Source organism: Trachemys scripta, chromosome 3 (assembly GCF_013100865.1).
Source record: "Trachemys scripta elegans isolate TJP31775 chromosome 3, CAS_Tse_1.0, whole genome shotgun sequence".
Taxonomy (NCBI): Eukaryota; Metazoa; Chordata; order Testudines; family Emydidae; genus Trachemys; species Trachemys scripta.
Window position 1 is genome coordinate 174,501,025 of NC_048300.1, and position 71,650 is coordinate 174,572,674.

The window sequence follows — 71,650 nt, forward strand, 5'->3', positions numbered from 1 at the left end:
AGCACCTAACATATTTTGGTCTCAATCACAGTTAGGGTCTTAAATGCTATTGTAATGCTAGCGCTAAGGGCTATCAACACACAAAAGTTGTACCGATTTAATTACGCTGGATAGTTAAAGCAGTACACCACACTTTGCTATGTCTACACTTAGAAGGCTACAGCAGCACAGCTGAAGCTGCGCCGCTTTAGTGTTTCAGTGTAGACACTAAAGTGATGGGAGGGGTATTCCTGTCATAGGTAACCCACCTCCGTGAGAGGCAGTAGCTTGGTCGATGGAAGAATTCTTCCCTTGACCTAGCACTGTCTACACTGAGGATTAGGTCAGTTTAATTACATTTCAGGAGGGTTGATTTTTCTACATCCTGAGAGACATAGTTCTCCCAATATAAATCCATTGTACGCCCATATCTTGAATACTGTGTGTCGCCCCATCTCAAAAAAGCTATATTGGAATTGGAAAAGGTTCAGAAAAGGGCAACAAAAATTATTAGGGGTATGGAATGGGTGCCATATGAGGGGAGATTAATAAGACTGGGACTTTTCAGCTTGGAAAAGAGATGGCTAAGGAGATATGATTGAGGTCTATAAAATCATGATTGGTGTGGAGAAAGTAAATAAGGATGTGTTATTTGCTCCTCATACCACAAGAACTAAGGGTCACCAAATGAAATTAATAGGCAGCAGATTTAAAACAAACAAAAGGAAGTATTTCTTCACACAATGCACAGTCAACTTGTGGAACTCCTTGTCAGAGGATGTTGTGAAGGCCAAGACTATAACAGAGTTCAAAAAAGAACTAGATAAGTTCATGGAGGATAGGTCCATCAATGGCTATTAGCTAGGATGGGTAGGGATGGTGTCCCTAGCCTCTGTTTGCCAGAAGGTGGGACTGGGCGACAAGGGATGGACTTTGCCACCTCACAGTTTAGCCCTTTTCCCAGATCATTTATGAATATGTTGAACAGCACTGGTCCCAGTACAGATCATTGGGGGAATGCCGCTATTTACCTCTCTCCATTGTGAAAACTGATAATTTATTCTTATCCTTTGTTTCTTATCTTTTAACCAGTTACTGGTCCATGGGAGGACTTTCCCTCTTATTCATGAGTGCTTACTTTGCTTAAAGCCCTTGGTGGAAGGACTTTGTCAAAGGCTTTCTGAAAGTCCAAGTACACCATATCCATTGGATCACCCTTGTCCATGTTTGTTAAGCCCCTCAAAGACTTCTAACAGACTGGTGGGGCATGATTTCCCTTTTCAAAAGCCACAGTGACTCTTCCCCAGCATATTGTGTTCATCTATGTGTCTGATAATTCTGTTCTTTACTATAGTTTCAACCAATTTGCCTGATATTGAAGTTAGGTTTACTGGCCTGTAATTGTCACTATCACCTCTGGAGCATTTTTTAAAAATTGACATTACATTAGCTATCCACAAGTCATTTGGTATGTAGAGACTGATTTAAGCAACAGGTTACATATCACAGTTAGTAGTGCTGCGATTTCAAATTTGAGTTCCTTCAGAACTTGGGTGAATACCATCTGGTCCCGGTGACTTTTATTACTGTTTAATTTATCAATTTGTTCCAGAACTTCCTCTATTGACACCTCAGCCTGGGACAGTTCCTCAGATATGATAGTGTAGTGCTCTTTCTGAATATTTGAAGAATAAATTCTACACACAAGTGCTGATGTGAAAAAACAAGTAAGAGAAAGGCAAAATAACAGTTAAGAAAGGCAATCTTCATGAGTGGACCAAAGGGAATGAAAAAAAAATCATGACAGCAATGCAGGAAACCCAGAACAGAAATAAATGTAGAAAAAAAGTTATAAAATTACAAAGTCAGAACATCGGAAGTATTAAAATAAAAAAAACACAAAGATGCAAGTGCTTAGCTACTAGCATGTTATTAATATCTGTGGTTATTTGCTATTTGAACAATAAGTAGCACAATGTTAGCACATCATTTACCTTAGTTCAGGACAGTAAGTCATAAAAATACCATTTAGGTGTGAAACTATATTAAGAGTGGAGAGAGACCAAGGAATGGAGTAGTATGCGGGCAATCAGAACAGCAGATAAGGAATTTGTGATTTGTCATGAGGTTATATGTAGACATGTTGCAGCTACAGAAGCTGACAAGGAATTCTTTTAAACACCAAAAACATATGAGAATTATAAAAGATTCTGGGATTTTGTATGTGTAAAATATTTCCCTGAATCAAGTCTCCTTTCGTGTGGTTTTCCCTTCTGCTACTTTTCCAGGGACTCAGCTCTTTCATCAGGTCCCCAGTTCTGCCTGTCTGTCCCTCTCCATCCCCTCCTTGCACCTGTTTATCCTCCCTGCCAGGGCCAGCTCCAGGCACCAGCCTGGCAAGCAGGTGCTTGGGGCGGCTGCTCCAGAGAGGGGCGGCACGTCCAGGTATTCGGCGGCAATTCGGCGGGCAAAGGACCTCCTGCCGAATTGCCGCCACAGATCGCAATCGCGGCTTTTTTTTTTTTTTTTTTGGCTGCTTGGGGCGGCCAAAACTCTGGAGCCGGCCCTGCTCCCTGCACAAGTTCTGCCCATCCTTCCCCTCCCATTCTGATAGCAAAGAAAGGTACAGTTAGGGCAGTGCCTTCAGAAGATGTTATTGAGCATGCTCAGACTGCTGGAGCATACTCAGTTGCAGGAAGCTGTGTCTGACACTACGCCTGAAACTCTTCACTCCCTTGCAAACTGCCCAGAGTAGCTAGTCCAGAACAAGCCATCGTTCTCACCAGCAGGGGCTCAGAGCATCAGAGCCTATTCTGTCATGGAATGAAAACTTCCATCCAGCACAAGGTAAGAGAAACAAAGCAACTGAACTATAGTGTCTGTCTGTGAGCTGGGGAAATGATTTATGCCCTGGGTCTTTTATATCATTTTTAAGTGATTTAGTGTGTTGTGTAACCGAGTCTCTCTAGTGCGTCGTCTCAGAATCTTAAATGTGAGGCAAATTACAACAGTTATATTTTATTAGTAATTACCACAATGTTCTAGGCTCTGTACAGAACATATAAGTAAATGTTGGCTGTGCCTCAAGGAGTTTATACTCTAATGGCTGATCGTGCAATTCTTGTGCTCCCCAAATTCCCAAGGAGCTCTGTGTGTTTGTGTGTGCACAAATAATTAATGATTAAGCCCTAAATGATCAAACTAGTTATGTCCCTCCTAGGACAACCTGTGAAGATGGGCAAAGAAACCTAAATCAGGAAATGTTATTTGAAGGTTCTTTTAAGGTATTTTTATGAAGAAGAAAAAAAATCAGCAATCTCTGTGTGACAGAGAGGGAAATTCTCTTCCCATCCACCCCAGCTGTTCCTTTACTCTGAACTGTTTAATAATGTACTTTCTCCTTCTCCTCTCTATTTTTTCTGCAGTTTGCCTTATTAGTTGCTAAATATATTGTATTTACTGACGTGTTCTTTACGCTGTGGATTTGAGACCATTTAGGGTGGTTTCCCCCATCTCCCTTCTCTGTACATAAGTAATGTAATTGTGGAAATTGATCACCATGGCAGTAGCATTTTCTGACTGCCTGAAAGCACACAAAGCTCATTTTACAGTCTACTTTTCCTTTTCTACACAACCACCATGGTATTAAAGTTTTTTAAGAGACTATGTTTAACAAACAGAAACACATATTACATTTGGATTTTTGCAACCTACAAAAGACTCACTCTTCCTTCCCTGCCCCAGAGATGCTGACTGCAGTGGGAGCAGGATCAGAGTCTTAAATCTGATAAAAAGCAACAGAGGGTCCTGTGGCACCTTTGAGACTAACAGAAGTACTGGGAGCATAAGCTTTCGTGGGTAAGAACCTCACTTCTTCTTGCATCTGAAGAAGTGAGGTTCTTACCCACGAAAGCTTATGCTCCCAGTACTTCTGTTAGTCTCAAAGGTGCCACAGGACCCTCTGTTGCTTTTTACAGATTCAGACTAACACGGCTACCCCTCTGATACTTAAATCTGATAGAGGAGGGTGCACTATCATGGAGATTTATTTTAACGAAAACCTCCTCTCCAGAAACCAGATGAAACAACTCTGGGAGAGGAGGAACTTCTGCTGCCTTTTCATAACATTCAGGGAAGATCACATTCAATTTAGGTTTCAAACTGAGGGAGCTACAACGTTCTTTAAGTATCAAAGGGGTAGCCTTACTCACTCTTGCTTGCATATTTATACCTACCCCTGGAAATTTCCACTACATGCATCTGAAGAAGTGGGTATTCACCCACGAAAGCTCATGATCCTATACGTCTGTTAGTCTATAAGGTGCCAAGGACTCTTTAATGTTTTTTGACTTATTTATAAAGTTAGTTTGGATAACCTATCTATATAGTGCTTCATTCTACCTGGATTCAGTTCACAGGGGAAATACATTTAAAACAGTGACCTTTGCTTGTCTTGTTATTTGTGGCAATAGTGATCAGGAGTGAAGAGAAAGATAAAAAGCATGTCGGAGTTCTGGTTAATTTCTGCACCGGGGGATAAAGTAAATCTGCAAGCCCTGGAGAGGATGAACACAGTGACATCCAAAGCCAACCTGTCCAGCAACAATAAATTCCTCATCCCAGACCTCAAGGTAAAAGCAGAAAGAGAGGACAGGGTTTGGGTGGCATAACCAACACAGAAAAAAATGTTTCTTTTTCTTTATGGGGGTACCTATGTTGGGAAATGGAAGAGAATTAGGCAGGGAGTCCAATGAAAATGGATTTCAGACAGAGACAATCAGGAGAGAAAAAAGAATGGGTCTTCTGAGGTTGCCTGCACACATTTTACTTTACTGAGAGGATGTCTGCAAGGAGTGATGCATGCCAGGGGTGGCTAGCCAGTTAAAACTCTACACACGCTGGTTGATCTCTGTTGCACTCTGCTCACCATTTACCCGTGCTCTTCAAGGTAGTATACCATTACACACAATAGGCTCACTAACGCAATGGGAGTAGTTAGATATATGGATACCCAGGAGTGTGCTAATGAGAAACTTGACAAAGAAGAAAATAGACAGTCTGTATGATAAATGTTGCTCTGAGGAAACTAAGAGTTGTACAGCAAGGTGTGCACATTCAGATATGATAATGGGCTGAATCTCTCATAGAGAGATAGAGAGATAGATACACTTCAAATTTCACCCCATTATTAATCCTTATTTTTAAAGCTCTGAGTCTTATTTTGATCTCAATTACAGCAGTTCCATCAAAGTCAATGGAGTTACACTAGATTTAGGAACAGCTTTTTTGAGGGAGCAATCCAAGTTGACCATGTGCAACATTTTGAAGGAGAATCTCAGAACATCTGGGGATCCGGCCCTAAATCCAGAGGAACCACTAACCATCTACAAATTGAGTCAGAGTCTGACCTTCTGGCTGTTAAAACACCAGAATGAAAAATAGTTTATGCAACGCATGACTTTCAGACTGGGGCCAGCTTTCCAAATACATAGTTACCTACTATGAGCCACATCTTCAGATGGCGTAATTTAGCATAGCTCCCTTGGCTTCAAAGGAGATTAGTTGGTATAAGTTAATAGATCTCCTTTGAAGCCAGGGGAGCTATGCTGATTTACATCAACTGAAGATGTAGCCCTATTACTTTTATTACCATATTTTTGCTAATTACACTGTGTAGAATTTGCTTCCACTCAACCCTTCTTCTCTCTTGGTATGACCCTGCAGTAAAGTCCATTATGATGAATTGGCAACATTACAATAATAGATTCAGCAACAGGGTGTGATGTCATAAACATAAGATTATGACTGTCGTGCAGAATCATACAAAAAGGAGAAGCTGGACTTGGAGAAAGATACGATCTTCGGTAATAGCAAAGAAAACAGACAAACATTGCTCAAAAGCATTTCTTTAATATAAATAGTGTTCCTCCTCCCACACCAAGTTTGTTCCTGTGTGTATGTGTTAGTCTCTTAAATGCTTATGAAAATACAGTATTTTATTAGTGAAATATCCAGTCTATTCTATGTGATGATTCAGGAATCAAAAATAGGAAGGAGGACATCAGTGCATGATCATGAGACTAATGTGTGCATTTTTTCCATTTATCTAAATGGGCTTTTTAGTTCCAAAATCTAAAAAGAGCCCCTGCTGCCATTTTCCATTAAGCGAACAAAGTTCTACCAAGTTTTTTAATTGCTAAAGAGAAGTCAGTGCTGATAAAGCTTTGAAAGCATATGCCTTGCACAGGCTTGTGTACATTTAACTTATTTATGGTCTTTTGCACAGGTGGGGACATTGGATGCTCTTGTTGGTCTCTCAGATGAGTTGGGAAAACTTGATAGCTTTGCTGAAAGGTAAAATAGATGTTATTTACTGCATACAAATGAGAAACAGACATTGTTTTCACAGGACACAGTGTCCTTGTGTTCATCTACCCCTGACTTGTCTAAACCTGGATCTAGAACTCAACTAAAGTTGATAGGTTTGGCTTAACCCTTGGCTAGCCTATAGCGGGTCACCACAAATAAGGGGCCAGATTCTACATTCCTTAACCAACCGGCCCCCTGAAGTCAGTGGCAGTTTTGTCCAAGTAAGAGCCGCAGGATTGGGGTCCTTGTGCAGAGTTTGTTTGAAAGGTAATCTTGATTAAGGCGATAGTACTAGGAAGGAAGCTCCAATGAGAAATGTAGAAGATTTTTAAAAGCAGGAACTCCAATGAATACAGCAGGATTTTCAGAGCGAAAAGCCCCCACTGTCCCATAGAGGATTTCTCAAAAGACTCCATTCCCTCCCCAATAAGAGGCAGGATTTTTCAGGGGAAGGTTTGTCTAAACAAGAAGTTTGAGTTCTCCAGGAGCCCAGTTCACATTCCTCAACTCCTGCCCTGCCAGCACTGGGCCAGATTGTTGAGCCCTTATTCCCGCTGAGGATCAACAGGTACCCAAGCAAAGAGCCACACTGATCTCACTGGGCTCACCTGAGTGAATGAGTGACAGCTCTACAGTCTGACCTTTGGGCCAAATCACACCTGCGCACAGAGGGCTGCATGCACCGTGAAGGGAACAAAGAGGTTGCCTGGTTACAAGGCATTCTGTAGCACAGGGCAAGACTTCACATGCTGAGCCAACACAACCTGCTTTTGGGTGCTCTTTGCTCCTTTTTTTGGCAGCACACATTGCTCATCGTCATGGTTCTGGCGGTGGCAGCAGAATGTGCACATGTTCACTTAAGGGCTAGTCATGCTAATCCTCATCAGGCTGTTTTCCTAGCCCAGGCACATATTTGCCACCAGAAGGGATTTTGTCCAGCACCTGAAGCTGTATGCAGGGCTAGCTGTGAAGGGGTATGAGGGCTTCCAACAACTACATCAGATGGCTAAATCAGGATTAAACCCGTTAGAGCAAACTGATTCCTGGTGTAATTCTCGACTTCAGTGGAGTTACAACAGGGCTGAATGTGGATCATTGCTTTTAATCATTATATGGTGCACATGCAATTGCATTTCTTATGGCTGCTTCTCCAGCCTCTTAGCAAAACAGAGCTATTGAATGCTTAGTTCAATGATCAGTCCTCACCTCCCCATTCCTGTGATGGCAGAGGGAGTCAGATTTTCTTCCCAGAATCTTCGAAAACCTAGTCAAAGCAGTCAGTGTCCACAGTGGTGTGAGGTGAAGAGTGGACAAGAAATGGGGAAGATGGTTTTCACTTTGTAGTCACCAGCTGTAACAATAGGGTACCACTTACCCAAGTGAGCCAGTGGCCAAGCTACTGCACGGTTTTAGTCTGAATGTTTGTCAAAAGCACTTAGGTCCTGATTTTCAGAGGTGCTGAGTATGCATAGCTCCCATCAACTACAGTGAGTGCTCAGTCCCTGTTAAAAGTCAGGCCCCTAGAATTTGGACTATGCACTGAATTATTTCAGTGTGTGTAGAAATACAAGGTGTCTTCATCCCTCCCCCAGACCTTCCCTTTGTTTGTCATCTCCTTGTGTTTTCCTTGTCTTAACTTAGTATCAGATTCTGATCCCTTATCAAGTAGCACCTGACTCCACAAATGGCCCCATTGACTTCAGCAGTCCCATGTGTGAAGTAACATGATATCCATCATCAGTAAAGGGATCAGGATTAGGCCCTTATATTATAAGGCTTTTGGGCAGGGCCTCAGCATATTTGTTTTGTAAAGCTCTGCTTATCAGTGGTGCTAAGTAATACTGAGGAATTAAACTGGTTTAAATATAAGACAGATATGTACAATATCAAAGCAAAGGATGAGCAGAGAAAGATATCAGTCGATACAATTGTGTTAAGGCCTTAGCACAGTGAAATACAAAAAAAAGCATATGTTTTATACACTATATAAATAGTCTGGTAGGTTTTTGAGAATAGATTGTATAATCCAAGGGTTAATGTACCAAGCACACATGCCTCAGTAGAAGTAAACAATGTACAGTTGGTTATTAGTGACAGCTATGCAAATGAACTAGACATTTACATTCCTGCTCATTGAAAGGAGCTCCCTGCTGAACTGTTGTTAGATAAACAAATGCAAGAAATGCTGGTTAAAGCTAGGCAGCACAAACCCGTCAGCACTACTTCTCACTAGGACAGCAGAGAAGGGGCAAGAGTTTTCAGGGTCTCTTGTTTCCACATACTTTTATTATTTATTTACACAGCAATACCGAGTGTTTTTCCAGGTCACTGTAAGGCAGCGTTAGGCTCTGATGCTTTCTGATTGCTCACTCCTCATACGTGCCATTACTCAGGGATTCACCAGCATTTTTGTTCCATGGACCACTCTGTAAAGGCCTGATACTACAAGCTGCTGAACACATTCACATCCACTGGTTTCAAAGGCTGTTGAGGGTGTTCAACACCTTTGCAGAATTGGTTCCTGAGAGAGATCCTGACATTGACCTGTCCTGTCCCCATCACCTATCTCCCCCGCACCTCTCTGCACTGTTCAGTTCTCAAAATATTTCATCCACATGTCAGTTGAAAAGGAGCTGCAGATCACATACCATTATCACTGGTCTAACCTTTCCATTAGTATTGTCTGGGCCTATCTATTAACTGCTGTTTAATGCATTGTTGCCTACACATCCAGTGCTGGGTAGTTTTCTTTAGGTGATGACATTGCAAACTGCTTTCATGTGTAATATATTTGATTCTTCTAGACCAGGGGTTCTCAAACTTCATTGCACCGCGACCCCCTTCTCACAACAAAAATTACTACATGACCCCAGGAGGATGAACTGAAGCCTGAGCCCTGCCAACCTCGGGGGGGGGGGGGGACCAAGCCAAAGCCCAAGGCCTTCAGTCCCATGCAGGGGGCCTGTAACTTGACCCCACCACCCAGAGCTGAAGCCCTCAGGCTTCAGCTTTGGCCCCAGGTGGCGGGGCTCGAGCCCTGGGCCCCAGCAAGTCTAACGCCAGCCCCAGTGACCCCATTAAAAAGGGGTCCCAACCCACAGTTTGAGAACCGCTGTTCTAGACCATTATAATAGACTACAAGATGGTTATTTTGAGAGAACACAGTTCATAGGTTCTGATTCTTATTCTCAAATAAGAGGCTTAACTGAAGCATATTTTGCTTCAGTTTTCTCCTTGGCAGGAGAGTATGACACCAATGCTTCTTCGTACAGCCCAGCGAAGGAGTGGTGAGGAGCCAAGTGCTGCCGTCTTGTTTGGAGCCAGAGGGAAAAAGCCTAGACTGGAGGAAATAGCTGTGTTGCTAGTGAGCCAGAGAAGACAGTAGGGGATTCAAGGAACTGGACCACAGGGACAAGGCCTCAGCACAGATGGCTCTTTGTAGCCAGTAAATCTCCAGATCCCTGCATATCTTGTGGAACCTGCCAGTTTAGGAGTTTAGACTTGCTGCTTTTTCTGCAGGGAGGCAAGTGAAGGGGTGGGGGGGAATCCCCAACAGAAGTAGAATTTGGAGGAAACTCTTTCAGGGGAACCTGCACTTCCCCAGCTACCTCCCATGGATATTTCTGCAGGAGAGGGGCAGTTAGGCCCATCCCTCTGTGGAACAATACATAGGGGGTGCACCTTTGCCGTACAGTCGGATTTTGGTTTTGTCCTTAGGAAGCTTTTTAAATTATCATGAACTACAGAAATTGATTTAGCATCCTATGAAACGGATTTCTTTTTGTTCTAGTTGCACATCTGCATTTCATTTTTTTATTTCAACCACTTGAGTATTCCGGAATACTCAATATTTAGAAGACAATCCCTTGATCATCCTTGGATTTTTATGCACACATACATTTTTCTAGGATTAAGTCTTTATGCGTAGGTGTTATGAAGAGTAGTAGATGCACATGAGGCCAAATCCTAATCCCAAAGAAATTAATTGCAAAATTCCCATAGGTTTGAATGGGGCCGGGTTATTGCTAGACTAGAGAGTATTTACAAAGTACATGTATTTAGAAATAAGCAGTGTAGTTATGCAGTATGCTATAAGTCTTTTGTTCATCATCATTTGAATTTGCTTCAGAAATATGTTGAACGAGAACCTCCTTGTTAATCAGATAATTGTTGTAACTGTTTTATCTTCAATTAGATTCTGTCACTAACAAAAGCTTCTCTTGTTACACCTAAGCGTAATAAAGAAAATAGCACAGTACATAGGAGAAGTTATGGAGGACTCAAAAGATAAAGTCCAGGAGAATCTTCTGGCCAATGGAGGTAGGTGCTGTGAATATGAATGTTTTTATTCATTGATGCTTTCTATAACGATGTTAGAATTTGAACAAATAGGATTAAGACATCTATCTTTGGGGGTTGGGGGAGGAAGATGCAGGAAATTTTGTAATGCTGTTTTCTAAAACAGATCTTAAGCCTAGTCCTACTTCCACTGACGTTAATACAAGCTTTTTCCAGTTTATTTCAGTTTCACTTCCCCTTTCCATTGTACAATGTCCATTTTTCATTTAAGAAAAAACTTTTATCAACCTGGGGAGGGGAATAGAAAAGAAGGTAGGCGTCATTGTCCGTCATTGCATGAACAACTCACGACCCTCCATGGGCTGCGTGGTTTTGAAAATGTATGGACCACTGAAGCTTAATCTGCTCTGATTGACTATCTGACTGGAATGCTAGTTTGTGACCTCAGTTAGCAAAGGCATGTATGCCTCTCATTCTTTACCTTTACCTACCTGACATCGTAAGTGGACATGTCAGTCTGTCTCAGAACCAGACCATTAAGAGTCACTTCATCTAATGGAGACTAAGTGCCAGTTCTGGGCAGCAGGACAGCAGACATTGTATTTGTATAATACAGTAGTCACAATACTTAAGTGGTAAGCATAACTTTAAGCAGTTTTCTGTACCTATAACTTAGAATAATGGTGTTCCTGCTTGATACATAGGGCAAAAATCCTGCTTTATTCTGTACAGGAAGAGAGAGCAGATGAGGGGCTTTTTCCAGGGCATGATCTCGCTACAGTGCTGAAAGTGTTTTGAGATGGGCTGACTATGTTCTCTTGAGGACACAGTGTGTGGCCAGGGCACTAATCTGCTAATTACAGGGCAGGACCAACTCCAGTGCAGCAGTCAGTGGCTGTGTAGTAGCTGGATACACACACATGCTGGTCCTGTTTGGAGTGTGTTCCCTTCAATCTTCCCTGTGCAATTCTGCCTTTGCCAGCAGAATTTGAACTCTATAGAGTGCTCTTCATTCTCAAAGCACTTTACAAATATTACAATGACCACCTCATTGTACCTCTGTGGTAAATATCATTCACATTTTACAGAAAGAGAAATTAAGGTTACAGGCCATCCCCAAGGCTCCAGGGAGAGTCTATGCCAAAACTGGAATTAACATTTAAGAGCTTCTAGCTCCCAGTCTTGTGCTCATACCATTAGCCTATGAGTGTCTCAGCTGTTTAGAAATGTCTGTTCTCCTCGTGTTTTCTTAGGGTTCGGAATGCTACTACAGACCTGTAGCGAGAAATCCTTAGATACCAGAGGAATACATTGGCAGTCATACTCTGTGTGTTCCAATTTTAAACAAGTAGTTTAGCTTTTGACTGTTTGCACTATTTTCTTTCCAAACCCTGTAGGAATAGTGTAGGAGTTTCTCTTTTAAAAAAGCTCCTCTTGCATATAATAAGATCTGCATCTGATGAGTCGAACTCTGAAAGTTTAATAATCCCACTTATTATGTTTCAGGACTGAAGAATAAAATGAAGTGTCTAAAGAGTATGTTGAGTATTGATTGTTGCTGTGTTTTTACAAGCATGCACTTGAGTGTGTTAATGCTAATGATGGGTCTCTCAGTCTGGTTGTAGGGATACAGTGATCAGGTTACGAGGGATTTCTCAAGTAACAACCTCGTAGCTCGGTCACGATATCCCTATGACTTAGATAACAACAGGTTTAACCCATTTTCTTCTTTTATTTCCTCATTTTTCCCTTTTCCTCTCCTCTTCTAACAGCTCTGCATGCACAACAGACAGATGTGAGAATGAGTTGGCTGTGCAATATTTGTTACAAACATTTATGTTCTGATGATCAAGATAACGCATTTCTTTCTTAAACTCAGGCTAGGAGTACTTCAGCCTTTCAAAGACTATTGCATCTTGCAAAATGGAGTCATATTTTTGTACACTAAAGAGTTCATCCTTATACATTAGGATGTCATGTATAGCCACCAGCTAACTAATCCTTCTGACACCGTCTGAGATAAATATTATCCCCACTTCACAGTGGGAGAAAGGGACACCCCAAAATTAAGGACTTGCCCAAGGCCACAGAGCAAGTCAGCATCAATACTATAACACTTGAGCTCCTGCGTCCTACTCCCATTTTCAGCCCACTCAATCATACTGGGTCAAATTCTCCCTTCAGTTACACCCATGCAATCCCATTGATTTCAGCTGGATTGTGCGTGTGATTGATGAAAATATGGCCCAGACTTTGTGAATTCATAGAGTTTAAGGCCAGAAGGGGTCACCAGATCATCTAGTCTGATTTCCTGTAAACCACAGGCGAGAAAATACCATCCAGCCACCCCCAAATCAACCAACAGCCAGAATTAAACCAAAGTATTTCAGCCCTCAGGAGACTAAACTATCAAAATGGCATGTGTGCCTACATGACAGTGGCTTGTCTACATTCATGCAGGGAGTGCTGGGAACAGCACAACACATCACCTTTTTAGTTTAGCCAACAGAGTTGACTGAGGCAGGAGCCAGTTAGTGTTGGGCAGGTGGGGTACACCTTTTATAAAAAGCAAAACAAATATGCTACCAGGAACACTAGCCCATCACAACAGCAGGAAATGCCTTCTTGCAGCATAATTATACAAACTTCAAAAACCAGAGAGTGAAAATAAAGCTTTTCCAAAGGCGATAGGCCAAAATCTGCTGTCATTTATAGAAGCGTTGATTCGAAGTGACTCGAAATTCAGTGGCGTTACACCAGCTTTACAAATTATGTTCTATAGTAGAAGGAGCTCAAAACTCATAGGAACAGCAAGATGGGATAAAACAGGGGTGGAAATACATGTACATTTTGAAGAATTAAACAGTGTGGAATAAAATTATTACAGCTGAGTGACTAATTCACAGCCAATAATTTCCTTGAAGGATTTAGCCGATAGCCTGTCTTTTGGCAGCTGGACTTTAAACACTTCAGGGTAGGAAATGTCTCTTTTCTTTGTTTATACAACACCCAGCACAATGGAGCCTCTAATCCTAGGTCAGACCTCAGGTGCTATCATAATATAAATATTTACTACTACTAGCAGTGATTTTTCTCAAGGGTATTCAGTATTTGAATTAATACAATTTTTTGAGGATCTTTCTCTCACCTTTGGATTGATTCTTTACAGTTTTCTGCAAATATTTGGTATTCAATATTGAAAGTTTGTGAAGGTATTGGTATTCTGTTTACTTCCTAGGTGGATAAATGTAATTCGTGATCAGGAGGAGGGGCTTGCTGAAGCTCTGGGGCTTTGAATCTCAGGGATGAATAGCAGTTTAATCAGTTTTAGAAGGGGTAATGTGTGACCCATAAGAGGAAGCAAAGGCTTGTCTGGAGTGCCAGTCCTAGTACAGTTAGGACACTAAGGGACAGAGCATTGATTGCCTGGGACACACAAAATCTGTGTGTGCATCCCAGCTGAAAGGTGTGGTAGATTGTGTAGCTCATTTAGTTGCCCCAGTGCTAGGGCTCTGGTGAGGGGTTTAGGGAATAGCGTCTCTCTGCTGTGTCAAGCAGTGTCCCATCTCAAATTATCCTAGTTCCAAATACTATTGCACAACAACTTAAAGGTCACTTTGGAAGTACTAGTTTGAGGCTAGGTCTACACTACCCGCCTGAATCGGCGGGTAGAAATCGACCTCTCGGGGATCGATTGATCGCGTCCTGTTGGGACGCGACAATCGATCCCCTAATCGGCGCTCTTACTCCACCAGCGGAGGTGGGAGTAAGCGCCGTCGACAGGAAGCCGCGGAGGTCGATTTTGCTGCGGTCCTCACAACGGGGTAAGTCGGCTGCGATATGTCGAATTCAGCTACGCTATTCACGTAGCTGAATTTGCGTATCTTAAATCGACTCCCCCCTGTAGTGTAGATGTAGCCTTAGTGAAATGGAGGAACAAAGAGGGCATAAACAGGATCAGAGTGACTGTGAAGTTTGAACAAATGCTTGTGGAAGCTTGTGTAGAATTTGCTACATCTATTTACTATCCACACTACGCTGATTGACACTGTCAGATCATTCAGAGACTACGTGGGTGACTACCAGTGCTCATCTCTTTCTTCTGACAAGTAGTATCAAGCTGGATATGTATGAATTTAGTACTCCAGATTTTCTCTCCTGCTGCTCAAATGCCAACTTTCCTCCAAATGCTGACCTATTTTGAGTAGGGGGTTGTTTTTAAGGTCAGGGACCAGGTTAAGATTATGAGGGGTCTAAGGCTAATGGGAGGGACGGATCTAAGTATGAATTACATATTGCCAAAAAAATTATGAAGTCACCAAACATTTATCTACATACCTATTTATATATTATTTACTTATGTAAAATTAACAAGTTTATTTTACTCTCACTACACTCATTTCTTCGAACAGATACTTCTGAGTAAGAGGTAGCACGGGGAATGCTACGCTGTCCTTCTCTTAGGCCTCCCTCCTCCTAGGTAGTGGAGTGCTCATCTGTATGAGGATGAACAGGGCAACATTCCCCATCCTGATCGCCTCTTTCAACATTGTGCTTCTACCCTCAGCTCTCCACATGGCACAATGCAAAGCCAAGCTCTGGAGGTGTTTCCCCCAAGCTATGGACTCTACACCATATACCCTATCTCACTCTGACTGCAGTCTGGGAGGCAGCCAGCTTTTATTATGTAAAAGAAAACCACTCAGATGTAAAATCCACGGAAGTAGAGGAAGTAGTAGTACAGGGGTCGGCAACTTTCAAAAGTGGTGTGCCGAGTCTTCATTTATTCACTCTAATTTAATGTTTCGCGTACCAGTAATACATTTTAACGTTTTTAGAAGGTCTCTTTCTATAAGTCTATAATATGTAACTAAACTATTGTTCTTGGTAAAGTAAATAAGGTTTTTAAAATGTTTAAGAAGCTTCATTTAAAATTAAATTAAAATGCAGAGCCCCCCGGACCGGTGGCCAGGACCAGGACAGTGTGAGTGCCACTGAAAATCAGCTCGCGTGCTGCCTTTGGCACGCATGCCATAGGTTGCCTACCCCTGCAGTAGTAGGAAAATTACATTGGGTGGCATTGTAGTTTAGGCTGTCTTGTTCTGAAAGCTGCCTCCCAATGTTGCACTGGCTGAGGACAATGAATTACTGATTTGTGGGATGATACCCAGTTTGTGTAGTTAAACCATTCTGTCACCAAGCTCTTCCACAATTAGAATAATTGAATAGAATCATAGGATTGGAAGGGACTTTGAGAGGTCATCTAGTCCGGTCCCCTGCACTCATGGCAGGACTAAGCAGGGCCGGCTCCAGGCACCAGCATTCCAAGCAGGTGCTTGGGGCGGCAATCTGCAAGGGGCGGCAGTTCGTGTGTTTTTGCCGCTGCGGACGGCGGGCGCGGTCCATGTGCCATTAGGGCGGCATGCACGTTTCCGCAGCGGCGACAATTCGGCAGCAGCTTCTATGTTCAGCTGCCTGTGGCGGCAATTTGGCGGCTTCTGTCTTCCGGCTGAAGACAGAAGCTGCCACCGAATTGCCGCTGCCGCGGAAATGTGCATGCCGCCCTAACGGCACATGGACTGCCCCCGCAATTCGGCGCTGCGGCGGCAATACGGCACGCTGCTTGGGGCGGCAAAAACAGTAGAGCCGGCCCTGGCACTAAGTATTATCTATTCTAGAATGTGTGATCAGCAGCCCTGACATGAGGTTTTTTAAGCATGAGTTCTGTGTGTACCAGCCCCCTACGGTTTGCATTTGTTTGTTTTAAGCTTTCTGTAAGAAAACGGTAACAGCTAGAAGTGACACAGATTTTTAGATGGCTGCCCAGTCATAATATTTAGCACTTTTGTACTATGTTAGCTCTTCAAAATCACTGTACAAACATAAAACAAACTTAATTTCAAGCCTTTCAGCTTTTGAATGACTAGCATTTGACAAAACAGAGCTATTCCCTGTTGTGTTCTCTGCGCCCCTGAACAAAAAGACTTAATTGAAAATCAGCATCTTAAAAGAACCATTACAGACCTTTCAAAAGAACAGTCCAACGAAGGCTGCTGTAGTGACACCCTTGTTACATCAGGTCTGTTGTTTGTTACAACATTTTGTTTAAGGCTGATGTAGAATGAAGGGAATCCTGTTTCATTTGCATGTATAAATCAAGGAGACCTTGCTATTTTTTTCCCTTAAAGTGCTCAGAGTTTAGGGAAGGAAAGTGAATGAGATTCTGCTTATACCAGTTGTGAAAAAATAGAAGGGACCAAATTCTATTCTTGTGCAAAATCTGTTCTCCCTGAAGTCAGTAAGGCCACACAGGTGTAACTGCCAGCAGGAATTGGCCTGTGTTCTCATTCGCTTCTCAAATCACACTCATTCCAGGCTTACCCAACATTTTCCAGTTGGGAAAGAAGTTAGTTTGAGTTGGGGCAGAAAAATGAGGACTAACTTCAGGTTTATTAAGCTTTTGGAATGAAACTCAAAAGAAATCAAATGTGAGGTACTTTTATGATGGATTGAACTGCTAGAGAACCAGCAAATGGACAGAACCTGCCTTTAGCCTATTTAGCCAGTCTTTCTGTCATAGCCTGCTAAGAAGTGGATTTAAAATCCTTGAGGGAGAAACCTACAACGTTGTGTGTTGAGCTTCCTCCAGTGCTTTTGCAACCCCTTAAAAGCACAAAGATGCGTTGGCCTGTGGAACAAGGCTGAGCATAAGGAAAGAACTTGGTTGCCTGTGCATCCCAGTACAGAAAAATACATCAAAGATAAAAAAATTATTTCTTCGATTTTTAGTAAAGTTCAATACAGTATTGAACACAGTGCATTATAAATCTGAAGCTCCTCGTTGGAAGGTCCTGTAAAAGTTAAAATACTGGTATCCAGAATGGGAGGTTTTGTTTCGTTTTTCCTATAGATGTGTGGGAATTCGTTCCTTATATATGGGAGGGGCAATAGTTCTGGCTGGAGCTGGATAGCATGTGTGCAGATTTTGTGCAAACTTCCCACCCTATCGCTCTGGTACTGCCTCTTCCCCCCACTATCCCCTGGCCCTGCCCTCCCCCCCACAGGCACTCACCAGTTATCCAGAAAGGGGACCCAGCACACATAGAAGATGACCATGACAGGAACTAAGACCCAGGAGGCAGCGTACAGGAGCTGCCTGCCAGCCTTGGCTGAGGAGAGGGACAGAGGGAGCGTCTTCCTCCTTGACAGCTAAGCAGAGCTCCGGAAAAATCAGGGGTGAGGGGAGCTGGGGAGGCACAATGCCTGCTCAGACTACACCCACAGCTGGCACGGGTTTCCCTGGTAACTGGATTTTTAGTGTCCGGTCACCAGTTTTTAACCGGATACCTGGCAGTGTGTTTCTGCAGTGTGGGGGAGACGCTGCCGGCTGAGCTCCTTCCAAGCACAGGGGGCTGCTTTGCCTTTCCTGCTGGCAGGAGCGCTCCAGAAGGGCTGCGTGAATAAGCTTGCTCCCCCTCACCCAGTCCCGGCCATGCCCCCTGCCTGACCAGAGTGCCTAAAAATAGGAAGACCTAAGGCTATAGCCTTATTAGCCTAATGGTTAATCCAGCCCTGCCTGCAAAGCCTAAGTAAAAAGGCTTTGTGCAAGGGTCAGAGGGATGAAATCCTAGGCCCCTTCCCCTGGATCAGGGAATACCTGCGGAACTGCTCCATGGATGCTACTGCAGCCTTATAACACAAGAACTAGGGGGTGCCAAATGAAATTAATAGGCAGCATGTTTAAAACAAACAAAAGGAAGTATTTTTTCACACAATGCACAGTCAACCTATGGAACTCCTTGCCAAAAGATGTTGTGAAGGCCAAGACTATAACAGTGTCTAAAAAACAAACTAGATACATTCATGGAAGATAGATCTATCAATGGCTATTAGCCAGGATGGCCAGGGATGGTGTCCCTAGCCTCTGTTTGCCAGAAGCTGGGAATGGGCGACGGGATGGATCACTTGATGATTACCTGTTCTGTTCATCCCTTTGGGGCACCTGGCATTGGCCACTGTTGGAAGACAGGATACTGGGCTAGATGGACCTACTATGGCCGTTCTTATGTTCTTAATGCTGTCAGAGCCTCTGTGTGCATAGTTCTCCACTTTGGTAGATCTACTCCCCTGGCCCACTCCCAAGCCCATGTTGCTGGAGCAAAGGCCACCTCAGAGCACAACTCCATGCGTACCAGGGGCTGGAGTCCTCTCTGTGGCTGCTGCAATCTCTCCCCATCACACAGAATGCGGCAGAATTGTGCTGATCCCACTTCATATTCATAGAGGAGGTGCAGGATTTTGTCCTAAAGCTCCACTGTGCTGGCTTTTTTTGTAGTCTTATGTAGCCTGTCCTAAGAGCGTTTTGTGTAGAAGTGGCAGGAGCATAGTCACTCCAATGCTATCTGCCTCTTGTGCTGCAGCTTGTGTTGATAAGTAAAATACCTGACTTTTCACACTTAGGATATCTAATAAGGTAAACTGACTCCTGGGCTGAGAGAAGTCCAGGGAAAGGATAACAGTGTGTGGAAGAGTGACTATGTTTTGTCACAAGAAGAGGCTGCAGTAACTGCAACTTGTTAGTACAGTAGTTAGAACGGTTTTTTTGCTACAGATCTGAGAGAACATAGTACATTAAATGCATTTCACAGAGCATCATGGAGGGTTGCCAGGAGGATCTCGGTATTGACATGATGATGTCATGTCTTAGAAGCCCAGTTTGTAGGATGTTAATGGATCCATGTAATCCAGTGAGCCAACCCATCAAAGAACTCAGCAGCCACAGGATTTCATTCCCTTTTTTTAAGGGCTTGAGCTTTATTTCTCCCAAATAAATCAGATGAATGTAAGTTCCACATGTGCTCCAGGTCCTTTCCCCTGGCTCACAGAATCCTGCAGGAGTCTGTCTGCTCCCTGTAGGTCTCACTCCCCAGGTCCTCTGCTGGCCTGCTGGGGCCTTTCTCCAATATATGCATCCGAAGAAGTGGGCTGTAGTCCATGAAAGCTTATGCTCTAATAAATTTGTTAGTCTCTAAGGTGCCACAAGTACTCCTGTTCTTCTTTCTCCAATATACGGGCTTCGAGCTTCCTAGCCTCCAGGGTTACAGTCCCAGACCTGCTGCCTGGATACGGAAGAGAGCCTTTCTCTTCCTTCTTGTCTCCAGCCTCCTCCCTCAACTCAGACTGCCCATTATATATTCCAGCAGGCCCAACTCTAAGACCCAATCTTCTACCATGTGATCGCAGGACTTATTCTCTTCTGTTGGGAAGGCAGCTTGAGCCTGGCACAGGGTGCAGCCGAGCCCCAGCTTACCCCATGACAGTCCCACAATAATTTCCAGGGGTTGCCTGAACTTTTGATGGGACACGATAGAATTTTAATGTAACATCATGGTCTTGTCACATCATGACACAACATGAGGACATGTGAGCTTATCCCATCAGACAAACTTGCATAAAGACAACCCTACACTGAGGTAACATCAGTGTACAACTTTTCTGGGTTGACTTATGCAAAAAATTGCCTGTTTCATAACAGCATTTGACATATTGCTGAGAGAAAACATTCATTTGGTTTTGTAATGTCTATTCAACCTTTGACGGTACCAGACACGAAAGATCCCTGTTTTCCAAGTGGTGCATCATTGCAAGACTCCTTTTTGCTAGCTGGGAGTCACTGGTAAATTTCTGCCACATCACAGGAAGGAGTAGAGGCTCCCATTACTCAGTTTCAGAGTGACTCATTCATGGGGGCTGAATGCGTAATAGAACTTGCTGTGAATTTCTGACTTTGGGTGCTGTGATTGATTTATTCTTTTGTAGAAACACTGTTGCACAGTTTTGCTTCCATTAGCTTGGGAATTCTGAGTTTATGCTTTTCCTGGTACACTGTCAAAGCCAAATCAGGAGTTTCTTGCTCAGTTTTGACTCACTCCTTATTCAGGTTTGACTTCAGGAGGAGTCTGACAGAGTCAAAACTGAGTAACAGTATCAGCTGTACTGGTAGCAAAGTGGATCAAATACTTCTCTCAGTGCAATTCCATTAACTCCAGTGTTTGCCCCAATGATAGCTCCTACTGATATGATTATAAACTTCAGCCACACTTTAATAATCAAAACTGAGGTGTGTTTCATGAGCATATTTGCCTAAATGAGAATGACTGCAAAATCTGATACTGTTGAATATCTTTTTGTCCAGAACAGTCACAGCTAATTTTATAGTGACTCTAGTTTGGTGGTAGATACTAATGCCCCGATCCTCAAAAATATTTTCCACTGGAAGTTAGGAGCTTGAATATTGTTGAGGATCTGGATTGATTAGGAACAATTTGCCTCAGTGAGGATGTGTGACTTGATTATTAATGACAGTTGGACCTGTGCTACAAAGTTAAATTCTGGATCTGAACTTTTTCCAAGTTTGTTGAAAACGGGGGGGTGTGGGGGGAGGGTCTTGAGGGGTGTTTAGAGTTGTGGTTCTGTTTTGTGAAGTTCAGATCTGGTGCGGAACTCTGGGGCCATTCAGAACTGGGATTCTGGGTTGAGCCCATCTCTAATGTTAACGAAAGGTATGGATAGTGGAGCAAGTGGAGAATAGCTCCCAACGTTGTATTTTACTTTCAGTTTTACAACATAGTGTAGTGGATTTCTCAACTTGCTTGTTTCATACATTTATTTGTATCTTTTCAGTTGACCTAATTAGTTACCTGACCCGGTTTGAGTGGGACATGGCCAAATATCCCATAAAGCAGCCACTGAAGAATATCTCAGAAGCATTAGCAAAGGTAAATCATACTCACCAACTTCTAAAAAGGCATCCAAATGGGAGTATCATGCTGTTGCAGTTCTCAGGGCTAGTATCAGTGTCTGATCCTTCCCTTATCAGAGTCAATGGCATTTTGCCATTGATTTGAGTAGGAGCATAAGCAGACCCTGTGTACTGAAATAGTCAGTGTGATTTTTTCATTATGAAATAATGCTGGTGAAACCCACTCAGAATAATATATGATGAAACCTACTCATGTCACAGGAGGATGACAAGTGCCTTAACAGTTCTTCCTGTAGGGTTGCCAACTTTCTAATCACACAAAACCAAACACCCCTGCCTCGCCCCTTCTCTGAGGCCCCGCCCATGCCCTGCCACTTCTCCAAGGTCCTGCCCCCACTCACTCCATTCCGCCCCCCAACTCATCTCCACCCTCACTCACTTTCACCAGGCTGGGGCAAGGGGTTGGGATGTGGGAGAGGGTATGAGCTCTGGGCTGGGGTGTAGGCTCTGGGGTGGGGCCAGGGATGAGGGGTTTGGGGTGTAGGAGGGGACTTCGGGCTGGGCCAGGCGGTTGGAATGCATGGGGGGGGGGTGAGGGCTCCGGCTGGGGCTGGAGATGAGAGGTGTGGAGTGTGGGAAGGGACTCTGGTCTGGGCCAGGGGGTTGGGGTGCGGAGCGGGGTGAGGGCTCCGGCTGGGGTAGGGCCAGGGATGAGGGGTTTGTGGTGCAGGAGGGGACTCCAGGCTGGGCCAGGGGATTGGGGTGCAGGGTGGGTGAGGGCTCTGGCTGGGGCTGGGGATGAGGGGTTTGGGGTGCAGGAGAGGGCTCCAGGCTGAGCCAGGAGGTTGGGTGCAGGGGGGGTGGCTAGGGCTCTGTCTGGGGCCGGGGAGTTTGGGGTGTGGGAGGGGACTCTGGGCTGGGCCAAGAGGTTGGGGTGCGGGGGGGGTGAGGGCTCTGGCTAGGTCCAGGGATGATGGGTTTGGGGTGTAGGAGAGGGCTCTCCAGGCTGGGCCAGGGAGTTGGAGTGCGGGCTGGGGCAGGGGGTTGGTGTACGGGGGAGTGCGGGGTCCTACCGCGGCTCCGAGGAAGCAGCCGTTGGGGTCCCTTTTTGACTGGGCGTTCCATTCAAAAAAACAGATGCCTGGCAACCCCATCTTCCTAGAATATTTTTATATAGGCTTCCCACGGCTTTAATCTCCTTTATTATAATACTTTTGTTATTATTATATATTGCAATGTTGTTCTCCATATGGAAAATATTGTATTTTTTTCTACAGTATCATGGCTTTACATTAAATCAAAACACATCACAGGATGGATGAATTATTTATACTGTAAGCTTCTTGGGGAAGGAGCCATCGGCTATTTTGTATCACTAAACTGCCTAGTACAATAGGGCCCTGATCCTGGTTAAGGCCTAATGCATTGGATATAATGGGAGGGGAGGTGAAATGAAGAGAGCATGGAAACAATGAATTCTGTTTACAACCACCTTTTCTATAGTTATTTTCTTAAATCCAGGTGAAGCTACTCTTTGCAAGTATAACATCCTTCATTAACAAACATGCCATCTGATACTGTCTTACTTATGCTGGGGTTGCACTGAAAATGTAATGAAAATTTACATGTAATGAAATTATCATTTGGTCCAGCTCCTTGCATTGTGCTACTTATTTTACAGCACTGTTGACTTTGTAAACATAAATGCAATCAGTTTACATCAGTTGCATTTTTGCTTTTGTATTTAGCAAATCACACAAATAGAAACAGACCTGAAGTCCCGAACAGTAGCATACAACAACATCAAAGGAAATTTGCAAAGCCTGGAAAGAAAAACTGTGTATGTACAGTGTGTGCCTGTGTATGTTGAGTGTTTGTACTGGTGTGTTGTTTGTATGTATGTACTTTCCTGCCTACTTTATAAAAGTGTACGTGTTCTGACAGGAATGAGTATCGGGAGTAATTGTCAGAAGTGGTGAGCATCCACAGATCTAGCAGAAGTTAATTGAAAATGGGGGTGTCCAGTACCTCTTAAAATCAGACCAATAGATTCCTTCTCTTTGCTTAGGCTAAAGTTCATAACAGTTAACTATAGAGGCAATGTGACTTGCTTGCATCAAAACTTAATATCATTGCATTTGTTCTGAGCATATTGCATAGTATCAGAAATAAGAGATGGGAAAGTTCTACTAACTCAACCAGTGCAATCCCATGCAATGCAGATTGTATCCTATACTTGGTTATAGAAGTCACACTCAATCGTGCTTTCATTATTTCCCCTGGGAGACCATTACACAGCTGTCTGCATCTCACTGATCAGCCTTCCCTTTCTTAATTTCATCCTATTACTCATAGCTACACCGCCTCTTGCCTTAGTAAATGTTTTCTCTCCTCTCTTCACTGGGTTAAATAAATTCACTCTTTAAACATGTTGAGACTATTATAAATATAGGGTATATTGAGTTCTCTTGATTCACTACTTTTGTAATTTTCCTTAAACAAGCAATGAGATTTGGCTGGCAAGCTCCATTCTTTCTAAATTCAAGTCTGCTTTTATCATCTCCCCACTTCCTATGGGAGTTGGAAAATCCTAGGTAAGGTGAGTTTTAAGCAACCCATTTGAGAAGAAAACATCTGTAAATAGAACGTTTAGAGCATCTTAGAGAGTGCCAGGCAAATCAACTGTCAGTGCCAATAGAAGTCTCAATGCTAATGTGAGCTAACCTTTCCTGTGCAGGTTCTCAAGTGCCAGAAACAGCACAGTGAGTATCAGCCTCACAGCTGCCACCCCACATTCCTGGGACTGTTCCCAGGGAGCTGAACTGTACCAATGGAAGTTACCCATGCCTTATGGTAGGGGAAGTAGGGCTCCAGGAACGGAGAAGAGTGCCACACCCATGCAATGTAGCTTAGCACTCTGGAGAGTGGTTAGGATAAGAAGTGGCCAGGCATTTTTCATCTTAGCGGGATTTTTTGTTATTTTTTTCTGTCAAAACCAAAATTTTAGCCGGAACAGGTCTGTTTCAATGAATTTTTTTGACTCAAAACATTTTTGAAAAAAAAGTTTTGAAATTGTTGAACTGTTTCATTTTGACATTTTTGAAAAATTCTGGTTTTCAGTTTGAAATGTCCTTTTGTTTTGAAATGTAAGCTAATTATAGTAAAATAGAACACAGTCAAAAATCTTATAAGAACATAAGAAAGGCCGTACCGGGTCAGACCAAAGGTCCATCTAGCCCAGTATCCTGTCTACCGACAGTGGCCAATGCCAGGTGCCCCAGAGGGAGTGAACCTAACAGGCAATGATCAAGTGATCTCTCTCCTGCCATCCATCTCCATCTTCTGACAGACAGAGGCTAGGGACACCATTCCTTACCCGTCCTGGCTAATAGCCATTAATGGACTTAACCTCCATGAATTTATCCAGTTCTCTTTTAAACTCTTTAAAATCTTTTGGAGCTTCGGTTCACAAAAATTTGAGATTTTTGACTTTATCCAGATTTAGGATGTGAAAATTTTTCAAAATCTCAAAATTTTTTGCAGAAAGAGAAAAACTGTTTCCTGCCTACCTCTACTTAGGACACAGCCCCTTGCCCCCCACCCCCTGCAACAAACTGGTGATTAGCATCTTCCTTCTCCCAACACCCACTTAATTGCTTGTGCCATATGCTGGCGGGGTTACTCTGTCTCTCCTTTTGGGTCTGCATTCTTTACTCCCTTCATGCCTTTTACCCCCCTCTTCCCTTGTGCTTTTGCTTTCTGTTTTTTATTCATGTTTGTTCACTTGTTTTGCTGTGATCCCTGGTTCTTTCCTCCCAGCCCTGACTCAGCAGAGGAGCACTTGTTGCATGGGACAGAAGATACCCATTGGTGCTAAGTGGAGCTGGGACAGGTGCTCCCAGATTAGCTGTCCCCTCTCCAGTTCCTCAGAGGGACTGACCCCCAGTATGGGAAAGACAAGGCTAGAAGTAACATGGCTGAGGTGGTCCTGTTTCCAGTTATATATTGAGCTGTAATAAGAGATGAGGCAAAAATGTGAAGAACCTTAATGAAGGGTATGGTGAAAGCTTCAGTTCTACTCACCATCACACAGACTCAGGGGCAGGGGGATGTCTTTACACAAAGGCTTCTCTACACAAAACTTACACTGCTTTAACTAGATTTAGTTAACATGGTACAACACTGCTAGTGTGCACAGTGGTACCAGTGTAATAAATATTCCCATATGAGAAGGGGAATAAACTAAAATGATATAAGGCACCTTTATATTGGTATAACTGAGTCCACACTAAGGGTTGTACTGGTATAACTCATATAAGAAATCTCACCCCGTTACCGAAGTAGATATACTAGTACAAAACCTGTGTGAGGCCTTTAGATATGTCAGATCTGGAATGTGCATTCCTCCATATATAACACTAATTCGCAGTTAGCTGTATAGCACTTGACATTTCCAAAGTGCTGTAGTCCCCTGTATATGTTCCAATCATGATTCTTTTTTTCTGATTTGTTTTATTTTAGGGGAAATCTGTTGACTCGTACTTTAGCTGATATAGTGAACAAAGAAGACTTTGTGCTGAATTCAGAATATCTCATCACTCTTCTCGTTGTAGTTCCAAAGTAAGATAATCTCATGTCTTCCCTTTTGGGGAGGGGGAGAGAGAGAAACACAGAGCAAGTGCAAGTGTGTGTAGTTTCCTTTTAAGAGGGAGGGAGGGAGCATAGTTATGAAAGATAGGGCCGAAGTCACAAAGTTTGGATATAGAGTTTTGGTTTGGGCCCATCTCTAAGGTTATGTCTACACTACAGCGGCTCAGCTATGCTGCTGCAGTTATTGCACTGTAGCTACATAGTGTAGACACTTCCTACATTAACAGAAAAGTTTTTTTTCCCCCATCCATGTAGTTAATCCATTTCTCTGGGAGGCAGTAACTAGGTCAATGTAAGAATTCTTCCATCGACCTAACCACATCTACACCGGGGCGTAGGTCGATGTAACTACATTGTTCAGGATGTGAAATTTTTCACATGAAGCTAGGTCAATCTAATTTTTGAGTGTAGACCAGGTCTAAGATACATATAGGAATGACATAAACGTGCAGGTTTTTTTTTATCTGCATGCACACATGACAAGTCATACCAACTGAGAGCCCATTAAACCTTTATACCAACCCCCATCATCATGGTTTCTTTAACGACACGTTGTACAGAAAAGTTATTTTAAGAAACTTTTTGAGAGTTTAAAATACTTTTACTGGGACTATTTAAAAAAAATCTTTGTACCTGTAAAGCTAAGTGTGATACTTTGGGGTTTTACCCAGACAGTAAGGGGTTGTGTCACCACCTGCCCTGTAAACCTGAGTGCGTCTGTGCTATGCAGCTTTGGCTCAGAGCCCCGATCCCAGAGCCTGCTCACAGCACCATGGCCTCACCCTGGCTTCCACCAGCCTGATTACTCCTTGCAGGGTGACACCACCAGCCCTTCCAGTCCCGAGTCTCCTCAAAACCCGCTCCCTTGCAATGCTCAGCCCCTCTCACTGTAGCACTTGCCAAAGCTTATCAAGTTTGCTGTTCCTTTAAAGAGACAATGCATTGCACCAGCTATTAGTTCGGCTGAGGCTTTTACCCCTCATTTGGAAATAATGCACTGAGATGGACAAGATCAGGTTTATTAACAAAGCACATGCAGCAGTGTTGTAGCTGTGTCAGTCCCAGGTTATTAGAGAGCCAAGGTGGGTGAGGTAATATCTTTTATTGGACCAACTTCTGGTGGTGAGAGAGGCAAGCTTTCGAGCTTACACAGAGCTCTTGAAAGCTTGTGTCTCTCACCAACAGAAGTTGGTCCAATAAAACTATTACCTCATCCACCTTGGCTCTTTAACAAATAGCAGACATTTAAGCGATCCCAAGTAGAAGGCATTGGGATAGAAATGGTTACAACCAAACAAAAGTAAAAGTACGCTTCTAAGACTAAAATCTAACTTAATGAACTAGTTTTCTCAGACAAAGTAATTTTCTCACCATGGTCATTCTTCCAGCATGGCCGGCCAGTTCTTAACCAGGAGCCAACACAGAGCTCAGAGCGCTCCGCTCCTTTGTCTCAGCAGGAGAAGGATGCCAGAATGGCTTTTTCTCTCTGCTTATATCCTCAAATGTTATCTTTTTTTTTCAGTCAGGAAGCCCTTCTGGGGGCTCAGCTTGCTATGTCCACCAGGGAGCTGATGCCGTGTTAATATTTGCAGTCTCCTCCCACTGTCATGATAATTAAGTGGTTATCTCCCCCACTCGCTAGTTTGATGGCTTTGTTTACCTCTGCTGTAAATACATTTCCATGGTCTCTCCTTACTCAATTTACATTGGCGATATATTCAAGCAGGCTGGGAACCCATTCCTCAGTCTAGGGCTGGATGCCTTGAGCCCTACCTGCCAAATGCAGTTGAAGAACATAGTTCCAGCTCATGTTTATAATTCTTTACCTACTAACCATACATGCCCTGTGCAAGCATACTAATTGATCAGTGAGTTAGCTTTCCAGTGATGTATTGCAAGACAGCTTTTAAATAAACATGACAGTGGGTGGGTGTACACCGAGCTGTGTGTACAGGCCAGCTGAGACTCTGTGCTTCACCTGGGAGCCCTTTGTCCTCTGGCTTTAGGGTGCTCGTAGTGGCACATTAAGTGCATCTTTTTACCATGATGCCAACTGGCTAAGGCTCAAAGGGAGAAAAAAAAATCAGACTAACAAATGGAAAACGGTTCTAAAAAATACCTTGTCTAAACATCAAAATGTCACTGTATAGAGTCTGTTATCTCAGGCCCTTCCAGGATGGGCTAGGAGTAAGTGTTGGGTCCCTTTGGGAAGCTGGGAATCTCCCCTCTCCCATGGGATAAAGCTGCTGTTTCTAGACCTTCAAGGGTGTACAATGCCACATTTTAAAGTTGTGCTATTTTGATATCTAGAAAAGCCATCACTGGAAACCTTGGTCATGCTGGACCTCCAGCTAGAATAACTGGGTGGAGGAATTCCACATGTGAGGGAATGAGGAAATATATGCTGGCAGGCTGATTTCTTTTCTTTTCTTTTCTTTTCTTTTTTTTTTTTTAATGGCTGCAGTTTGAAATAGCTCTAGATTTGGAATGTTAGAATAAATCCCAGTGAAAGAGCTTCGTAGGCAGGTGATGTGGTAATAGGCATTTGATAAGTTAATTTATAATACGCCCCGTGTATAGGGCTATCACATACACATATATATGCTTAGTAGAAATGCTTGCTCTTTTCAGTTACTTAATTCACTTTGTTTTGTGTTGCCCACAGGTCGAACTATGCACAATGGCAAAAAACATATGAATCCCTCTCTGATATGGTAGTGCCTCGATCCACAAAGTGAGTGAAATTCCTGAACTAACTCCCCTGTTTGCTCCTGAGAGCTCTGTGCTGTTTTCATCTTAATCAAGTCCCTGGCTGGCAGAGGGAATAGTACATGTAATAATAGAGCTCCATGAGAATGTATGGAGCAGCACTATCCTCTCAATCTCATTGTTGCTACTTCAATCCCTGATTAAAATGGAAGCTCCTTGGTTGTGGGAAAGTGCAGATGAATGAAAATGCTTAAGTGAGCTATTTTACAATAACCTTGCTTTTCCTTTGAAATGTCCAGTGATTCAGGTCTCTCCGCTTTTACCATGACACCTGACTACTCAACAAACCATTTATTTTGCCTGCTATTGTTATGAAAATAGAGGAACATGTTGTTACAATAATATGGGTCAAGTTCTGTCCTGATGTAAATAGGCACGTCATTAAAGCTAGTGGAGTTACAGAAACTTACACAAGTGCTGCCATTTAACTGTTTCCTGATTGGGGATGGGTTAATTCAGCTTCCAAGATGTCTCTTGTAGCAGCAAATCCTAGGCCTTGGCTACACTTGGGGATTAACAGCGCTGCCGCGGCAAGTACTCCACCTCTCCAAGGGGAATAGCTTGCAGTGCTGCGAGCGAGCGGGCAGCGCTGCAGGCGCTGATTACACTGGCGCTTTACAGCGCTGCACTTGGGGGGGGGGGAGGTGCATTTTCACACCCCTGAGCACAGCAAGTTGCAGCGCTGTACAGCGCCAGTGTAGCCAAGGCCTTAGTTAACTCTTACCCTATTGGATTTACCAGGAAGTAAAAGTTTCAGTGGGTAGCCAGCAGCAGGAAAGTGTAAATCGTGGCAGGAGAGAAGATCCAGTCCAGAGATGCAAGGCTTGGAGATGGAAGATCAGGAGGGAAGGAACCAATGGGAGCAGGAGGAAGTGGAGGAGGGCAAGTTAGGGAGTGGGCAGGAAGGGGGATTGTCTGCTACTTCCTGTCTCAAAAATATAGGTGGACAGAAAGGAAGAAGAGGGGCAAAGAGGAGCCAGAAAGAAGGAACAACAGGAAAGAAGCAAGCAGACACAGACACTCACCCAGCTGGCAGGGTTCAGAAGCTTGATTATAGGGGGCCTAGAATTGAAGGCCCAGTCGTGCTCCAGCTGAAATCAATAAACATTTTGCTTGCTTTCAGTAGCAGCAGATCTACAAAAGTTCATGCTATTGTTCAGTTTTGTAAATGGAAAAGAGAATTGCAACAGAAACCAGGTAATCAAAGCTCAGGGTATTCTCCATGCTAGGTCACTGCAGTGCATTTCTTCCTGCAGAATGATTGCTGAGGATACGGAGGGAGGACTCTTCACTGTGACACTGTTTAGAAAAGTGATGGATGATTTCAAAGCCAAAGCCAGAGAAAACAGGTACCGTAGTTACTGAACAGCTCCTGCAGAGTGGGCCAGCCTCACATGGTTGTTCAGGGTAGGGAGAGGATGCAGGGAGCCCCTGCCCTGCATGAAGCAGGAGCCAAGCACAACCCTAGCCTTTACACTCCTCTAAGTACAAAGACTGCTCACAGCTCGTGCTGCTGCTGACCCTAAATTCATTGAGAGCAGGGAAGCCCAGCAGGGTCTGTCCTCTATGGGGGTGAATGTACATTCTCCAAGAGTGGCACAGGAGCTATCCACAACCACTGCTCCTGGCGCTGTCCGACCTGCTTGCCTAAGGCACAATGTGTTTGGGAGAATAACTCCTGCTATGCTAAAGTGACTCCACATTGCTCTGGGGTAACAGCACCATTCAGCATGCTGTACAGTATTGGCTGGCAATTTAGAAATGTGTATTATTCCAGAAGCATATGACAAATGACCAGGCAAGGTACATGAGCGGCAGCTATTACAAGCCAATATATTTGTTTTAAGGTTCATGGTCCGAGAATTTTATTTTGATGAGAAAGAACTGAAATGTGAAAAGGAAGAAATAATGAAATTAGCTTCTGATAAGAAACAACAATATGTAAGTAACACTTTGATTTGATCTTCCAGCGACTGATGCAGCCCTTATCACTGTAGTATCTCAGCAGCTCATATAAATGGATTTTTAAGCTCACAGCAGCCCTGTAGGGTAGAAAAACCTTTTACACAGGGGGAAACTGAGGCACAGGCTAGTCAGTGACTTGCCCAAGGTCACTCACGCTTGTGGATGAGCCTGGAACCCTGTCTAGTGCCTCATCCACTAAATCATCCTTCCTTCCCTACTGGCCCCCAATCACAAATGTGAATGGTTCGTAATTAGTACCACGATCAATACTTCCAAAGCAAGGTGAGAAATAGCAATGTTATTCTGTTTATTGCCATAGGGGCCACTACTGCGCTGGCTGAAAGTGAACTTCAGTGAAGCATTTGTGGCTTGGATTCACGTGAAAGCCCTGAGAGTTTTTGTTGAATCTGTCCTGAGGTAAGCCGGTCAATATGCAGAAGTTAAAACAAGTGGTTTATTTTCATATAGCAGTGTTCAGCCATAACTTTAGTGGGACTCACCACTTTACAGTCAGCTCTAGCAATTCCTACCAGCACATGGAAAATTTAGATGACTGAAGAACAGCGCTGCAGCTTGAAGGAGGCAAAAGGGGGAAAGTAACTATTCAAGTGTATTTACAGGGGACGAGTAAAATGAAGGCTACATTGGGGAGAGAACACGTTGTTTAATCCACTTTAGGCTTCACAAGGGTGCTCCCATGCAGTATCATCAGGTGATGAGACAAAACAAGGGAAAGACACTGCACTGGTGGAGAGGAGTGAGCTGGTGAAAACAGGCTGATATGAGATTGGAGAAGTTCCCAGAGGGGTTTGAAATGAATGCACTGTACCAAGAGCACAAAGTGTATGTCTGTGTATTTAAAGGTACGGCCTACCCGTGAATTTCCAGGCAATGCTGCTACAGCCCAGCAAGAAGTCTGTAAAACGCCTGAGAGATGTTCTTAATGCAGTCTTCAAACATCTGGATGAAGTAGCAGCAGCAAGTATAATGGATGTATGTGTTCAGTCTACTGCAGGAGAGACTATGGCCATTAGTTCTGAACAAGACTATATATTTGCAAGACTTTGTATCAATTTAATTAAAACCAGTGCTCAGGAACCAGATCATGTAGTACCTCATGCTCCAGGGTTTAGGCCTATCTCAAGGGGTTAGGAGAACTAGTGTGGGAGGCCTAATGGGACATTTCATACACTTCCCTCTGAAGCATCTGGCCACCATCAGAGGATACTAGACTAGACAGACCTGGCTTTGGATCCAGGGTGGCAATTCCTGTGAACAAAAAGCCCCCTAGTTTCTCCCCAGTATCCATGTTGGCTACTCCTAAGTAATATTTACAAAAACCTCACTTTATTCTAATGGAGGTGAGCACAATCCCATGGTAGGGAGCAATTTACAGACAGGTGGCTAATAGGAATCCACCCTGGAAGGTGAAGTTAGTTTTGTATAAATACTTCAAAAAGAATCCACAAAGTCAGAACTGAGCATGACTTCTCAGACAGAACGCTTTGATTAAAGCAGATGTAAGAGTATGTTCTAGTTACTGACAGGGATGTAAAAACACAAGTGATCATATCTCAGAATAGTTTATTTCTAGCACCTAAGTTACTTTGTCTCCTTTTGCAGATGAGTATGGACATTCCTGGTTTACAACTGAGCAATCAAGAATACTATCCTTATGTCTATTTCAAGATCGACCTCAGTCTTCTTGATTACAGTTAAGAATTAAAAAAAAAAAAAAAAATCAAGCTTGACTTACTCATGTGCAAGTCCCCAGTGTCCCAGTAGAGTTATGCTCTTCAGCCATTAACAATCAAATTAAAATGCAGGCACCTGCTTAGCTGGATAATTTTATAAGAATTCTTTTGCACAGTAATTTAAAATTGTCAATCTACTCCACGTTGAAAGTAAAGTGTTTTACTATTTTATACTGTCTCTTCACTTTGTATGGTTAGAAAACATGCTTCACAAGGAGGTGGATTTTACTTATTTATTTTGTAAGTTACAAAGAGGGGATCATCATCTTTACTGGAATTTAAAATAAAATCAAAAGTTAAAATAGTCTGGTGGTTAGTGGGTTAACTAGCACTGTACAATCAGGTTTTGGTTTTTCAGCTATAGTTTCAGATGTTACTAATCTAACAGAAAGTGAGGAAATCCTGCTCTTAACCTTAAAACCAGATTGGGTTAAATTTTCAAAGGCTCCAAGTGCCTAAGTCACTTTTGAAAACACGATTTTAAAGCCCAAGGGTTCGTCTACACTTAAAATGCTTCAGCAGCAGCACAGCTATACCGATGCCGCTGCAGCACTTAGTGGAGACGCAATCTCTGCTGACAGGAGAGCATCTCCCGTCGGCATAGGTGCTCCACCACCCTGGGATTTTTATCCCGGATCCTTTAGTTAGAATTTAATTATTGAAGGCCAGCGTGAAATCACCACCCATAGCTGGTACATTCCATCAACTTGTCAATGCACAAAGACTCTTTAAAGACAATAGTGGGTTGGGGTAGATTTGTAAAATAATTATTGTGAAAAGGAGCTTTCAGCTATGCCATCTCCTTATCTCACACAGGTCAGTCCCATGTACAGTAGCTTTGCTAGACATTGGTACAATAGGGGGCGAGCTGTAGAATAATTTATTTAGTACCTTTGGCCTTAAGTTTTTATAATATTGATTTTACAAACAGCAATAATTATACCGAACACCAAAGTGTAACCACCCCTGGGGTGAAACAGTAAGTATTTTAACAGTGTAAGATGGGAAGCAAAGAATACTAGATCCAATGGAAAATGCAGGAGAAATTTAAGAAGGCAGAACATAATCACCCAAGTTGGAATTTGGCCAGGATGCTGGAGAGAACGCCTGGATTCCGTTGAAGAGACCAGTCAGTATCAGTTTTAGGCCTCTCTATACAAAGAGAGAAAGCTGCTACAGCAGCACATTGACCCTTCACACTCTGGTGGGTCACTGGCTCACTACCAACTCAGAAGAAAACTGCCACTTTCTGAAATCAGCAGCACTTTTCACCAGCCTGCATTTTCCCTAGAAATCTTCCAAGCAGCAACTGAGCTACAAGATGACAAGATCACCTTTTGAGGTGATATGTTGTTTCTGAGAAACTGAAAATCCCTGAAAATAGGAGGAAGGGGAAGACTAGAAAGAGCATTTTAAACCAAGATTGTCTGGTCTAATCTTCAGGCAAAGACTGTCAAGAAGTTTTATAGCGGCAGGGTAGTTTAAGAGCCTTACAGCACCATTCCTTATGACATACACTGTTCACTTTGCAACAGTCATCTGAACCTGGACAGCTTTAATTGTGTGCAAGTTTGTTGCTCTGTACAAGACTAATAGTCTATGTCAAAAATATCTTGTTTTATTCTTTAATTAAAACAGAAGCTGGTCAGGTTCTATCTGAATGGGGAAAAAAAATTACATTTAAAACTGGTTACAGTAACATCCCCCAGAAACACTCAAAGAGCACACACTCTATGGACAAAATAAAAACCAAGATGTTGTAATCAAAGATCAATGTTGTCCTCAAAATATTTGTTACACAGAATACAATCAAATTTACTGGTTACAACAATTCATAGAATTTTTGCAATGTTTTCTTGAGAGGCATACAGTTCACTGTCGCAGTGTTGCAGAGAGCTGGCCAAGTGCTACTTCTCTGTAAAAAGGCCACTGGAATATCCATTTGATTGGGAACAATGTTCCAAACTGCTGCACAAACCCTCCCAAGAAAAGAAACTTCCTGAAGATCTCACAATTCGTCTTTATCCCAGTCTTCAAGATCCACATCACTGAGATCAATGTCATCTTCAACTGGAAGCTGTGGAACCGCAAGCAGAGTTTTTGAACACCAGTGCTTGTAATGCTGTTCTAATATGTGACTTGAAAAATTAATGCCCTGCTGAGGATGACAGAGGTGTCTTCCAAAATAAGATTAAGTCTGGATGTACACAGAGAGCTAAATGGCACTTCAGTGGAAAAAGTTGATGCTCACATGACTGAAAGACCCTTAGTGCATTTCAACATAGGCCCAGTGGCCACTTCACTGACCAGTGAAGGTCACCAGTACCAGTGTATTGGGACCAGTACAATACATATTTCTTGGGGTGCTTTCTACCAGGGAATTTATTTGGAACACACTATCCAGAAAGTTGGAACTTGTACAGCATTGCCAAGTTCTTATTAAAACAAAGCCACACCACTGATTCTTTGGCTCCTCCCCATCTTTTTAAAAACCCAACAACAGACTTTTACCACTGAACCCTATAATCGAGGATTTACAGCATGCCTCAATTATCATGACTTCATTATCAATTAAAACTGTGTAGTTAAATCCCATGCAAGTGAAACTTTTTGAGTTTCAAGTCACTATACTGCAGGGTCAAGGCCCATCTAAATTTCAGGTGCTATAGCGTAGTGACCCCTTTAGTTCACACACTAAAGTTCCCTCATTACCGCGTGTTGGCAATAAACTGCGTTTCAGCCTCAACCATTTGAAATTGAATACTAATGACTAGGACGTAAGACATTAACAAGGCAGAGTATAACTGTCCATGACTTCAGATAACTAGCTATCTGGTAGGCCTGGTTAGGTTTCCAATTGTTTAACCAGGAGATTCAATAGAGTTTTAGTTTAGAGAATCAGCATTACAATATTACCTAGCTATTCTTTATTACCAAGGGGCTATGGAGGTAAGTTTAAAAAGCAGCAGTCTGAATACTCTGTGAGGGAAACTATTAAGTGTTTCACTTACTCTGGGAATAGGCATTTTGAGACAGCATGTCCACCCTGGTTCAGTTCCTCTGTCGAGTATTTCTTTTTAACCTAACAAGGTGTTCATGCACCCAGCAAAGTGGTGCCTCTTACCTCACCATCTTTGCCATCCCACGGCTCGACTGTATTAATTTTAGGGAAACCCCCACCACCTACTGGTGCAGTAGATCCACGGCCAAAGGAGAGTTCCCTGGGAGAGAGGATGGGAGGGGAAGAGGGGGGGGGAAGAAAAACAAAAAACAACATTTAAGAAGTTTCCAATCTCATCCACCTCAAACACACTGTATTACTTCGTATATATTTTATAGGGAATTAGGTGTGCTACCGGATGTTTAGCTTGAGTGGATCCCAATTCCAAAATATCAAATAACCCTAATTTGAGGTTCATAGATCATTAGACCATGGTAAAAACTTTGAAGGTGACAAGAATAATTTTTAGGGAGATCCAAAGATAAACACCAAGAAACAAACTTGAAACCATTCAACCCATAAACAGGGGAGGTGTTTTTTTAAAAACCATCTATTGCCAGGTCCCCAAGCATCACAAGTTGACAAATGCAGCAGCATGACTGGTCAGCTTCTAAGCACCTTTTTTTTATAATGGATTACCTCGTTGTGCCACACACAGTAAAGATGAGACAAGCCCAAAGTCATTGGTTGGTTTACATGTTCCAGTGTCTGGCAATGATGTTTTTACTTTAAGATGGAGAGTAACATTACTTTGCCATCCTGGATTAGGCACTTAGTTGCCAACTGCAGAAATTCATCTCCAAGTCAGAAGCCTAAATCTTTATCAGTTACAGAGTGACTCAGAGGGTGAACAGCTTCTGCATTCATCTCAACCTGCCCTGCTAATTCAGTTTGCAGAACCAGAGTGACCTTTATGAACAAGCATTATTCCTTTCAGTATTTTTTTCAGTGGTAAATTCACACTTATTCTGAGGTTGGCCTTCATTATCTCGTTAGAGTCTATGTTTTCCTGCTCCTCTCCCCTCGGAGGCTTAGTTTTCCTGATTTCAGTTGAACAGTTTACAGGCTTCCTATCACATTACATAAAGTCATACGTGTTACAGCATCATGCTCAGATTGCACTAAGAGAGCTAACTAGAGCTATTGTGACTGTACTACTTTCCTTATACACAGCACACCTGAGCTGAAGTGTCAATGTCATCTTCTACTTTGGTAAGGTAACACCAATCTTTAATTACACAGCCCATCAACATGGTACCGTGGGATATTTGCCCTAGGAAGACTGTCCTCTGGCATCACTATTCACAGCCCCTGTAGAGGTCTCACTAAAGTTGTTTTAGAACTTACTAAGTTTGAGAAATGACAGACATTTGTCACAGCAGTGCTGACCATCAGCGTATGGACATTTTCTGATATGCTTTTTGAGGATATTACTTTTGTATTTAGTAGGCCTTAAACTTCATCGGATAAACTTAAATCTTTTTGCTTAATGGAAAAAAAATTCTGGTAGATTTCAACCCAAAACTAAATGGAAAACCCACTAAATCAGTCTAATAAACATTGGTTTAGGTTAACGCCTCCATAATGATTTTTTATATCCTTGTAAGTATGTATGTTATACAGCAGATTCTGTTCTGTGCCACTGTCACAGAGGAGTGCTAGGGTTAACAGTGCATCAACTGGTTTGAAAGAATACTCTTATGAACTCATTGGTGTTGGCAGTTGTGGGGTTTTCCATCAGAGACAAGGAGTTATTTCAACAAATCCCTTAACTCAGCTGCTCGCAACCAATGGACTCATGCTAGTAAAGTTCATGATACTTCCTGTTTCACTGAAGCTACCCAGAGCGCATAATCACAATGTGAAGTACTCTGGATTAAAATGAACTTCTAATATTGGTGAAGTCACTGTCCCAGGATGTCCCAGGTGCAAAACCAACTTTTTCTGAAGTGGTGGTTAGAACTTTCCATGCTTAGTGCATGCCCAATCTGGTGGAGGGAGGAAGAGTGGTGGCTGGGAGAGACATGGAGCACAAAAATCCACACTGATGTTTTTGCTTCATGGTGCATTTGTAAAACGTAGGAAGAATGGTGATGGTGCAGACCTACCTTCAGACACTGGGTAAAGGAAAATTCTGCATTGGACTTGAATTATTAGCACAATCTCGATCTATTCGAATCAAACAGTTGGGAAAGGCTCCACGTCCTCCGCCCCCCCGATGCGACTGCCATGCTAACTATTTTGAGTATTTGGCAACTTACAGTTTAAGGGCTCAGTCTGATCCTGCAATCCTCTGCAGGATCAGGCTCTTATGTTTTCTGACACTCCTCCCTAGCCCTACATTTTATTTAAAAAAAAAAAAAAAAAAGAGCCAACAACAACAAAAAACCCACAGCAACTAGTAATCTTATTTCCAGAGCGCCACACTCCGGAATGAATTTACACTGGCATGCCAATGTACATTGTATAATGTGTTCTGTCTCCAGATCCAGAGACTTAGTTAAATGAACCGTTTAAATTACTTAAAAAATAAATAAATAAAATAAAAAGACAGTTTGTACCTGAGAAACTCATTAATCCCCTGTTCACTGAAAGATCCTTTCAGGAGGGCAAATTTCATCTTCCGTGCATTAACTGCTGCCATTGCTGGGTACCCAAATCCTCCAATTCCCAATGAGTTTTCAAGCTCAGACTGAGCTCCAGCCTCTGTCCACAGCCACCTTTAAGAAATAAATAAATAAATAAATAAATAGAGAATCTTGATGACAGTACTGTATTCCTGCTTTTACACCAGTTTTTGGCAGGTCTGCTTTTTCATTAGCAAAAACATCCTTGGCCTTTGTAGCATCGTTCACAGTGCTGCACAGATTCCCACCCAATAAAACTTATAAAGTTTAAGGAAGATTCCAAAGTTTTAGATCAGTAGCATCATGGGCAATGGTGTCTGCACTATCACGGAGAACCTCATCTCTCTCCAGTCTCTTGCTATTCAAGTCAGTAAGGCCTAGCCGTGATGTGGAATCATGCTCTGACTATGTGAAGAAAACCTTTCAATCTTCAACAATGACTTCTAGCCCAAGGTCCCAAAGGAGGCCCAGCCATTGAAGTCTGTACCATAGAAGTGGCTATAAACAGATGCTCCTACAAGACAGGAACCATGTTACTGAACCAATGCTTAAACACAGTTGAACAGTTACAGACTTGCTCTATTTCAACAGATTTCTGTGCTTTAACCTACGCAGGCAAGTCTTACAGTGGGCTAAGTCACATACCTAAACAAGAAAAACTGTGGCCTTAAATCACACCTGAGGCAGGTTGCTGAGCAGAGAAAGAGAGTGTGATGTTTCCACTCCCCAGTTGGCTAATTCAGTTTCTCTTGCCCCTAACTAGTCCTCCAGGTAAAGTGAAGCATTAGACCAGTCAGGAGTTGATAGGGTCTCAGCACTCCCCCCAAGTCTGTCATGCCACCCCCTCTCCCTCCTATGGCCTCTTTTCCAGCATCTGCCATGTCAGAATGCTCCCCCACACTTCCTGTGATGCCCAGCAACCTGGAGTCCACAGCTAACCCTAAGGCAACATCACCCTCCTTAACAGACCTCTCCCTGGCTGGTGGGAAAGGAAAGACGCACTGGCTCAACCCAGCATGGAGGAAGAGGGAGAGAAGGAGAAAGAAAATGCCATCTGGCCCATAGTGGGAATGCGAGGCAAGACATTAACAGAGCCTGCACTTCTGAAATATAATCAGACACAACAGAGAGAATCCAGCCTACAAAGTAAGGCGCCAAAGAAAACAGACATTTTACAGCTCAAATATTGCTTTCAACGTTCAGACCTGGGAGGTATGTTTGATCTAATCTCAATGTTTAGATGGCATTAGCCTTAAGTAGTCAAAATGCACATTTGAAGGCAAGGTGAAAAAAGGATTAAATCCAGTTGGGTTTTTTGTTTGTTTTTTTAAACAGATCCTGTTTAAAAAATAGTCATGTTGACAAGAAGTATCCACTGACTTATACACAGGGCTTTTTGTTTTACCATGCTCTTAGCTTATCTGCAATATAGCACCGTCAGATGCAAGGCTGTGCCCATCTCTGCAAGGTATCTAAGTATTTCTATAGAAAAATAGACACGGACCTTACAGAATACAAGGTAACTACCTCTCCAAATCTAATGTGGACATCTGATGTCCTCCATACCCCCAACCTTCCCCTTTTTCAAGAGAAGTGGTCAAGCCAGCAATGACACTTACCCCCACATTTTCTTTTTGTATTTGTCTGCCATTTTTAACATGACTTCCAAGTAGGAATTTCTACCTGCAGCTCCTGTTTGCCAGACAGAATTTTGACAAGTTAAGGCAGGTCGATTTTTTTCTGAAGTGACATTATAAAGAAAAATGCTTCCTTTTATTCTACCTGTATCAAGAATATGGGGCAACACAGCAATGACACAGAGCTGGTGGGCATCACAGGTAGTCTTCACAACATTTTCATCAATAATCTGGGAGAATGAAACAAGAAATCAAAGATTATAAAACGCCACAGCACTCAGGTGATTAACAGTGCTGGGTGCCATAGCCTCAAACTTAGTCCTACCTGAAGAGACAATTGCTTTGAGTGAGAAAGAAAACTACTTTTCCCCATGGCAACGTGCCGGAAGAGAGACTGCGAGCCTCTCTCTAGTCCACTAGCAGGACGCTCATCTGAAACGCCATGCCCAAACCTATGCATATTCCCACTAATACTGTTGGTGCTGCATATTCAAATGTGAGGGAAGATCAAACGGAGACTCAGTTGATAGGGAATAAAGTTTTAAATAGCCTGTCAGCAAGCTAACGATAAAAGCTAGTGAAGTGGTTACCAGCAACATGTGGGGAAGAGGCCGGTGCAGCAGACAGAATCTCCATGGTAAAAATTCCACTGAACTGAGAACAGTTAGGGTGACTTCAGTGCCTCTGATAAAGCCAACCCCACTTGAGATGCTGCTAAATCTTCCCTGCCAAGAGGGACTTCGAGTCTTGAGGCTCATTAGACAAACATATTGTGGTTTGTCAACAACAAAAAAGGCCTAGTCCAACCCTGCCAATCTCCAGGGGGTGAGGGGGTTCGTGCACATTTTATAATTTTGTCAGCCACCAAGATACCATGAATTGGGGGGAGGAGGGGAGAGAAGGGTGGCAGTGTGATGCCAGGCTAGGTAACTATTACTTCTGAACAACAGTTTATTTCCTGTGAACTGGATCAAATTGCACTCAAGTGATGCAGGCACCCAACCCCGGTGAAACTTTTGTGTGGGTCAGATTACATAAACTGTTAATGGTGCTGCAATGTTAATATTCTCCATGCGTACCCTAGACACATTGCTACAACGTGCAGCTCAATCGAAGTTTGCCCAATAGTGTCATTAGCTTCTGTGATGTCAGTTTTTGTTTAAATAGGAAAGTTATTCAATTGGCCAGTCCCTCACCTCAGCGCACAGATTTTATCACGGGCTAAGGCACAAGGTTTGTGGGAGCTCCTTGTTAAAATAACGGCAGCACAACACACTACATAACAGGAGTCAATATCTGCTTCACAGTCAGTGGTTCAAATCCAGTCCATGTCAATCAAATCTAGAAGCTACGAACTGTAGGCTGTTGTTACACTAAGTGATGTGAGTGTGGTTTCCACCCAGTTCTTAGTATACAGGTGGTCCACATGACAAAGCCACCACCAGAGTCTCTGCAAAGGGGCCAAGGTTTTAGTGGAAATGGAATCTGAACTTTCATGTCACCCCTCCTCTTCAAATGAGGATTTAGATACGCTGGCAAGATAGCTCATACTGCTGCTACCTTCACAGTATCTATTTCATGGATCAAGGTGTTCAGCATTCAGGACTGTCAGTCCAGCTTCTTTAATGAGCAGTACTATTCACGGTAAAAGATATAAAGCCACACCATGGACCGGGTTGTGATCTTTGGGTACTTTTGATCCAAAAATAGTTCTGCTCATGCACCACTTTGGTCATTTTCTTTACCATCACTATTTTTCTTAAAAATAACTGCAGGGCCCAAGAGACAGGATGGAAAAACGCTCAGAGAAGTTAGGTTTGCAGAGCAGGGATACCTCGAGCAGCTCAGGTGGTGGGGCACTTTCAGAAAAAAGATCCAGAGCTCGGGCAACTATATCAGATCTTGTTCTTCCACCATCGTAATCAACAGGGTCTTCCCCTTTCTGAAAGATCTTGATTGTGGGAAATCCACGGATCTGCAATAAAACGTGGAAGTTATTAGTTCAAATTAACAAGAACATAGTGGTTGCAAGAGAACCACCATGATGTGCTCTAGATAAAGAGGGAGAGTTTTGCATCAAGACAGGGGATCTCCACACTACATCACAGGGCTACACCCTCAGCCTAAACATTTTAAAGGCAAGTTAGTTATTCCTCGTCTATGCTACAATTTAAAATTGTGTTAGTCAATACATGTTAAAAACACTATCAGCTATTGTAGTATCAGTGTCTGTGGTGCATCAAGGATCCAAATTTTGACACCAGATCTCCCTAAAACCATGGATTTAAATATCAGCAGGGCCAGCTTAATCCTTCATGCCTCTGAAGGCAAAGGTGAAGATCTACTGAGTTTATTAGGGGAGAGGGGGAGCCCTGTTAAGAACTGTGGCCACCTCTACATCACAGGGACCTTAAAAAGCAACTTGTTTTAATAAGAGTTTGTTCAAAGTACTTTCACTGATTGCCAACAGATTATCAGTTACAGCTGAATTTCAGTGATATTGAATTCACCCTACACCCACACGCTACTCGGTGGCGTTTTTTCTTTCTACCTTCTTAAACTATTTTAGTATTAATGAGCTATGGAAGGACACGTAATACTTTTAAAAATCAGGCCCTTAGGAGCCAAGTGGGGTTTTCAAAAGCAACTAGACACCTCACACCCATTGAAATCAATGAGTTCTATGTGCCTAGGTGCCTCTGAAAACCTCACTAGGTGCCCTAATACCTTTAAAAAAATCAGGACAAACCTCTTTCTGGGAGAGAGCGAGCCAATGAGGCACCAAGTTCTGAGCCTGTGGTACCACTACATCTGTATAGCTAACATGACACCTTTGGAATTCTTTCAGCTGGAGATACCAGCTGCACTCAGACCCATGTACAAAAAATGCCAGTCTCACAGAAGTGGTATACACTTTAGGATGGCACTTAATAAATTGCTATAGGGCGCAGTTATGCCAGACCTCATGGAAGCAAGTTGCAGGAGACATAAAGATACTTTCTCAATGGCAACGTCTATATTTATTCCACCTTCTCTCAGCCTTTGGGAAAAGCACTAATTTCTGAGTCCTGCACTTAGGACGGAAGAATCCCATGCACTGCTACAGACTAGGGACCGAATGGCTAGGTAGCAGTTCTGCTGAAAAGGACCTAGGGGTCACAGTGGACGAGAAGCTGGATATGAGTCAACAGTGTGCTCTTGTTGCCAAGAAGGCTAACGGCATTTTGGGCTGTATAAGTAGGGGCATTGCCAGCAGATCGAGGAACGTGATCGTTCCCCTTTATTCGACATTGGTGAGGCCTCATCTGGAATACTGTGTCCAGTTTTGGGCCCCACACTACAAGAAGGATGTGGAAAAATTGGAAAGAGTCCAGCGGAGGGCAACAAAAATGATTAGGGGTCTGGAGCACATGACTTATGAGGAGAGGCTGAGAGAACTGGGATTGTTTAGTCTCCAGAAGAGAAGAATGAGGGGGGATTTGATAGCAGCCTTCAACTACCTGAAGGGGGGTTCCAAAGAGGATGGAGCTCGGCTGTTCTCAGTGGTGGCAGATGACAGAACAAGGAGCAATGGTCTCAAGTTGCAGTGGGGGAGGTCCAGGTTGGATATCAGGAAAAACTATTTCACTAGGAGGGTGGTGAAACACTGGAATGCGTTACCTAGGGAGGTGGTGGAGTCTCCTTCCTTGGAGGTTTTTAAGGCCCGGCTTGACAAAGCCCTGGCTGGGATGATTTAGCTGGGAATTGGTCCTGCTTTGAGCAGGGGGTTGGACTAGATGACCTCTTGAGGTCCCTTCCAACTCTGATATTCTATGATTCTATGATTCTATGATTCTCCATGAATTGCTCAAGTCCCTTTAATACTAATATTTCTTAGTACTAAGAACTAAAAGTAAGTGCTGAGGTAAGAGAGTTCTTTAGGTATTACCAGGAAACGTGACCTATTAGAGATATTGCAAACACAGGGAGGGAATTGTCAAGCCTGTAGAGCACACTCACCCCATACCGGCTGGCTAACATCTGATTCACTGTAGCATCTACAGCCGCCAGTTTTACTTTTCCCTTGGTTTGTTCTTTCACTTCTGTGGCAGCAGCTGCCCATTCTGGCTCCAGACTGGAAAGCAACATAATGCCAATTACTAGCAGTAAAAATTGGCATTTTAGAGGCAAGTGAGTGAAACCACAACCCTCAGCCTATACCTGGAGGAGTGCGTTCTCTCCAGTGTAGGAGCAGCTCTGGAAAAGGACTCAAGGACTACATGGACTATCTCAGGACATCTCGAATTCTGGGACTAGAAGACTCTCCTAACATAAGAAACTTTCAAAGGGCCCGATCTTGTTCCCACTGGTGGCAGTGGGAATTTTGCCGGTGATTTCAAATGAAGCAGGACTGGGTCCAACAAATGCTAAATTAAAAACTGGGTGGGATGGGAAACGGACACAGGTTCCCTGGTAAATTCTGGAGTGGGCAAGTTAATGAATAACTTGCACCATTGTAAAGACCCACTTCCAATAAAACAAGAGATCCAGGGTCCCAATTCAAGAAATAAGCCTGCTTATATACACTGTAGATGACAAGCGTGTACCAATTTTAAATTATTGCCAACAGCTTCACTTACTTTTTGCAGTGTCCACACCATGGGGCATAAAACTCTACCAGCCAAACGTCATCACTATTCAAAACGTTCTTATCAAAGCTGTCATCAGTCAGATCAATCACATCCTTCTTATCCCCGCCTCCACTTTCTCGGCTACTCTGTAGGTCAAAAATAAAACCTGTTAAGCTGGGGGAACTTTTGCATTGCTCCCTCACATAACCACACCACAGCAGCCCCAGATGTGATCTCTTTCATATGTGTACCTACACACTTCTTTGCTAAATTAAAACAAGTTTATCAGAAATATCCAAGTTCAGACAATTTCCAATGCTAGAGCTATCCATGTCAATAACACCCATAGAGCATATAGATTGCAGCTAACTCCTAAAGACCTATGGGAAGCAATACTATAGTCTCTGGAAAGACCAGAACTCTGATCTTAATGGCTCAAGACCTTCTGGTGCCCTTTTAGAAAGAAGTCTCACAGGCAGAATATAAAGGGACCCAGTTAGGTTAAAAAAAAGTTACCATTAAAATAGTTCTTATCCACTTTGGTAGATTAAGTATAAAAATTTCAGGAGGTTCCTAAATCAGTTAGATGCAAAGTCATATTTTCAGAAGTGACGTAGGCACATAGGAGCCTAAATCCTGTTGAAAATCAATGGTCTTCAGTCACTTTTGAAAATGGAAGCTGGGTACCAAGCGTTTTTGACAACGTTGCCCTATGACTTTTTGAGAGTTCTTATTTTTCATTGTTCTGTTTATATTTTCCACTTCAGGGCTTGGACTATGAAATAATCTCATTCACTCGCTGCAGCACTTAATGCTTAGCAGCTGGTCTCGTTCCTGGTTATGTTTTGCTTTCTGGCTCTCACATTAATTTAACTAACTACTTTGAGGTCCTCAGATGGAACGTGCCACAGAATTGCAAACACTAATGAACTTAGCCTTAATATAACTCTGAGGAAGGGATGAAGGAACCCCATTTAATACATGGAGAAACAGACAAAGATTGAAGGCCAAATCACCCCTTCCACAGGTCTCTCTTGCATTAGTGCTTAGAAACTTGACAAGCCTCCACATGCAGGGCTTGTCCACACTTACATATTATAGGCTCTAACTTGCTGGCTCAGGGGCATGAAAAATCACCCCCCAGAGCGCAGCAAGTTTGAGCGCTTTAAAGCGCTAGTGTGGACAGGCTCCGAGCGCTGGGAGCGAGCTATTCCCCTTGTGGAGGTGGATTACCAGGAGCGCTTTGAAGTTTCTAGTGTAGACGTAGCCACAGTTACTCATCTCTTTGGGAGAGTAGGACTTCTCTCCTCATGGAGGGGACTGCAGGTCCTGGTGTCATGAGGCCATTGTGCAAAGCGATGCGCTGAGCACTCCAGAGATTTGCATATCTGCTGCAGACAAGAACTGATGCATTACTGCAGGCCAGCAGTGGAGCTGCTCTCCGTATGCTGGCACAGCCAGCAGCAAAGAAAGGAATGGGAAATTCCAGAAGATGGTTGGGTTTAGGGACATGCTGCAGGCTCCATGGAAGGAAATACTAGCAGGATCAGTACCATATTACACAGTACATTTCCAGAGAGTCAGAGGATGCTTCAGAATGGCCCAAACACAGCTGCTCCCCTCGCCTGCCCAACTAAGTCCTCTCAGAACCCAAAGAGCATCAAACCTACAGAAGGGCTTATAGCAACACTGGATGTTGCTGTTAGGCTTATTTTCCCATCCACCCAGGCCCTTCTGCTTGCCAGTTTTGGCTGATATTTGCACAAGTCTCCTCCCCTCCAGCCATGCATTCTGACAGAATAGTTTGGTTCTAAGTGACTTGGCCAAGGTCACAGAGGAAGCCTTACAGCAGAGCCAAGAACAGAACCTAACACTCCCATGTCCTGTGCCACAAGAGCCTCCTTAGCTCCCTCACCAGGGCACTGGTGAAGTATTTGAGTTTTACAAAGCTGTTTTCACTGACGTAAAGTTGGTTTTATGAAATGTGTATGTTCAGATTAGGTTCTGCAACCCTTCAGGCAGATACATGTAAAACCTAAATTTCCTGACAACGTCCCGTTAGTCTATACACATTCAGTTAAGGATTCAGAATCTCCAAGTGTCTGAGTTTCTTTTTAAAAAGGATTTTAGTCTTCCGTTAACCTAATGAGGTTTATATTCAAATCACTATGTGATGCTTTAGCCAAGCTACTCCCACTGACTGCAGTGGATGCGTCAAGCTAAAGAACTAGGCCACTTTTAAAGTACTGATCATATTTTTGATGATTGCCATCAGCATTTAACTTGCTCGAGTTATTAATAACTCTATTATAATACTTATCATTAGAACGTTGTGGAGATGAAAAACGTCAGCTAATACCTAAAAATTCCACTTCTACAAGTCAACAGCTGAAATGATTTTTTACTGTCAGGAAAAATAAGTTCCTTCAAGTTGAATTACTAAACCTCTAAAAGGCTTATAGACATCCTGAATAGTTACTGCTGGACTGAGATAAACATACCATATAAACCATTTTGGCCAATGAAGAGTTCTACTGCAGTTGGTATACCACATCAGGGTTACATGCAACCTGGCTGTTTTCTAAACCATGTAATTCACTTTATCTTACCTTATGGGTATGTCTACACAGCAAGCAGAAACCTGCAGCAGCAAGTCTCAGAGCCTGGGTCGACAGACTCAGACTCAAGTTACAGCACTAAAAATAGCTGTGTAGACATTCAGGCTTGTGCTGCAGCTTGGACTCTGAAGCCCATCTCCCTCCCTAGGCGTTCTGGTTGCCATGCTTGTGGCTTTTCTGGGATATGCTGCCAAACAGCCCAAAGAGATAATCTTCTGTCAGTCAGCTTAACCAATATCCAAAGTTCTTTCACATACTTTGCAAGTGTCGTACCAGCACGAACACAGAAAGTGATCCCTTGCACCCTCAAGTGCTACACAGAGCTCGGAGCACAAGTCTCTGATTTGCTGCAGAAGACGTGAAGACTCATCAATAAAAATAATGCATTATCCATTCCCTGAGAACTACCTGCTTTCCAGAACTATATCCTCCACTTCTGCCACTAAGACGATCCTTTACCAGTGATCGAAGAGCACTTAAAGCGGCATCAACAATAGCATCACTTGTTCTGCCACCTGTGACATAGCAGAATAAAGAGGTAAAGGGCTGAACTGTAAAATCTCATTAGCACCTTATTTAACAAGCTTAGATTCAAGGCCCATCCTGCTCCTGTTGGCTTCAGTGGGTACAGGATTGGCCCTGACATTTTGTGTATGGTGGGAGTCAACTAACTTGGGCACTAAGGTTGCTCAAGTGTATTTTCTTACAAATGTTAAAAAGCAAAGAAGTTACATGCAAGGCAATACTGACATTGAACACAATACTCTACAAGCATTAGGTCACTACCACCATGACAGCATACGAATACCCTCTCTAATAAACCCTCATCCTCAGTGCATGCACATCAAGAAAATCAGTAATATCTTATTGCAATGCCTCGGACCTTCCAAACTTGAGCACTGCAGTGTGGTTTAACTGGGAATCTGCTATTATGTTTCCATGACATCAAAACAGATGAATTACTCAACTGCAACTAAGAGCAGCAGAGTTCTTCTCTGTTTGTTTCCTAAAATAACCACAATCTACATGAAGATACCTGATTTTTAAGGCTGGGAGTTTGTCATGGAGGATTTTGTGACTTTCCAAGACCTCCGTGACTTCTGCAGTGGCTGGCCCGGAGGCTGCCTGAGCAGCTTGGGCGGCCCCTTGGCCAGCCACACCTGGGGCACCTCCCTGACCCCAGCAGCAGGAGTTTGGGTGTGGGAGGGGGCTCAGGATTGGGGCACAGGAGGGGGTGAGGGCTCTGGCCAGCACTTACCTTGGGGAAGAGGGGCTCCCCGTAAGTAGCGATATCCCCCTCCCTCAGTTCCTAGGTGGAGGCGTGGCCAGGCAGCTCTGTGCGCTGTCTCCATCTGCAGACAGCACCCCCACAGCTCCCATTGGCCGTGGTTTCCAGCAATGGGAGCTGGCACTCAGGGTGGAGGCAGCACGCAGAGCTGCCTGGCCACGCCTCCGCCTAGGAGCTGAGGGAGGGGGATGTCACCACTTCTGGGGAGGCGCAGATTCAGACAGGGAGCTTGCCAGCCCCCCCCCCCCACCCCAGCGGGGGTCCCAAGCCACACACCCCTTCCCCCAAGATTTAGTCAGGGGTATATAGTACAAGTCATGGACAGGTCAGGGGCTATGAATTTTTGTTAACTACCCATGACCCGTCCATGACTTCCTTACTAATTATAGATAGCAGATATGGAATATCACACGAGACATGACACACAACACACGAAAGACTACCACACAGCACTTACCCTGGTAATCTTCTGCTTTGTTCTTGTTGGATCCAAATATCTTGATAGTTGGAAATCCTCGAACACCGTACTGACCACCTAGGGACTGATGCTTATCTGCATCAACTGCACCGACTTTCACAACACCCTATTTAAATTGTAAAAAGCTTCCATTGTAATTTAAGGCATTTGATAACAGGAACCATAAGGGTCAGGTGGAAAGAACCAGTGAGTAATTTACTGGGGACGTTTGGGGCCAAGGCAGCTTAGTAGTTGGGAATGGGAGAGACAGTCGTCAATTAATGTTTTTGTTTAAAAAAAAAAAAAAAAAAGCGTGTAGAATGAATTTGCTGTTTATTCTAAGCTCAGCAGATCACTGCATTGTCACATTTTCCATACTGAAACAAATACCAGTATGTAGCAGTTTACAGAGCTATTTCCACACACCCAACCTGTGCTAGTTCTGGGATCTAAAGACATTCAGAGAATTGGGAGGATGGAGGAAGAAAAATATTGCTCAGCCAGAAGTCTGGATTATAAACATATAAACCATAGATTTTTGATTCTATAACAGCCTTTCAAAGCAGTTATGGAAGTTCACCAGGAAAAGCAAAAACCCTTGACAGATTATCTAGAAAAAACTGACGTTTTCCCCATTAAAGAATTTTACTTGTCCAGGGCTAGTAGAATTTCACTGAGGTAAAGTTAGTTGTAAGTTTCTAAGAGAGTTGACAAAAGCCAATCCCCCAACGCCAAAGCACTGCTTGCATGTGGGGAAAGTTTAAACTTACTTTTAATGCTGTTGCTGCTTTCTTCCATTCAGGAGTTAGTCTTTGACAATGACCACACCTGTTGGAAAAATAAATTTATTTTCACTCAAGCTGGTACTTATTTCATTTCACAAAATACCTAAGAAATCAATGTAGTTTGAACTCTGCAAGAGTCCAGCATACGAGCGTAATCAATCCATTTGCAATGGAGTTGGGAGTTCTAGCCATGTGAGGGGGAAGAATACCAAGTTCTGATATCACTGTATCACTGCAGAAACCAAGAGTAAATGTTGCAAAGGATTCTTACCCTCCTGACAACGGTAATCTAAAAACTAGCCTCAAATTGAGATGGTGAGATACAACCCAGCAAGAGAACTGTATATGATAAGAACTTGGACTTCCTAGTACTGTTAAGCCTTAAAGAAAGGAGAGGGGAAATCGCAAGGGAAGTTTTTCCAGTGAAGCAGAACACCCAAGCAGTCCTGATTGAGGGGTGATAACTGAGTTGTGCAGATCTGCTTAAACAAACTAGAGGCATGTCAGAGAAAACTGTAAGAGTATACACATGCTCTGGTAAGCTGTGGTTTTCAGTAAGCTACTCTTCTGTTTCTGGTGTGTAAAAGACATTTTCTTCTGCAAAGAGCATACACTGAGATCTTACCATTTTCTTATACTTCCATTATGCTTTTCCCCAGGCAACCACGGAAGACTTTCCTTTTTTTGCTGTTTACTTTACGACAGGCTATCTTTAGTTATAAAGAATTAGAACCTGGATGTGTTAGCCCAACAATGATTCACCCTTATTAGTATGCTGCTATTACATTTCATAGAGAAGATGAGGGAGACAACGCTTTGCCTACAATAGTAATACAAGCTAAGTTGGGCGGGGGTGGGAGGGGGGGATCATAACCACAAATTCAGCCTTATGCCTTCTTGGTGGGGTCAGGCTGGGAAAGACAGGACTGAGAGAAACTCTTCATTTAGAACACTCTGCTAATCAATTATTTTTAGGGCTGCCAAATGATTAAAAAATTAATTGCGATTAATTGCAGTTTTAATCACACTGTTACACAATAATAGAATGCCATTTATTTAAATATTTTGGGATGTTTTCTACATTTTCAAATATATTGATTTCAATTATAACAGAATTCAAAGTATACAAGGCTCACTTTATATTATTTTTATTACAAATATTTGCACTGTAGAAAAGAAACAAAAGAAATAGTATTTTTCAATTCACTTCACACAAGTGCTGTAGTGCAATCTCTTTCGTGAAAGTGCAACTTACAACTGTAAAAACATAACTGCACTCAACTGGCACGTAAATATCTTGCAACACCGGCTACAACAGTACCATATGAACGCCTGTTCTCACTTTCAGGTGTCATCATATAATAAGAAGTAGGCAGCATTATCTCCCGTAAATGTAAACAAATTTGTCTATCTTAGCGATTGACTGAACAAAAAGTAGGACTGAGTGGACTTGTAGGCTTTAATTTTTACATTGTTTTTCACGGCAAAGGGATTGAACTACAGTACTTGTATGAAGTGAATTAAAAAATACTATTTCTTTTGTTTATCTTTTCTACAGTGCAAATATTTGTAATAAAAAATAATATAAAGTGAGTACTGTATACTTTGTATTCAGTGTTGTAATTGAAATATATTTGAAAATGTAGAAAAACATCCAAAATATTCATAATAAATTTCAATTGGTATTCTATTAATGTAGTGCGATTAAAACTGCAATTGTGATAAAATTAATCGAGTTAATTTGTTTTGAGTTAATTGCTTGAGTTAACGGCGATTGACAGTCCTAATTATTTTTCTATCTTTACTGAAGTTAGTATTGAAAGTTATAAACGTAAAAAGATTTGAGCGTCTAGGCTGGGATCTAATGCACCTCTTACCAATCCAGACTAACTATTTCCTGCCAAGCTGTTCTATAAACCCAGGTTTATTTTGCTGGCCACAAGGCTACTGAAATGCATTTAAACCCAAGTAAGATCTGTGCTAGAGAGTGAATGGTTGGTCCAGGATTTCTAGTAAGTCACCTTTTGTATTCCTCCAAGATACAAGGGTGAGCAGGAAGTCCTTTGTTTATAGAAATTAGGCAACCTTTTACAAGCACACTTGCCAGGATACCATGTGCTAGGGTTCTCTGACTAGCTATGATACTTACCATGGTGCGTAGAATTCTACCAGCCATAAACTGTCACTCTGAATGACTTCCTTATTGAAGTTTGTTGATGTTAGCTCGATCACATCATCACTGGAGGAGTATAGGCTGTTAGCTGCCAGGAAGAATGTGCAGCTCACAGCTCCTAGAACAAAAAGCAAACCCAAATTATACTCCCATCAAAATTATCAATGGCTGTACTAGATTCATGGCTGAATCACAACCCTCCCACCTCCTTTTTCTTTTAGCAGTAGGGAGAAAGAAAGAGACAGGAACACCAAATCTGCCAGAGGGAGGGAAATTGCAGCAACCCATCTCTTTCATTGCCATCCTGCAGAAACCTTCCCATGCAAAGATGGGACCCAGGACTCCATGGGTTTAGGTGACAGATGCTTTCTATACCACCATCTTCCAGCAAACATGCTGGAATTTATGCTGCCTCTCCAAACCCCTTTAAAGATTTTTGGCTCACGTTTGGAGGCCATAGCAACTACCTGAAGGCCTGGAACAGTACAGACAGGCTAGACCTCCATGTGAATACCCTGGAAATCTGTAGGATGTCCTCACAGGTCTCAGTTAAAATGGAAGGTTGGCTGGCCACACCCCTTACCCAACAACATGATACAAGGACAGCATAGGCAGAAATTCTCAGATCTTTTCCCCACAAGATAACAGGACAGGTGTCTTAGTTCAATTATTTCAAGTTACACTGGTTTGGCGTCTAAGACTTGCTACATTCAATTTGGAACTAGTACCAAACAGCAGCAGCAGGAGGGGTAGGAAGGAAGGAACTCCTCTGTCCTTGCTACTGCTGAGTCCTAGCACCTATAGTATTGTTTTGTTTCTCAGGTGGGAGGCAAGTCTTTGGGTCACACCTCCTGGAATAACAAACACTCTAAAATAGGGATGTAAAAGGTTAACCGGTTAACCAGTTAGCATCAGTCTTACCGGTTTTGGTTAACGGTTAATGATTAAACTCCGCTGCCCACTGGAGCCCAGGACTCCACTGCTGCCCCGGGTGCAGGGCCGACAGTGGAGTCCCCGGGCGCGGCGGCGGGTGGTGAAGGCCGGCAGCAAAGTCCCTGGACATGGGAGCCGGGATCCTTGGGCCGGGAGCGGAGCCCCACGTAAAACATGGTGGTACTGCAGCACCACCCGCACCCTTAGTTCTCCGGTTAAACGTTTAACTGTGTAACCGATAAAATTTTAATCGGTTACACGGTTCCTTTTTTTAACTGCTATTTACATCCCTACTCTAAAAGGGCCCTTTGAACTCTAGAAGATTTTTCATGGTGAAAAGCTGAGCAACTCTTTTTGTTGAACTGGAGACGGTGCAGAGAAGAGCCATAAAAATTATCCAAGGGCTGGAAAAAATGACTTAAGAGTGAGAGACTTAAGGAACTCAATCTGTTTAAACTTATCTAAAGATCAAGAGGTGACTTGAATACAATATATTAAGTACCTTCATGGAGAGAAAATACCAGCTACTAAAAGGCTCTTCAAAATAGAAGAGCAAAACATAACAAGAACCAATGGCTGGAAGTTAAAGCCAGATAAAACTTTGTGATGTGTTTCTAGTTTGAATTTAACAGTGAAGGTGATTAACCAGTGGAACAAACTACCAAAGGAAATGGTGGATTCTCCATCTCTTGAAGTCTTTAGATGAAGACTGGCTGCCTTTCTGGAAGATCTGCCTTAGTGATGATGAAATTCTATGGCCCATGTTACAAAGGTGGCCAGAGTAAGTAATAATACCACCTCTTACACAGCGTTTTCCTTCAGTAGGTCTCAAAGTGCTTTACAATGGAAGTCAGTATCATTATCCCCATTTTACAGATGGGGAAACTAAGCCATGGAGGTGAAGAGACAAGCCCATAGTCTCAGACCTTATGACCAGAAGGGAACACTGTGATCATCTTCTAGTCTGGCCTCCTGCACATAGCAGGCCACAGAACCTCACCCACCCACTGCAGTAATAGGCCCGTAACCTCCGGCTGAGTTACTTAAATCCTCAAATCTTGATTTACAGACTTCAAGTTACAGAGACACCTTTTACTCTATTTCAGACCAACAAGTGACCCAGGCCCTCTGCAGAGGAAGGCAAACCCACCCCCAAGATCTCTGCCAATCTGACCTGGAGGAAAATTCCTTTCCGACCCCAGCAAATCAGTGGCAGTGCTGGGAATAAAGCACAGTTCTCCTGAGTCCCATTCCAGTGATTTCTACTCAACCACACTGCCTCATAATGGTCCATTCTGGCCTTAAAATCTGTGAGTTTCTTTTGGAGTAAACCTGGACCAGTGCAAGTATGTTTATCCATGTTCTAGAGAGTCTTTCTTCCCCTCATCCTCTTCTCCCAGACAAAAATAATACTACCCTCCCACAGGTGATCAACTCACACCAGCGTACTTCAGGAGTGATACGCAGCCCACATACAATCGCTCTTGCAACATGTCAGGCTGACCTACAGTAACAGCTGCCATTGGGGGTGAGGTAAGACACTGAGAAAGAGAAAGAGAGCCTTAGTTGCATAGTACAGCTGCTCTTAAGAGAAAAGGAAAACTTCCCCTCAGAGTTGAATATACTGTACGTACAATTACAGCAAGACTTTTTCAGGAAGTAACTCTACATCACCCAAGATGATTTGTGGCAGAATTAAGTCAAAACTAGAGCTCAATGAATTTTATTCAATAATTTCTGCCATTTTCCCCCTTTTCATAAAGGGATCTTCCAATTTATCAGAAGCTTTTGTTAATCAGCAAATTGTTAACAGTTCATTATGAAATCTGCCCCAAGTCATTTTCTGTTCCCAGACTGGAAGACATCGAACTAACCAAAAGTGTGATTTGCGACTTCTACAATCACATATGCAATTTGAAATTTGTCTTCGGCAAAATATAAGGTTAAAACTCACTTTCACACAAACAGTAATCAAGCCTGGAAAGCTCAAAGGGCAGATTTAAATTTTATTAGAGAATATTTAGAAAAAATAAACGATACAGAAAATTTGAAGCGTTAGTTATTGGTCATTGGGGGTAACATACAGAGTATAGGGATATGTTGGTGTTTTGGGGCTGGGCAGCACACACAGTATAATAATACAAAGCAAAAGGATCCCCAGTGCTGTCAAATCAAAATTTGCTTTACAATTTGAATGAATTATACAGAAAACATATAAATGCTAGATAGAAACCTTCACTGTCATGACAAAAGCCAACTACTGACAGGGCTAAGGAAGAAATTTCCCCTAAGAGCAGATTATTTCACGCGTCCCTTACTAAGGATTTTTGTATAAGTCTGATTACTGTGCAGTTTATAAACTGGTGCACATGCATGACAGGAAGAAACTCCACCCTGGCCATGCATGGTGCTGTTTATTCAGTATTTCTCACTACCTGTGAATGTTTTAAGGGATCCACACTCGCAAAAGTGTCGGAGGGGTAGGTTGAGTAATGGAGGTGAATAAAAGGCCACAAAAGTATTTATTTAGTCTCTACTCTACTCTTCCCCCCCATCAACATGCTTTGCTTTCTGATAAAATATCAATTTCTCACACTGGTGTGCAGGGTCCTAGTTATGTGCAGCCATGTAAATAAAGCATCAAAACACTCACTGGAGATGTAAAACAGAATTCATTTAATTAGGCCTGGATATAGGGGGCGGGGGGGGGGGGGAATACATACTGTGGGGCTGTACTACAAAAACCGAACAGGTAATCTTAAGTGTTCTACCACTATGCCTCCTACTGCAAATGATTCATCATTTTGCAATAGTTGAAGTGTACACTGTAGACAGCTTTGCTTTCTATCTTAAGAGAGCAGTCATCTCAGCACTTATTTCCACTTCCAATATATTTATGTTGCATTTGGTTGTCTCTCTTTGGCCATTTCCTCTTATTCATCTTTCATTTCACCTGCCAATTACTGCACATTTCTATTGGTTTCAAAATGGATTTCCATTTTCCAGTAAGTATCACATCTGAATCTGTATTTTGAACCTTCCCATTTAACCATCCATACTGGTTGCCTTCCTGTAATTATTATTATTATTATTTTGGTTAGGGGGTATTATGCATGCCTTGAGTCTTACGATGTATTTTGCTGCTTATGATATATATGCTGAGTCTGAGAAATTTAGTTCTCATTTTTAATTATCTTCCTTTAAAAAAAAAAATAAGTTTCACTTTCTAAACTTGTGTGTCACAATGCTTATCCCTCCATGCAAAAACTTACTTACATTGTGGTCGCTAGTACTCAGTAGCCTAGCTATCATTAATTCTTCACCTGTATGTTACTTAGGATGATAGTCTTTGCTCTTGTGTGCTCTGGAGCTAGCAGTTACAAGCAATTATTTAAGATGTTAAGAGACAATTTATCAACACGATTCCATTATGACATGATGCTTCTATGTACAGATAATTGCAGTCTCCATTACCACCATTTTATTAGATTTAGTTGCTGCTTTGATCTCCCCTCAAAGTTATGCACTCAACACTTTTTACAATTCAGGAATCCAGTGGCATAACCATGCAGCCTATTTGTATTCTATGATTTGGCCTTTGCATCCCCAATCATGTTACATCTCACAACTTGAACCCTTATCTCCTGGAATGATCTTCATGCATGGAGAATAGTCTCCTACACCTCCATTGGAAAGTGTGACTCAACTAAGAATAAGGTTTGCTATAGATGGATACCTTGGTAAGGTTAGAAAATACACAGAGAAGTAACATTTTTAGAATCAGAGTCCAACGGTCCCATGAACTCCCACAGTTGTTCAACGGGAGCTTGGCCGAAGTTAGAACAGATCTGGGTTCCTATAAATGCGAGGTGGAAGAGGCTCACCACTGGCTCATGTAGCCCATTACCCCAGGAGCAAGCGCAGAATTCTTTCTGGCTATTTGTCAGGCCTAATTTTATAATGTCTTCAGGAACAGGGCTCCTACTTTCAGAGGGGTAGCCATGTTAGTCTGTATCAGCAAAAACAAGGAGGAGTCCTTGTGGCATCTTAGAGACTAACAAATTGTTTGCCCAAATAAAGGTGTTAGTCTCTAAGGTGCCACAAGGACTCCTCGTTGTTCAGGGCTCCTACTGTTTCCCGTGAAAGATTATTCTGCAGCCTACCGAATCTCCCCATTAGGAGGTTTCTTCCTTGAGCCTGAATCTATGTTCTTTTTCAATTAGTTTCACCCCGTTTCCTGGTCACACACTTTCACCCCCATCCACACACTCCTCCCCTCGCAGCTTGTGTCCCAGATACTCACACCATCGCGCTCCCCCCACCAGCACACACACAGCCCACTGCAAACCCAATCTGGCTAGACAGCGCTATGGGCCCGACGGCCCCACCAGCGGGCGATCTGCAGGAGCTGCACACCGACCGAACAGGGAAGGCCGGACTCGGTCGTGAGCCTCCCGCTCCTCACAATGCCCTGGGCCCCAGGACACCCACCCCTCCGGCCCGGCAGCGCCGGCCCCCAGCCCCGAGAGGCAAGGCCCGCCGCCCTACGACCTCGGGCCCCAGGCAAGGTGGGCTCGTGCCGAGCCAAGGGCCTCACGGCTCCATGCAGAGCAGGGAGCTCGGCCAGCGATGGAGGGTCCGCCAGGGTCTCCGCATGCGGGGCAGGTCCCATCCCTCCCCCCGCAGCCAGCTCCAGCGGAGCCCTCTGACCCCGGGCTCTAGCCCCGCAGGCGCCACGATCCCAGCCCACGCTGGCCACCCCGTGCCCCTCCCGCCGGCGCCCGTGCACGGCCCGGCCAGCCCGCAGGGCGCCTACCTAGCAGGAGGCGGCTCGTGCCGAACATCCCCATGGTGGCTGAGCTGCTCCGGGTCTCACGATCAGGCTCCCTTACCGCAACCGGCCGCTACAATCCGCTTCCCCCCACCACCCTGCCCACGCGGCCCCGCGTTCCCAGCCGTGGCCGCTGCTCATTGGTGCTGCCGCCGTTCTCTCATTTGCATAGCCAATAGATGGCGGCCGGGTCATTCCCAGCAGGGGGTGAGAGCATTCGGAGGGTGGAGCCTGGCGCCCCCCCTGAGCCTATGGCGGGTGGAATCGTGGCTGGGTCTGAGGTTGTAGCCTGGAGGAGCCCATGGGGTTCCCCGCCCTGTTCTCCTCCCGTGGCACTATGTGTGAAAGAAAATGTAGCATCAAAGGAAGTAAAAAGCTTAAGTGAATCCACATGTTCCATAGAATTTCTATGGGTAGTAATTTCATGTTCTAATAAGACTATAACAGTAGGGATCTATTATCGACCACCTGACCAGGACAGTGAGAAGTGGGCTGTAGTCCACGAAAGCTTATGCTCTAATAAATTTGTTAGTCTCTAAGGTGCCACAAGTACGCCTGTTCTTTTTATAGTGAGGATGAAATGCTAAGGGAGATTAGAGAGGCTATCAAAATAAATAACTCAATAATAGTGGGGGATTTCAATTAACCCCATATTGACTGGGAACATGTCACCTCAGGATGAAATGCAGAGACAACATTTCTCGATATTTTAAATGACTGCTTCTTGGAGCAGCTGGTACAGGAACTCACAAGAGGAGAGGCAAGTCTCCATTTAGTCCTGAGTGGAGCGCAGGATCTGGTCCAAGAGGTAACTATAACAGGATCGCTTGGAAATAGTGACCATAATATAATTTTTAACATTCCTGTGGTGGGAAGAATACCTCAACAGCCCAACACTGTGGCATTTAACTTCAGAAAGGGGAACTATGCAAAAATGAGGGGGTTAGTTAAACAGAAATTAAAAGGTACAGTGTCTAGAGTGAAATCTCTGCAAGCTGCATGGATGCTTTTCAAAGACACCATAATAGAGGCCCAACTTAAATGTATACCCCAAATAAAAAAACACAGTAAAAGAACTAAAAAAGAGCCACCGTGGCTTAACAACCATGTAAAAGAAGCAGTGGGAGATAAAAAGGCATCTTTTAAAAAGTGGAAGTCAGATCTTAGTGAGGTAAATAGAAAGGAGCATAAACGCTGCCAAATCAAGTATAAAAATATAATAAGAAAAGCCAAAAAGGAGTTTGAAGAACAGCCAGCCAAAAACTCAAAAGGCAATAAGAAAATGTTTTTTAAGTACATCAGAAGCAGGAAGCCTGCTAAACAACCAGTGGGGCCCCTGGACGATTGAGATACAAAAGGAGCACTTAAAGACGATAAAATCATTGTGGAGAAACTAAATGAATTCTTTGCTTCAGTCTTCATGGCTGAGGATGTTAGGGAGATTCCCAAACCTGAGCCGGCTTTTGTAGGTGACAAATCTGAGGCCTCGTCACAGACTGAGGTGTCACTAGAGGAGGTTTTGGAATTAATTGATAAACTTAACAGTAACAAGTCACTGGGACCAGATGGTATTCACCCAAGAGTTCTGAAAGAACTCAAATGTGAAATTGCGGAACTACTAATTATGGTTTGTAACCTGTCCTTTAAATCGGCTTCTGTACCCAATGACTGGAAGGTAGCTAATGTAACGCCAATATTTAAAAAGGGCTCTAGAGGTGATCCCGGCAATAACAGACTGGTAAGTCTAATGTCAGTACTGGGCAAATTAGTTGAAACAATTGTAAAGAATAAAATTGTCAGACACATAGAAGAACATAAATTGTTAGGCAAAAGTCAACATGGTTTCTGTAAAGGAAAATCATGTCTTACTAATCTATTAGAGTTCTTTGAAGGGGTCAACAAACGTGGACAAGGGGGATCCAGTGGACATAGTGTACTTAGATTTCCAGAAAGCCTTTGACAAGGTCCCGCACCAAAGGCTCTTATGTACATTAAGTTGTCATGGGATAAGAGGGAAGATCCTTTCATGGATTAAGAACTGGTTAAAAGACCGGGAACAAAGGGTAGGAATAAATGGTAAATTTTCAGAATGGAGAGGGGTAACTAGTGGTGTTCCCCAACGGTCAGTCCTAGGACCAATCCTATTCAACTTATTCATAAATGATGTGCAGAAAGGGGTAAAAAGTGAGGTGGCAAAGTTTGCAGATGATACTAAACTGCTCAAGATAGTTAAGACCAAACCAGGCTGCGAAGAACTTCAAAAAGATCTCACAAAACTAGTGATTCGGCAACAATATGGCAAATGAAATTTAATGTGGATAAATGTAAAATAATGTACATTAGGAAAAATAACCCCAACTATACATTTAATATGATGGGGGCTAATCTAGCTACAACTAATCAGGAAAAAGATCTTGGAGTTATCGTGGATAGTTCTCTGAAGACGTCCACACAGTGTGCAGCGGCAGTCAAAAAAGCAAACAGAATGTTAGGAATCATTAAAAAGGGGATAAGATGGAAAATATCTTATTGCCCTTATATAAATCCATGGTACACCCACATCTTGAATACTGCGTACAGATGTGGTCTCCTCATCTCAAAAAAGATATACTGGCATTAGAAAAGGTTCAGAGAAAGGCAACTAAAATGATTAGGGGTTTGGAACGGGTCCCATATGAGGAGAGATTAAAGAGACTAGGACTTTTCAGCTTGGAAAAGGGGAGACTAAAGGGGGATATGATAGAGATATATAAAATCATGAGTGGTGTGGAGAAAGTGAATAAGGAAAAGTTATTTACTTGTTCCCATTATATAAGAACTGGGGCCACCAAATGAAATTAATGGGCAGCAGGTTTAAAACAAATAAAAGGAAGTTCTTCACACAGCGCACAGTCAACCTGTGGAACTCCTTGCCTGAGGAGGTGTTGAAGGCTAGGACTATAACAGGGTTTAAAAGAGAACTAGATAAATTCATGGAGGTTAATTCCATTAATGGCTATTAGCCAGGATGGGTAAGGAATGGTGTCTCTAGCCTCTGTTTGTGAGAGGGTGGAGATGGATGGCGGGAGAGAGATCACTTGATCATTACGTGTTAGGTTCATTCCCTCTGGGGCAGCTGGCATTGGCCACTGTTGGTAGACAGGATACTGGGCTGGATGGACCTTTGGTCTGACCCAGTACGGCCATTCTTATGTTCTTATGTCCAACACCACCTTCCCCTGAGAGCCGGGACAACGGGGGAACGCACTGTGTGAACAGCTCTCCGCTGCTAATTTGGAGGGGCCCTGCTCCTCTCCCCCCTTGAACTGCCTCCCATGGCTAGCTAGAGGGGCACTGCCCAGTGTATCCCCCAGGAATTCAACTTGGGGCGGTGGCGAGAGCGTGAGGGAGAAGATGGGCTGTAGTGATGGCACCATAGTAAAAATTGAAAAATGTTTCATGACCATTTTATTACTTTTAACTCATGTTTTGAAATCATCACATACATTACAGTTAGTTCCTCAAGCTGTCTATGAAGCACAACAGCTACGTCCTTCTTGTTTTTGTGTTACAATTTTGCACAACTCTGTTACTGAACTTCTGAATGCAATGCGTCCATCTTCAGTGGCTTCTCGTGTGTCCGGTACTTCCATTTCTTCAACTGATATGCTCATTAGTTTGTTCACATGATCAGGCAGAAGCATAGGCGGCGGGTGAACCACTGGCTGGGGAAGGCTAGCCCCCAACCCTGCATCTTCCATCCGAGGCCCTGCCCCTTCCGCCTGAGGCCCCACCAGAGCCAAGCCCCTTTCCCCCCACTGCAACCCGGAGCCCCCACTCCACCGCAGCCACTGACCCAGTCCCATGGCTAGCCCCGCAGCCCAAAAGGAGCACTAGGAGGGTGAGCGGTGCGCAGCTCCAGCCTGGGGGGGAAGGCTGGGAAGGCAGGTGGCCTCATGGGCCCAGCTCCGGAGCGTGGGCAGTCCCAGAGTATGGTGCCGGTAGGGCGGGTGGCAAGTGGTCCCAGCCTCCCCAGCTCTGGAGTGCAGGAAGGCAGGTTATGCGCAGACCATAGGCGCCGACTCTGTGGGTGCTCTGGGGCTGAAGCACCCACAGAAAAAAATTGGTGGGTGCTCAGCACCCACCGGCAGCTCCCCGCCCCCCCCGCTGCAGCTTACCTCCCCCTCCACCTCCGCCTCCTCTGCAATCGCGCTGCCACGTCCTGCTTCTCCCCCCGTCCCCAGCGCTTGCACCATGAAACAGCTGATTCGCGGGGCAGGGAGGGAGGAGGAGGAGGGGGAACGCGGTACTGGGGGAGAGGTGGGGCTGGGGCGGAGATTTGGGGAAGGCATCCAATAGGGGCAGGGAGGGGGCGGAGTTAGGGTGGGACTTTGGGGATGGGGTTGGAATGGGGGCAGGGGCAGGGTCCGGGAAAGGATGGAGTCGGGGCAGGGCCAGGGGCGGAGAAAGGGGCGCGGGCACCCACCGGCGCTGGAGAAAGTTGGCGCCTATGGCACAGCCCAGCCCCAGAGCACTGGGGGGCTGGACTCAGAGCCGGGAGGACCGGAGCCGCAACTGCACTCACGGAGTGTCATGGCATGGGTGGCGTCACGCCTGGCTGCTTGGGAAGGCAACGCCTCCCCCTGCCTATGCAACCCACCGCCCATAAGCAGAAGGCAACTTCTTTCAGAACACAAAATTCTATTCAATGATGAAAAAGAACTCTCAATTATAACTGTTGTGACTGGGAGAAGAAAGAGATATTCCTACTTCTTTCATCCCAGGAAACATAGCACAAAGATCAGATTGAGTCACTAGTGATGATAAAAAAGAACTTGAAGTTAAATCTTCATTCATTCATTGAATGATATTCTACTCTGCGTTCAAATTTTGTATTCTGTCCTGATCACATGGCAGCTCCCTTCATGGTAGTGCCTCACTCCACTCCACTGTCAGTGTTTTATAGACAGGCATCTGTAAAAGCTACATAGAGATTGAATAGAATCCAGAAGTTGCTGTAATAGATTTGTAAGAATCAAGTCTGTGTACTTTTTCAGCTGTCTTAACAAACACTTCTTGTCCTCTTACTTAAGTATTCAATATAAGTGCCTTAATTAGTCAATTTCTGGACTGAAGTCTTTGCTTCTTCCAGTACGTTTTCAGTGGCTATCTCTCTGATTGTCCAGCAGTAGAGGCTACACTTGGATCAAAGATCTACTACTGTTGTAGCAGATGCCTTGATGGCATTGTTTAATGACCTAAGTGGTTTTAACAGTAAACTTACAAGAGAGAGAGAATGGCAATAGTCTTCTCTGAACGTAGTAGCAAAAGTAATCCACCAGCCTCACTAGTTAGATCCGTCCCTTCTTGGTAGATACTTTCCAAAGTCAGTAATAACGGTTGCAGTAATTTTAAGACAACAGCCAAGGATTACTCATGAGAAAGCCAGCAGGTTTTCTCAGGTTGGACTAATTTGAACTTCAGTCCCAGTGTATCTTCTATTTTTTCCAAGAGGTTCAGTCTTTTTGGACTCTTGCTGAAAAAAGAGTATAATGAAGACATTAAATTTATGGCTTTTTAAATGTCTTTTGAAGAGTCTGGAGCTCATACTAGTGCTAGTTGGAGTAGATGGCCTCTGCAGTGTGTATAGGAGAGATTAGGGTTACAGTTTTCTCTGAGCAAAGCTTGTACTCCACTATGTCTTCCAGGCCTGGTCTACACTACGGGTTTAGGTCGGCTTTAGCAGCGTTAAACCGAATTAAGCCTGGACACGTCCACACAACGAGGTCCTTTCTTTCGACTTAAAGGGCCCTTTAAACCGGTTTCTTTACACCACCTCCGACGAGGGGATTAGCGATAAAACCGGCCTTTGCGGGTCGGAATTGGGGTAGTGTGGACGGAATTCGATGTTATTGGCCTCCGGGAGCTATCCCACAGTGCTTCATTGTGACCGCTCTGGACAGCGCTCTCAACTCAGATGCACTGACCAGGTAGACAGGAAAAGACCCGCGAAGGTTTGAATTTCATTTCCTGTTTGCCCAGCGTGGAGAGCACAGGTGACCACGCAGAGCTCATCAGCACAGGTAACCGTGATGGAGTCCTCCCAGGATCGCAAAAGAGCTCCAGCATGGACCGAACGGGAGGTACGAGATCTGCTCGCCATATGGGGAGATGAAGCAGTGATAGCTGAACTCCGTAGCAGTAAAAGAAATGGAAAAGTATTAGAAAAGATCTCCAAGGCCATGAAGGACCGAGGCCATAACAGGGACACACAGCAGTGCCGCGTGAAAATTAAGGAGCTACGGCAAGCCTACCACAAAGCCAGAGAAGCAAACGGAAGGTCCGGGGCAGAGCCGCAAACTTGCCGCTACTACGCGGAGCTGCATGCGATCCTAGGGGGTGCAGCCACCACTACCCCAACCGTGTGCTATGACTCTCTCACTGGAGAAACACACAGGGAAGACGGTTCGGGGAACGAGGAAGATGACGATGGAGGTACTGTAGGTAGCTCACAGCAGCAAGGAAGCGGAGAAACCGGTTTCCCCAACAGCCAGGATATGTTTGTGACCCTGGACCTGGAACCAGTAACCCCCGAACTCACCCAAGACCCTCAGGGCACACAGGAGACCTCTGGTGAGTGTAACTTTGTAAATATTTGTAAACATTACAAAAAAAAAGCAAGCAAGTCTGTTAACGTGTATGGGGATGGAGCGGAAATCCTCCAGGGACATCTCCAGAAAGCTCTCCTGGTTGAAATGGGGTGATTTTATTAAGGGGGACATTCAGAGGCGCCCGTTCCTGCTATTCTGACCAGAAATGTTCCCCGCTGTTAACCACGCGGTGGGGGGGAGGGGTGAAGTGATCATCCCAGAGAATCGTGTGTGTGTGGGGGGGGTGGTTTACTTGTGTTTGTGCCGCATGTTAACCGGGAAACCGCAGCCCCCTCCTTTCACATTGAAACCCCATTTTAAATGGACAACCCAATTCATCCTTGATATGGGAAATGCGCTGCTGTTTGCAACCTTTCCCACATGTTAAGAAGGTTAAAAAAGCCAAAACACTGTGGTCTACGATGGCTGCCTGCAAGCCGAAATATGCGACCTTGTAATGAAAGAGTGTACCCATTGTTCCCTAAAATGTGTCTTTTTTAACCACCTCTCCCTTCTCCTCCACCAGCTGCAAATGTTTCTCCTTCGCAGAGGCTCGTGAACATTAGAAAGAGAAAACGTAAGACGAGGGACGAGATGTTCACGGAGCTGCAGATGTCCGCCCAGGCTGATAGAGCACAGCAGAATGTGTGGAGGCAGTCAATGTCGGAGATGAGAAAAGCCCAACATGAACGAGAGGAGAGGTGGCGGGCTGAAGATGATAGGTGGCGTCAGCTTGCAGACAGACGGCAAGAGGCAATGCTCCGTCTGCTGGAGCATCAAAGTGATATGCTCGAGCGTATGGTTGAGCTGCAGGAAAGGCAGCAGGAGCAGAGACCGCCGCTACAGCCCCTGTGTAACCAACAGCCCTCCTCCCCAAGTTCCATAGCTTCCTCACCCAGACGCCCAAGAACACGGTGGGGGGGCCTCCGGCCACCCAGTCACTCCACCCCAGATGATCGCCCAAGCATCAGAAGGCTGGGCTTCAATAAGAGTTAAAGTTTTAAAATGCAGTGTGTCCTTTTCCATCCCTCCTCCCCCACCCATCCCAGCTACCTTGGCAATTATCCCCCTACCTCTGTAAGGAACTAATAAAGAATGCATGAATGTGAAAAAACAATGACTTTATTGCCTCTGCAAGCGGGAGGGGAGGGGAGGGTGGGGTGGGGTGGTTGGTTTACAGGGAAGTAGAGTGAACCGGGTCGGGGGGGGGGGGTTGGAGGGTTCATCAAGGAGAAACAAACAGAAGTTTCACACAGTAGCCTGGCCAGTCACAAAACTCGTTTTCAAAGCTTCTCTGATGCGCACTGCGCCCTGCTGTGCTCCTCTAACCGCCCTGGTGTCTGGCTGCGCGTAATCAGCGGCCAGGCGAGTTGCCTCAACCTCCCACCCCGCCATAAAGGTCTCCCCCTTACTCTCACAGATATTGTGGAGCGCACAGCAAGCAGCAATAACAATGGGGATATTCTTTTCGCTGAGGTCTGAGCGAGTCAGTAAGCTGCGCCAGCGCGCTTTTAAACGTCCAAATGCACATTCCACCACCATTCGGCACTTGCTCAGCCTGTAGTTGAACAGGTCCTGACTCCTGTCCAGGCTGCCTGTGTACGGCTTCATGAGCCATGGCATTAAGGGGTAGGCTGGGTCCCCAAGGATCACGATAGGCATTTCAACATCCCCAATGGTCACTTTCTGGTCCGGGAAGAAAGTCCCTTCCTCCAGCTTTCGAAACAGAGCAGAGTTCCTGAAGACGCGAGCATCATGTACCTTTCCCGGCCATCCCACGTTGATGTTGGTGAAACGTCCCTTGTGATCCACCAGGGCTTGCAGCACCATTGAAAAGTACCCCTTGCGGTTTACGTAGTCGGTGGCTTGGTGCTCCGGTGACAAGATAGGGATATGGGTTCCGTCTATGGCCCCGCCACAGTTTGGGAATCCCATTTCAGCAAAACCATCCACTATTGACTGCACGTTGCCCAGAGTCACTACCCTTGCTATCACCAGGTCTTTCATTGCCCTGGCAAATTGGATCACAGCAGCCCCCACCGTAGATTTGCCCACTCCAAATTGATTCCCGACTGACCGGTAGCTGTCTGGCGTTGCAAGCTTCCACAGGGCTATCGCCACGCGCTTCTCAACTGTGAGGGCTGCTCTCATCTTGGTATCCTGGCGTTTCAGGGCAGGGGAAAGCAAGTCACAAAGTTCCATGAAAGTGCCCTTACGCATGCGAAAGTTTCGCAGCCACTGGGAATCGTCCCAGACCTGCAGCACGATGCGGTCCCACCAGTCTGTGCTTGTTTCCCGGGCCCAGAATCGGCGTTCCACGGTATCAACCTGCCCCAGTGACACCATGATTTCCACATTGCTGGGGCCTGTGCCTTGTGAGAGGTCTATGGCCATGTCAATTTCCTCATCACTCTCGTCGCCGTGCTGCAATCGCCTCCTCGCCTGGTCCGGGTTTCGCCTTGGCATGTTCTGGCTCTGCATATACTCCAGGACAATGCGCGTGGTGTTCATAGTGCTCATAATTGCCGCGGTGATCTGAGCGGGCTCCATGATCCCAGTGCTAGCTATGGTGCCTGGTCAGAAAAAAGGCGCGAAAGTAGTATCTGATGGACCAGGAGAAGGAGGGCGGGAGGGAGGGAGGGCCGAGTGACGACATGGCGTACAGGTACAGGAACAGGGAGAAACACAAACAACTGTCACACAGAATGGTCCCCCCAAAGATTAAACTGGAAACCCTGGGCTTAGCAGGCCATTGATTTCACGGAGGAAGGGGAAGCAAATGAACACAGAACAAATCTATTTTTTACATCTTAAGGTGGCAGCCGATGGTGCAGCATGAGTGATAGCCTCTCCAGTACGATGATGACGGATACCAATCATAAAATACCATCATCTGCCAAAAGGCAAGGGGCTGCTGCTGTGTAGCAATGCAGCCCCACGTCTGCCAGCCCCACGTCCGCCAGCACCCAGCATCGCCCTCGGCCTCTTCTGGGTGCTTAGCGGACAATATTGGGCAATTGGCAGAAAATAGTATATTATGACTGGTAACCGTCATCATCGAAACAGTAGCATGTCTGCCCAGGTGGCCATGATTGACAGCCATACCAGTACGACGACGATGGGTACCAGTCATAATATACCATTGCCTGCAAGGGGCTGGTGCAATGCAGCCCTACGGCTGCCAGCCCCACGGCTATCACTCATGCTACACCGTCTACCGCCAAAAGGCAGTTAGCAGCTGCTGCTGTGTAGCAATGCAGTCCCACGTCTGCCGGCACCCAGAGGACATATGGTGACGGTGAGCTCAGCTGAGCTGAGCGGGCTCCATGCTTGCCATGGTATGTTGTCTGCACAGGTAACCCAGGTAAAAAGGCGCGAATCTATTGTCTGCCGTTGCTGTGACGAGGGGGGAGGGGCCTGACGACACGTACCCAGAACCGCCCGCGACACTGTTTTGCATCATCCGGGCATTGGGATCTCAACCCAGAATTCAAAGAAAAGGCGCGAACCGCTTCTCGGCTCGAGCTGTGGCGCAAACGTAGTATCTGACGGCCTAGGGGAAGGAGGGAGGGCGGGCCGAGTGACGACATGGCGTACAGGCACAGGGAATTAAAATAAAGAACGGTGGCTGTGCATCAGGGAGAGACACAAACACCTGTCACACAGAATGGTCCCCCCAAAGATCAAACTGAAAACCCTGGGTTTAGCAGGCCATTCATTTGACGGAGGGAGGGGGAAGCAAATGAATACAGAGAAAATCTATTTTTTTACATCTTAAGACGACGGTGCAGCGTGACTGATAGCCCTCGGCATCTTTCTGGGTGCTTGGCAGCAAATACGGGGCGGTGTATGACGATGGTCTTCAGGCCTATTGCACGAGCTGCTGCTCAGGGAAGACTCTGCTAATGTGCGATGACCCGACTTGTAATAGGCCGGCTAACAGTCATAATACACCATTTACTGCCAAAAGGCAAGCCCCACGGCTGCCAGCACCCAGATCGCCGATGAAGGCTACCAGTCTACTGCACCGTCTACCGCCAAAAGGCAGTTAGCAGCTGCTGCTGTGTAGCAATGCAGTCCCACGTCTGCCGGCACCCAGAGGACATATGGTGACGGTGAGCTCAGCTGTGCTGAGCGGGCTCCATGTTGTCTGCACAGGTAACCCAGGTAACCCAGGTAAAAAGGCGCGAATCTATTGTCTGCCGTTGCTGTGACGGGGGAGGGAGGGGCCTGACGACACGTACCCAGAACCGCCCGCGACACTGTTTTGCATCATCCGGGCATTGGGATCTCAACCCAGAATTCCAAGGGCGGCAGAGACTGCGGGAACTGTGGGATAGCTCTGGGATAGCTACCCATAGTGCAATGCTCCGGAAGTCGACACTAGCCTCGTACTGTGGACGCGGTCCGCCGACTAGAGCACCTAGAGCATTGTATTGTGTGGACACACACAATCGGCTGTATACAACCGATTTCAATAAAACCGGCTTCTATAAATTCGAACTAATTTCGTAGTGTAGACATACCCCCAGAGAGGTTTGCAGCTCCAGCAAATGCACAAGCAGCCATCTGTTTGGGGTTCAATTTACAAGTATTTAACTCTTCTAAGTTATGGGTTGTCACAGATGCAGCCAATGTGTCTTCTATAACCTGAACATCTAGAAATTAATCTACTGGCCTACCACTGGCATCAAGATAATGTACACAATGACTTAATACTTGACGCCCATTTGCATCGGTGCATTTATTAGCCATATATGCATTTTTTTGAATGTGTTGAGCGAGTTCTTCACTTTTTCAACTGCTAAGTCTTTCACTGTTGCACCGCATGCTTCTAACCAGTCAGTTGAGTTTCTTGCAGAAAGAAGTGAACATTTGCCAGTCTTGTTCGGAGCCAGTGTCCAACTTCAGGATTAACAAGTGATAATGCACTTAACATTGGCCTCCAGTTTGTAGTGTGTGGTATCTCTTGGTTAAGTAGAAAGTATGATATGGCTGCCATATGTTCACATAAACTGTGTTGTGTCTCCAGCATTCTTAACATCTTCATAAAGTACTTCTAATATTGGCTTTGACAGTGACTGGCTTATAAGGCTTTCTGAATGTCGATGCAGTGCAGAGGATTGGGGTTTTGTAGCCTTTTCACATAGTTTGTCAGTATTGACTTTGCTGATTGGTCTGGCAAACCAAGCTCATTCACATCAGTTGTAGCTTTGGGAAGCTTTCCTTCTTCATAAGCTTTTATACAAGAGGTGTACCAGTAGCCATCTTTTGTAACTTCAATAAATGGGAAAACTTTGACCAACAAACATCGGGAACTGCCTTTAGGTTTTGGAGACACTGTTTCTTTAGTAGGTTGCTGTATTTGTGCTTTGGGCTGGTCAGATATAGATATACCACTTTAACCTTCAGATGACATATAGGCATATTCTTGGTTCTTGATGTGTTCTTTATCTTGATTGGTTTTTGAGGCCTTTGAGTGGAAAAATTGTTGCATTGTTTTTTGTCTTTTCATTTTTACTTTGACTTGCAACACATAAAACAGATATGAATAAATTAAATGTTTTGTTAGCATAATGCAAATTTAACATAAGGATAATGCAAATTACAGATGCCCCCCAACTTATGCATCGTTCCATTCCAGAAAGCCTTGCGCAATTCAAATTTTGCGTAAGTTGGAAACGTTTACCCGTACATTATGCAAAAATTTCCGCAACTCAAAAATCCTATTTCTGACTTTTGGAACTTTTTCCATAAGTGTGAATTTGCATAAGTCAGGTCTTGCGTAACCCGGGGATCCTCTGTATGCCAAAACACATAACAGTTCTAGATTTCTAAAACAAAAAATCTTAAAAAAAATGTTTTTAATTTAAATTTTGAAAAGTAAGCAGTCATGGGATAAGAAGGAAGGTCTTCTCATGAATCAGTAATTGGTTAAAAGACAGGAAACAAAGGGTAGGAATAAATGGTCAGTTTTCAGAATGGAGAGAGATAAATAGTGGTGTTCCCCAGGGGTCTGTACTGGGACCAGCCCTATTCAACATATTCATAAATGATCTGGATAAAGGGGTAAACAGTAAGGTGGCAAAATTAACAGACAATACAAAATTTCTCAAGATAGTTAAGTCCAAAGCAGACTGCGAAGAGTTACAAAGGGATTGCACAAAATTGGGTGACTGGGCAACAAAATGGCAGATGAAATTGAAGGTTGATAAATGCAAAGTAATGCACACTGGAAAACACGATCTCAATTATACATACATAAATGATGGAGTTACCGCTCAAGAAAGATTTCGGAATCATGGTGGATAGTTCTCTGAAAATATCTGCTCAATGTGCAGCAGCTGTCAAAAAATGTTAAGAATGTTAAGAACCATTAGAAAAGGGATAGATAACAAGACAGAAAATACCATAATGCCGCTATATAAAGGCATGGTACACTCACACCTTGAATACTGCGTGCAGTTCTGGTTGCCCCATCTCAAAAAAGATATATTGGAATTGGAAAAGGTACAGAAAAGGATAACTAACATGATTAGGGGTATGGAACAGCTTCCATGTGAGGAGAGATTAATAAGACTGTGACTTTTCAGATTGGAAAAGAGATGACTAAGGGGTGATATGATAGAGGTCTATAAAATCTTGACTGGTGTGGAGAAAGTGACTATGGAAATGTTTTTTAATCCTTCACATAATACAAGAATTAGGGATCACCAATGAAATTAATAGGTGGAAGGTTTAAAACAAAAGGAAGTATTTCTTCCCACAATGCACAGGCAACCTGTGGAACTCATTGCCAGGGGCTGTTGTAAAGGCCAAAAGTATAAATGGGTTAAAAAAAGAACTAGATAAGTTCATGGAGGATAGGTCCATCAATGGCTATTAGCCAGCATTAGCAGGAATGCAATAGCATGGTCTGAGTGTCCCTAGCCTCTGTTCACCAGAAACTGGGATTGGATGACGGGATGGATCACTCGATGATTGTCTGTTCTGTTCATTCCCTCTGAAACACCTGGCATCGGCCACTGTTGGAAGACAGCATACTGGGCTGGATGGACTATTGGTCTGACCCAGTATGGCCGTTCTTATGTAAAAATTAATTATAATATAATAATAAAAATATTTAGTTCAGAAACTCCCCAAGATAATGACCTCTTGAAATAGTAACGATGTGAGATAACAACCTTGGCAAATAATACATTTTAAAAATCTTGGCGAACTAGGAACCAAATATTTGTATAAGTTTCCCAATCACAAATCTAGCATTCTGGAGCAAAGCCACTAAAACATAGTCCAACAAACAAATGTTCCTTTAATGTGGCTATCAAGTCTCCCTCCACCCCACTCACCGTTGTTGTCCTTGGTCAGTGGAGATCCAGAGTTCAGAGGTGCTTTCACGAGAGTTCACCTCCCACGGAGAAGGGAGCAGGGGAAAAGTACCTTGCTTGTTCCTCCAGCTGCTCGCCGCTCGCTCTGACCATTGTTGTTCATCATGTCACCATTCACTCTACCTC

General features: G+C 44.0%; 2 protein-coding genes across 3 annotated transcripts; one reads left to right on the forward strand and one right to left on the reverse strand.

Moving 5' to 3' along the window:
* The first annotated feature begins 2,531 nt into the window (after positions 1–2,531).
* Positions 2,532–32,534, forward strand: ATP6V1C2 (ATPase H+ transporting V1 subunit C2). 2 transcript variants are annotated; one of them, XM_034766510.1, is made up of 13 exons: positions 2,532–2,826; positions 4,452–4,610; positions 6,266–6,333; positions 10,583–10,668; positions 21,331–21,425; positions 23,158–23,249; positions 25,931–26,029; positions 28,725–28,793; positions 30,085–30,177; positions 30,676–30,769; positions 31,113–31,210; positions 31,657–31,786; positions 32,417–32,534. In XM_034766510.1, the coding sequence occupies exons 2-13, from the start codon at positions 4,482–4,484 to the stop codon at positions 32,510–32,512; spliced, it is 1,149 nt and encodes a 382-aa protein (XP_034622401.1). In that variant the 5' UTR covers positions 2,532–2,826; positions 4,452–4,481; the 3' UTR covers positions 32,513–32,534. The 2 variants fall into 2 exon arrangements, with proteins under 2 accessions (XP_034622401.1, XP_034622400.1); XM_034766509.1 differs by having other exon boundaries at positions 31,657–32,534.
* A 232-nt stretch (positions 32,535–32,766) lies between these two features.
* On the reverse strand, positions 32,767–57,642 carry PDIA6 (protein disulfide isomerase family A member 6). The gene is made up of 13 exons (XM_034766508.1): positions 57,493–57,642; positions 51,720–51,861; positions 49,556–49,613; positions 48,786–48,912; positions 47,449–47,555; positions 44,432–44,568; positions 43,812–43,926; positions 41,647–41,787; positions 39,958–40,042; positions 39,795–39,867; positions 38,110–38,268; positions 35,672–35,768; positions 32,767–34,624 (listed from the first exon to the last, which is right to left on the reverse strand). Exons 1-13 carry the CDS (start codon positions 57,524–57,526, stop codon positions 34,556–34,558), a joined length of 1,344 nt encoding a protein of 447 aa, XP_034622399.1. The 5' UTR covers positions 57,527–57,642; the 3' UTR covers positions 32,767–34,555.
* Between the last annotated feature and the right edge of the window lie 14,008 nt (positions 57,643–71,650).

Excerpts from the sequence above, each read along its gene's own strand:
- ATP6V1C2 (XM_034766509.1), top strand. The coding sequence starts at position 4,482 with ATGTCGGAGTTCTGGTTAATTTCTGCACCGGGGGATAAAGTAAATCTG. Across the intron at positions 21,426-23,157 it reads TCTCAGAAGCATTAGCAAAG|CAAATCACACAAATAGAAAC; the intron begins GTAAATCATACT and ends TTTTGTATTTAG. Across the intron at positions 31,211-31,656 it reads TTTGTTGAATCTGTCCTGAG|GTACGGCCTACCCGTGAATT; the intron begins GTAAGCCGGTCA and ends GTGTATTTAAAG.
- PDIA6 (XM_034766508.1), bottom strand. The coding sequence starts at position 57,526 with ATGGGGATGTTCGGCACGAGCCGCCTCCTGCTAG. Across the intron at positions 43,927-44,431 it reads TGGTGTGGACACTGCAAAAA|TCTGGAGCCAGAATGGGCAG; the intron begins GTAAGTGAAGCT and ends GTTGCTTTCCAG. Across the intron at positions 35,769-38,109 it reads GGGATTAATGAGTTTCTCAG|GGAACTCTCCTTTGGCCGTG; the intron begins GTACAAACTGTC and ends CCTCTCTCCCAG.